This window comes from Melospiza melodia, chromosome 16 (assembly GCF_035770615.1).
Source record: "Melospiza melodia melodia isolate bMelMel2 chromosome 16, bMelMel2.pri, whole genome shotgun sequence".
Classification (NCBI taxonomy): Eukaryota; Metazoa; Chordata; class Aves; order Passeriformes; family Passerellidae; genus Melospiza; species Melospiza melodia.
This window is the reverse complement of record NC_086209.1, coordinates 15151705-15220952: the sequence shown is the minus strand read 5'-3', so window position 1 is coordinate 15220952 and position 69248 is coordinate 15151705. Positions and strand designations below refer to the sequence as shown.

At 55.3% G+C, this 69248-nt stretch overlaps 1 protein-coding gene across 1 annotated transcript; it reads left to right on the top strand.

Moving 5' to 3' along the window:
• Window positions 1-12594: 12594 nt before the first annotated feature.
• Window positions 12595-59903, top strand: EFNB1 (ephrin B1). Its single transcript, XM_063170761.1, has 5 exons — window positions 12595-12723; window positions 40919-41196; window positions 53356-53448; window positions 54377-54505; window positions 55458-59903. Exons 1-5 carry the CDS (start codon window positions 12608-12610, stop codon window positions 55844-55846), a joined length of 1005 nt encoding a protein of 334 aa, XP_063026831.1. The 5' UTR covers window positions 12595-12607; the 3' UTR covers window positions 55847-59903.
• Window positions 59904-69248: the final 9345 nt, after the last annotated feature.

Here is a 69248-nt window from a genome sequence, read left to right as displayed (position 1 = left end):
CTGTGCCTGTCACCTGTATTTCTGAGCCCATCTCTCCGAGGATCCCTCCATCCCCCTTATCTGCTGTGGGTGGTTACTGCCAGGAATTATCATCTGCCTCAGAATTGCTTTGATCTGTTGCTCCCGGAAAAGGAAAACACACGTTTTCTCTCTTTATTTTATTTTAAGCATCGTTTATCAGCCTAGCAACACCTTTAGGTGAAGGGGCGTGTGGGCAGGGCCCCCAAACCTCTGAGGAAAAGGCTTGGGAGCCCCTGGAAGGAGGGGATGGCTTGGGATGGGGGTGGAAGGGACCCTCTGTGCCCCCCAGAGCAGGAGGTTTCACACATTTGGGCATTCTTGTTCTCCTGATGCTGTCCTGATGCTCTCAGTGCCTCCAGGCAGGATTTGTGCCCTGGACGTGCCTTGGAGGCAGCGCTGAAATGGATGCTGCTCACTGAGCTCCTTAATTGCTTTTAGTTGTAGACTTATTAAAGAACAAGATTTAAATAACGTCAGGGGGAGGAAGGCAAAAACACCTCAATAAAAACAAGCTGAAGGAGCGAGAGGAGAAGCTTCCCGTGGTGCCGAGCGGGAGCTGCCCGGGAGGAGTCATCAGCAAAGGCTTCCAGGTTTCCTATTTTTCCTCCAAATCTGCTTTGAGTTTAGGCAAATCCCCGAAGATTGCCCATGAATAGTCATGCGGGAGCTGCCCTTGCCTGCGCTCCAGCCGCTATCCCCAAAAAAACCCAGATTCCTGGCAAAAAGGAGATGAGAAAAAGCACCCAGCTTTTCCTTGAATATTCCTCATTATTCGGGCAAGGCTTGCAGACACTTGTGCTGAGATCTGATAGGAAAAGATTTGCCCAATTATGGAATGGAAACGGTGCCGGGGGTCGCAGCCAAGGGGGAGGGAGCGGCTGCCGAGGCCCAGCCCGGGCACGACGCCCCTGCCAGGCAGGGAGAGCTGCCCCTGCCCCTCCTGGCACAGCCCCGCGCGTGTGGGTGTCAAACTGAGAGGGAAAAACCATCCCGAGCACCTGGGGGAAATCCAGCAGCCAAAAGGAGCCAAAACACGGCGGGAAAGCTTCCCTTGATCACCCCTTGGTGTGCTCAGGGGTCGGGGAATGGGAGATGAATCCCAGGTTTGCCCTGAGTGATGGAGGCAGGTCAGAGGATTCATGCCAAGAAAATACAATGGGAAGGGCGTTGGGAGAGGGATTTGTGTGTCCTTGGGATGTTGGGATCATGGCAGGAGGTGGATGAGGGTGCTCAGGAACCCAGCACCAACCGGTGGCTCTTGGCTCGTCCTGGGGCTCTCAGTGGGATGAAGGATTCACCCAGGGCTTGGATTCAACCCAAATTGCCTCACCTTTGCTTGGTAGGAAGGACCTTTCCCCCAGGGAATTTTCCAGAAGTTGCTCTGGACGTGGATGTTGGGATTTCAAATATCAAAGGAACAAAGAGCCCTGAGTCACGCGCTTCTTTCCGCTGCATCCGGTAATTCCGCCATCCATCCCCTTTCCCTGGAATTCAGTTTTTTCAGTGAAAAAGCAGGGGGAAAATGGGTCAGAGAGGAGGAAGATGAGAAAAAAAGGGGTGAAGAATGAGATGGTGAATGAGAAGGAAGTGGGAGAATGGGATGCTGGCAGGGCAGGAGCTCCTGCACCTCTGGGTTTGGGGTCTCATTCCTCTACGCTGAACCCAAAACTGCCTGGTCTGATCCCAGAAATTCTTTTACCAGCTGAAATGGGGGGACAAAAGGAGAGCAGGGATGTCCCAGCAGGGATGTCCCTTGGCTCTCAGAGATGTCCCTTGGCCCGCAGAGGGTCCCTTGTGTGCTCAGGGTGTCCCTGAGGAGCCGGGAACGGCAGCCGGAGCCGGGGATGGAGCGGGAGCAGGCGGGGAAGGGGCTCGGCCGCACGGGGCCCGTCCCTGCCGTAGCTGCAGCTCGTTAAAGTCTGGCTGGAGGCGAGAGAGATCCCTCGATAAAGATGTGAAGCGAAATCGAGGGTAAGTACAGTAATCTCCCAACTTCCCACCGGGGTGTGAGCGCCCAGGTTGTAAATAGGCTGGAATCAAAGACTCATAAACCATGCAAATTGCTCCGTGTGTGTTTGTCTGTCTCCTTCCCGTGTCTTTGCCCCTCACCTCCTTCCTCCGAGTCTCTATCTCTCTATCTCTACTCTTTCCATGAGCTCTGCTCTGCTCCCGACGAGCCTGTTCGGGCGAGGGAGGGACGCTTTAAAAGGCATTTTTGTGGTTCTGGGCAGCAAGTCAAAAAAAAAAATCTGCTTTTTTTTTCCCCCCTGCCACCCTGCCCCCCCACCTCCCCATTCCAGACTCAGGGACACGTCACCCCAAACCTCCACAGCCATCAAAATAAACATTAATTAAGATATTTCCAGCGATCTTCACTGTCACAAATTACCAGCCCCACAAAAGCAGCGCTACAACTGCTCAGGATGTTCAGTTTATCCCTTTTTGTGATTGCTGGGAGATAAAAGTGAATTTCTCCGCTTTCCTCTTCTGCCTTTCAGCCCATCCTGGTCTGCACAGGGAGCCCTCAGCGGCACCACGGGGCTGAAAACATCCCCAAAACCTGCACGGAGTCCGAGGGGGAATCACGGAGCCACGATCTACCTAAATGAGAGGATTACAGAGCTTTGTGCTCTGTGGGAAGCTGGGATCCCCTCCTGGGTGCTGGGGGGTTGGGATGGGGTGTGGGAATGTGAGGATGCAGGGATGTGGTGGTGTTGGGGTGTTGGGATTAGGGGAGAAGGATGGCAGGGAATGCTGGAGGGTAGGGTGAGGGGATGCAGGGGATTGATTACAGGATCCAGGGAGGCAGGGATGGAGGGGCACAGGATCCAGGGAGGCAGGGATGCAGGGGCACAGCATGCAGGGAATTTCAGGATCCAGGGAGGCAGGGATGCAGGGGCACAGGATGCAGGGAATTTCAGGATCCAGGGAGGCAGGGATGCAGGGGCACAGGGATGATGGGAAGCACAAATGCAGGGGTGCAGATGTGCAAGTATGGGGATGCAGGGGATTAGAGGGGAAACAGGATGCTGGGATATAGGGGCACAGAGATGTAGGGATTTAGGACACAGGGATGCAGGGGCACAAAAAGGGATTTAGGGACACACAGATACAGGGATGCAGTGACACAGTGACAGGATTGCAGGGATGCAGGGGCTGCAAGAGTGTAGGGGTGTGTGGGTGCAGGACTGGGCATGCAGGGATGCAGAGCGGATTCAGGGCACGGGGATACAGGAACGCAGGGCTGTAGGATTGCAGGAGTGCAGGGCAGCAGTGAGGGGTCCAGGGGGGCTGGATCTCCCCGTCCCGGCTCCCGCAGCCGCCCGGGAAGCAGCGTGGGCCGCCCGGAGCAGGCGGGCTGCCAGGAGCCGGGGCTGGCAGGGCAGGGTGGGGAAGCAGGAAAGGGAGCCCCGCTCCTCCTCCCCTCGGGGAGAGCTGTGGCTCTCGGCGGGAGGCTTGTGAGTACACACAGACTCTCTGGAGCCTCCCATGTAAATCCTGGCAGGACGCAGCCAGCTCTGAGCTCATTCACGTGAGATCACCGGCTGGTTCGGGGCACGGGGTGGGGACGAGCCGGGAGCTCTGGGACCCTGCCCCGGGGGCTGCCCGCCGCTTGCGAGCTGCGAGGAGAGCTCAGCACATCCCGCTCCTCTCCCCGCGGGTCCCTCTTACAGCAGCACCGTGCCCGTGTGGCCACGGACAGCGTTCCCCAAGCTCTGCAGACAGCGGGCAGGAACCTGCTGTCACAGCCGGGTGCTGGCTCTGAGCCTGGCGTGGGACACTGGGGATGGCAGGTGTGACACTGGGGAGGAGCCCTGGCACTGGGGATGGAAGATTTGGCGCTGGGTATCAGGTGTGACCCTTGGGATGGGAGATGGGACACTGGGGGAGGCAGGTGTGACACTGGGAATGGAAGGTGTGGCACTGGGGAACAGGTCTGACATTTGGGATGGGAGTTGTGACCCTGGGAATGGCAGCTCTGACCTTGGATGTGGAAAGTGATCCTAGGGATGGAAGGTCTGACCCTGGGAATGGCAGGTCTGACCCGAATGGTGGCAGGTCTGGCACTGGGAATGGAAACTCTGGCACTGGAAAACAGGTCTTGACATTTGGGATGGGAGTTGTGACCTTGGGAAGGGCAGGTGTGACCTGAGGATGGTGAGTTTCACCCTCGGGATGGAAGCTGTGACACTGAGGATGGAAATTGCGACACTGGAAGTGGATGGTCTCATGGTAGGGATGGCAGGTGTGGCCCTGGGGATGGAAGATCCGTCCTTGGGAATAGCGGGTCTGACGCTGGGGACAGCAGATCTGATCCTGGGGACAGCAGCACTCGGATTTTGACCCCCGGCTGAGGAGCAGTGTGATGGAGCAGCCCCGGGAGCGGCGATCCCTCGGGCGCATCCCTGGGCGCATCCCTGGGCACATCCCTGGGGCACATCCCTGGGCGCATCCCTGGGCACATCCCTGGGCAGCCGCGTGTCCCGGCACAGCCCCGGGCTCCGGGCACTGCCCCTGGGGCAGGACACAGCCCCGGGTCACCTCCTGCTCCTCCGCCACCTCCAGCGCTTTTCCTTTGGTGTCGGAACCCTGCGGGAGCTTTGTCTGCCGCTGCCACTTCCCCTTGGCCGCTGCCGCTCCAAAGAAAACAGATCCGTGTGTTTGAAAATCTCAGCTTACACAGCATTCCTCCAGCTTCTGCTCCTTTTTGGGGCTTCTCCTTCTTTCCCTGCCTCGCTGACCTGAAAATGCACTTTGTGCTTTCCCTGGGAGAGGTGGATGAGGAGAGCTCCGGCATAGCTGCATATTAAACCCCTCGGATTTTCCCGAGGTGCCGCCGCCGCTCTCCCGCTCCAACAACTTTTTAATCACTCGCCCCAGATAGACCCGATTACATTTATTTTTTTTCCCCCCCTCGAACAAAACCACGGCGTTTCCTGTGCTCCTTTCTGGCTGTTTAGGCCCCTTTCATGTCTCCCCTGGTTGTGGAAGGACGGCCTGCCCCGCACACCGGGATAGCGGCGGGAATTTCAGCGGGAATTCCAGCGACAAGCTGCTTATCTTCGCTGCCAGGTCATTAACGAGCTGTGGTGCCTTTTGCAGGTCATTAAGAGGGATGTTAAGGAGTGACCTCGGCGGTGTCCCCTTGGATATTCCCGCCCCCTCCAGCAAGCTTTGCATAAATAGATATATTGCTACTTCATATATATACATATATATACCTCACATATATATATGTATGTATGTATATATATATATATATATACACCTTATATATATATATATATACACACACACATTATATATATATATTCATATATATATATATGAATATATATGTATATACCTCATATATATGCATAAATTTATATAAACATGTATAAATATACATAGATATTCTATTAAAATGCAAAAATTCCTTTATCATGTATAAATAGATAAAATCTAGATATACCCACATATAAATATATACTATATATATATACACACACACATATAATACATATATACCCACATAATTGCATATATATACACATCTACAGATATATATTAATGTATATATATACATTTATAAAATATATACACACATTAATATATATCTATAGATGTTTCTTTTCCCACCATATTCCTCCTGTAATCTCCCACTGTGCCGTTCAGGGCTGCTCCTTCTCCAGCCGATTTGAGGCATTTTTCTGATATTTTCAACAATAATGGTCAAAGAGCTAAAGGCAGCTCCCTGGCGCGTCTCACCCCTCACCTTTGTTCTTACAAGAGTGAGAGAATTCACTTCTGGTGGGGTTTTTGGGATGCACTGCTTGATTTTCTGGGAATATCAGGATGCTCAGGACCGCTCTGTTTCCCTCTGTCCATGCTTAGGGTGGCACCAGCTTTCTGCCAGGGATTTTTCTTGTGGTTTTTGTCATTCCTTCCCTCTCCCTTTGTCTTTGCCAGGGCACAGCCCAAGCCATGGATCTGCTGGAGATGGGGAATGATGTGTCCTGTCCCAGAGAGCAGCAGGAAGGCAGAGCCAGGAGGGAATTCAGCCTCTCTCACCCATTTCTGTGGCCTCATTCATTGAAGCCAATATTCCTCCCTTCCCAGAGCTCCGGAGGAGAGGGAGCTGCTCCAGTGAGGATGTTTAGGATTAAACCTCTACTCCAGTTCCATTAAAGCTCATGATTAAAGTGCTGGACTCCAGACAATGCTTCCCTGACTTCCCAGCTGCTCCCCCAGCTCCCACTTTCCATCTCCAGCCCAGCCCCTTTTCAGCCACCTTTGAATTCTCCCCTTTCTTGCAGGGTTTTATTCTTTCCCTTTAATTTTTTTTTTCAAACCCCAAATCCATGAGTGGCCACTTCTGCAAGCGATAAAAATCTTATTCCCTGCCTTTGGATTTTTTTTTTCCAGGCAATTGTAGCTTGCAACACCTTAATTATCGCGGCTCTGAAAACCGGTTAAAGATTTTAATACTTCCTTCCCCAGCCTATTATGCAGCGACTTCTCAGCCCCATAAAATGTTCCTCTGGAGCCCCATGGCCTCGTGCTGCTGCATTTCCCTGCTCCATCCTTTCCCCATGGATTAAACACTCCCAGCTCTCCCCTTGGGGCAGGTGGGAAGCGCCCGGATTTCCAGGTGGAAAATGGGGCTTTTTTTTTTTTTTATTTTTTAATTGAAATCCTATGACACAGCCAGCAAAAATCTTGCATCATTTTAATCAGGCAGCACATCTGCAGAAGGTGCAAGATTCCCGGAGCCTGAGCGCGGGAATGATGGGATAAATCACGGGAAAGGCGAATCCTTGACATCACCTTCATTGCTGGTTTTGATGCTGTGATTTCTCGGCTTCCCTGGCACCCATCCTGCCTGGCTGGCTGGCATTCCATGGGTGCGAGGCTCTTTGGATGTCTCCACGCATCCTAGAAAAAAAAAAAAAAATTGTTTTGTGTTTTTGTGTGTGTTTTTGGGTTGGGTTTTTTGGGTTTTTTGTTCTTTTTGGGGAGGTAATTTTTGGTTTTTTGTTCTTTTTGTTTTGTTCTGTTTTTGCTTTTCATTTTATAGAAATTTGGGTTAATCACGAATTTTGGTCCCATCTCTGCAGGGCTCCTTGTGAAAGCACTTTCCAGGGAGAGGGGCTGTGCCTCTGCCAGGGTGTTTGGGATCCACGTGCCAGCCCGGTGGGATCTCATCCCTTTCATCCTAAAAATCACTTAGGGGGAATATCTCCCTGGTCCCACGGCGCCTGTGGGATGAGAGAAGTTTATTCCCCACCGATGTTTTATTTAGGTGAGTTTTAAATAACTCCAGCGCTTTCCTGGGGGAACCATCCATCCCCCGGATTTCTGCACTAAGCACTTTTTCCTGGTGTTCAGCCGAATTTCTCTATTTCATTTTTTTCCCCCTCTGTTTTATCCCATTTCTCTTTTTTATTTTTTTTTCTTTCGGCTCAGAAATTTCTCAGGTAATTTAAATGTGAAGTGGCTGTGGAATACATTGGGCTGCAGCTCATCACTTGATGAGGGGCTGATTGGGCTCGGGGAGACTCTACCAGCAGGGAGGGAGGTGGGAGAGCCGGGAATTTTGGGAATGATGCTGGGTGTCACCGGTCCAGTCCTTTTAGAATGGAGCAGGTAGGGGAAAATCGCCCAGATTATACCCAAAAATGTTTTAATGAGGTTTTTAGGTGAAGAGAGAGGAGAGGGAAGCCAAGGGTCTGGAATCCACAGGGTCTGGAAGGGCACAGCAGGAATTGTGGGAGGGGGATGAGGCAGCTGCTGGGTCCCAAAAAGGTGAAGAATTTGGGAATTCAACAATGTCCTTTCTTGTCCCTCACCATTTGCAGGTGAGGACTCTGGGGAGCACCAGGTCTGTGGGTGGCTCTTGGATCCCCCGTGGAATGGGAGCCTGGAGCAGCAGCCCAGGATGGAGCTGTGTGGGAGCTGAGTGCCCCAGAACCGGTGACATCCACACGGGAATGTCCATGGCAGCCCCAGGAAAAGGGAAGGGACGTGGAAATCCCATTAACTCCTTGTGGAATCACAAGGATCATCCACCATGGCTGGGATTTTGGGCATGGGTGGGGTTTGTGGTGCCCTGGACCTGCTCAGAGCCCCCAGGATATGGATCCCTTTCTTCTCCCACCTGGAGCCCAGCCCAGATCCCAGTGTCATGGGTGCACCTGAGGCAGGGAACCACTTCCCATTTAATTTATTGGGGTTTTTATCCATGAACCATCCAAGGAATTGCCCTGGTTGGTCACCACCAATTCCTTTTCGTGTCTGGGTGGGAAAACCAGGTGCTCTGCTTCCCTGGGCAGGTGTTTCCTGCTTTCCCACTCTCCCACCCCTCCAAGGTGTCCCACTGCCCTGGCTGAGCCCTGCTCCCGTTCCACGGGGCCTCTCCCACCTTGAAGTGTTTGGTTTGGTGTCCCTGGCACATTCCAGGCAGGGCAGAAGCCACAATCCGGGTTTTTCCTGGTGTGCCAGGTGTGGAGCTCTCCATGAGGAGGTGACCTTTGGAATTTCCTGCCTGCCTCTCCTGCTCCCTCCCCCACCCCGAGGATCCACATCCCCCACGGGGTCTGATCCCGAAGTGTTCCCAAAGGGATCCTGGGCCCTCCTGGCCGGGAGGGGCGGGGTTGGGCATCCTCCTCCTCCTCCTCCTCCTCCTCCTCCTTTCCAAAGGATTCCCGCGCTCCCGAGCCCCACCTGAGCCGGAGAGCGGCATCGCCATGGCAACGGGGCTGATGTCAGCCGGGGATGGAGGGGCAGGAGAGCGGGAACGGGAACGGGAACGGGAACGGGCAGGGAATGGGGCAGGGAACGGGAAAGAGCAGGTAACGGGCAGGAGAGCGGGCGGGGAATGGGCAGGGAGAGAGGGAACGGGCAGGGAGAGCGGGAATGAGCAGGGAATGAGGAGGGAACAGGGAACGGGCATGGAACAGGCAGGGAATGGGCATGGAATGGGCAGGGAATGAGCAGGGAACAGAGAACAGGCAGGGAACGGGCAAGGAGAGCCAGGAACAGGCAGGGAGAGAGGGAACGGGCAGGGAAAGAAGGAATGGGCAGGGAATGTGGAGGCAGAGCCAGAAATGGGCAGGGAATGGGCAGGAGGAGAAGGAATGGGCAAGGAGAGAGGGAACGGGGAGGGAATGGCCACCGAACGGGCAGAGAGGGTGGGAACGGGCATGGAACAGGCAGGGAGAGCAGGGATGGGCCGGGAACGGGCAGGGAGAGTGGGAATGGGCAGGGAGAGAAAGAATGGGCAGGGAACTGACAGGGAAAGAAGGAATGGGCAAGGAAAGGGCAGAGAATGGGCAGGAAGAGCGTGGATGGGCAGGGAACGGACGGGGAACGGGCAGGGAATGGGCGGGAGGAGAAGGAACAGGCAGGGAGAGCAGGAATGGGCAGGGAATGTGCAGGGAGAGCAGGAACGGGCAGGGAATGGGCGGGGAGAGCAGAAACGGGCAGGGAATGGGCGGGAGGAGAAGGAACGGGCAGGGAATGGGCGGGGAGAGCCAGAAATGGGCAGGGAATGTGCAGGGAGAGCAGGAACGGGCAGGGAATGGGCGGGGAGAGCAGGAACGGGCAGGGAATGGGCGGGGAGAGCAGGAACGGGCAGGGAATGGGCGGGGAGAGCCAGAAATGGGCAGGGAATGTGCAGGGAGAGCAGGAACGGGCAGGGAATGGGCAGGGAAAGCAGGAACGGGCAGGGAATGGGCGGGAGGAGAAGGAATCGGCCGGGAATGGGCAAGGAGAGCAGGAATGGGCAGGGAATGGGCGGGGAAAGCCAGAAATGGGCAGGGAATGGGCAGGGAGAGCAGAAACGGGCAGGGAATGGGCGGGGAGAGCAGAAATGGACAGGGAATGGGCGGGGAGAGCAGAAACGGGCAGGGAATGGGCGGGGAAAGCCAGAAATGGGCAGGGAATGGGCAGGGAGAGCAGAAACGGGCAGGGAATGGGCGGGGAGAGCAGAAATGGACAGGGAATGGGCGGGGAGAGCCAGAAATGGGCAGGGAATGGGCGGGGAGAGCAGGAACGGGCAGGGAATGGGCGGGGAGAGCAGGAACGGGCAGGGAATGGGCAGGGAAAGCAGGAACGGGCAGGGAATGGGCGGGGAGAGCAGGAACGGGCAGGGAATGGGCGGGGAGAGCCAGAAATGGGCAGGGAATGGGCGGGGAGAGCAGGAACGGGCAGGGAATGGGCAGAGAACGGGGAACGAGCAGGGAACAGGCAGGGACAGAAGGAACGGGCAGGGAGTGGGCAGGGAGCAGACAGGGATCCAAGGCCCCTCTCCCAGGACACAACCAGGAGCTCAAATATATATATATATATATAAAAAAATCACATTTTTGGATGTTTTTCCTCCTCGTCCCTCAGGTGTTTTCCTCTCCTTTGGGTCAGGATGGCTCCAAGAGCCCAAATCCCTGTGTCCAAAGAGGCCCACACCTCACGTGCCACCCCCAGCTTGGGGTTTTCATGGAAAAGATGTAAAAATTACACTTAAGCCCTCCAATTTTAATAGATTTTAATAATATGGAGCCAATTTGACCCTGATTGTATAATTCTTTTATTATTTTCTCAATAGAAACGGAATGACTCTACCATTTTTTTGAATTTTTGAGCTTTAATTTGAATTATTTTAATAAAAACCGAAGGGTCTCAGGGGGGGTTTCAGTTTATTTTTGTACTCCAGAGTGACTTTTTTGTTTGTTTTTCAATTTTCTCAACACAAATGAAAGCGACGCCAAAATTTGTCGGTTTATTTTTGTAACAGAAAGGAACTGACTTGAGGGTTTTTTTAAAAATTTCCTTAATAAAAAGTGAACAGACTCAGGAGGGGGTTTTATTTTATTTTGTTTTTATTTTATTAATAGAAATTAAACCAACTCCAAAGGGGTTTATTATTGTTCTTGTAATAGAAAGTGAAATGACTCCAAAGATTTTCTTAACAGGAAGCAAATTAATTCTGGATTTTGGCTCCTCCTTCTTCATGGCCCAAATAAAAAACCATCAGAAATTACAAAAACTCCAAAAAGTCCACAACACATTAAAAAATTGCCACAGAAATAAAACCCCACTTTAAATAAAATTTTATTTAAACTTCAAAACCTCTCAAAAATAAAATAAATTTTTAAAAAGCTAAAAAATTAAGAAAGAAAACTCCAAACAATTCTGGAAAGGAAAAAAAAAAGTTAAAAAAAAGTTTAGAAGACTTAAAAAATCAAGAAAACTTGGAAAAAATTTAAAATCTAAAAAAAACCCCTCTGAAAACCATCTCAAATCTCCCAAATTAAAAAAACAAATAAAAAAAAAAAAAAACAAAAACAACTAAAAACACCAAAGGAAAAAAATCAAGAAGGTTTGAGAGGCTTTAAAACTGAAGGAGCCTTCAAAAAATAAAAAACCTTCAAAAATTAAAAAGAAAATTAAAAATGGCAAAAACTTCAAAATACTTCAAAAAATCAGGAAACTGAAAAAGACATAAAAAAGTTTAAAGAATAAAAAATTGAGAAAAAAATTTAAAACCCTGTAAAAAAGCAAAAAAATCTCCAAATCTTTAAAAAAGCTGGTAAAACGCAAAATATTTTTAAATGCTTAAAAAAGTCCAAAAGTTTCAAAAAAACCTTTAAACATAGTCAAAAAAGTCAGAAATTACTTTAAAAACCATCAAAAAAGTAAAAAGAATTTAGAAACTTTTAAAAAAAGAGAAAAAAGTTTAAAAAACTGAAAAATGCTCAAAAAAGTTCCAAAAAAGTAAAATATTAAAAAAAAAACTTTAGGAAAAAGCCCCAAAATATTGAAAGATCTTTTAAAAACCGTTTGACAAAAAGTAAAAATATTTTAAAATTTTTCAGAGACCCTCCAAAACATCGAAGAAGTTGAAAATATTTTTGAAAAAAATGGGGAAAAATGAACAAAACCTTTGAAAAACCTTGGAAAAAAAATAAAATTAGAAGAAGTAATTATTTTTTTTTAATTAAAAATGTAAATACTCTCCAGTCCGCTGGAAAAGAAGCCCCAAAGCGTTGGAACGCCTTTACCCCGTCCCAGCCCGGGATTTTTGGGAATTTTTCGGTGCCGCCGCCGCTCCGGGCGCTGCCGGTGACGCCCGCTGGGGGGCGCTGCAGGATCGCGGCTGAACGGGAGGGCGAGGCCAAGCGCGGCGCGCAGCGGGGGGGCTGCCGGGCTCGGCGGGGATGGGGCCGGGCCGGTGCTGCGCCCATACCGGCCCTCTGCCAGCTTGTTCCCAACGCTGTCGCCTCTTCACCTCCCCCCGGTAACCCGGTAGCAACGGCGGGCAAGCGGGGGGGGGCGTTAAAAAAGCAAAAATCCTCCGCGCTCCCCTTAAGAACCCACAATGGGCGTGCCCTCCCGCAAGGCCCCCCCCGCTCCGCTCAGCCATTGGCCGCCCGTCCGGGCTGTCCGCGGCGCTGCCTGCGCGGAGGGGTAGAGCGGCTGCCGCGGCGGGCGGCGCCTCAGTCGGTGCGGGGCGGGCGGAGGCGGCGGGTGGGGAGCGGAGCGGGAGGAGGCGGCGGCGGAGCGTGATGGGCGCCTGACGCCCGGCCCGTCCCGCCGCCGAGGGACGATGGCGCGGCCCCGCGGCGGGCGGTGGCTGCTGGGTGTCCTGCTGGCCCTGTGCCGCCTCGCCGCGCCGCTCGCCAAGAGCCTGGAGCCGGTGTCGTGGAGCTCCGCGAACCCCAAGTACGTGCGGCGAGAGAAGGGGGGGGGTCGGGAGGGACGCGCCTCGCACCCCCCGCGGGGGAAAAGGCATCGAAACCGCGTTCTAAATGCGGATTTAATGGAAACAGCGAGGTTTTCAAGGTAAAATCGCGCCTGGAGGCTGCGGGCGGCGGACGGAGCGACCCCCGGCTGAGGACGGACCCGCGGCGCCGCGCTGCTTTTCGTACCAAAAAAAAAAATCTCCTTCCCTTTTTTCCCCCCCGTTTTTAACTATGCTTTTACTTCTCGCAGCTTTTCCTCTCTTGAAATCCGTTTTTGTTTTTGAAAACCACGTTTTGTTTCTTGATTTTTAATTTTTTTTTTCGTTTTTCACGCCTCGTTTTTTTTTCTTTTTTCTTCCCCGGATCGCTGCTTCCCTCCAGCGTTTGGATTTATTACCTTTTTAAAATTATTGTTATTGTTTTTTCTGGGTTTTCTCGTCCGAAATCAGCCGCGGAGGAAAGCGAGGGGATTCGTTCCGCCCCCACCTCGGGCTGGGTCCGAACAAAGCGGGCGGTGGGGCTGCTCCGCCTGTAGAGCCACCTAAATTCTATAAATTTATAGATTTTTATATAAATCTCTGGATATGGACGCGGCTGCCGTGTAGGAACAATATGAAGGGCGAGGAAGAGGAGGAGTGGGGGGTGTTTGGTCACCCCTACGTCGGGGCTGGTGGTCAGGATGGGTCGGTGGCCCTTGCTCAGCTTTATCTTGTAGATCATAGAATGTTTATTTATCTTACTCCTTTCTCTCTTAAAAAAAATTCCTGCTTTTAGCTTGCTGCTATTTTTTTTTTCCCCCACCACACTACTCAAGGTAAAAAAATAACCCAAAAATAATCCAAAGAGTTTTTGAGGGTTGGAAAGAACCGAAACAATTTGGACAACCTTCCTGCCTGGACACGTATTCCAACCAAATATTTATTTCCGTGGTTTTTCGGTGGGGAAAAAGGAACTTTGCAGGCACACTTTGCGTGTCCCCAGCTCTGGACGTGCCGGGACGGCGGCTCCGTGGCTTCGTTCTCCTCGGTGTGTTTTTCCTTTCCTTTCTTTGGGAGTTGTGTCACTTGGCTGAGAGCAGAGAGAGCCTTTTCCCTCAGGAATTGCCCCGCTGGATTCGTGAGCTTGGTGAGGGGCAGGCAAATTGCTTCCAGAAAATAGAGTTTTTATTTGGGAAAAGGCAGCTGGAGGTGGAGGCGGCTCTGGCTTGTTGCTGGAGGATGCCATGTCACCCCTCTTCCTTTCCTTTTCCCTGGATTTCCTTAAGTTCCTGAGCACTGGGAGGAGGCCATGGCCATTGACTGGCACATGGGTGACACTCCAGGACTTCCCACTGAGCCCTGGAGTGGTGGCCTTGGAGATGGGGTGCCCGGGCAGAGCTTGAGGGGTTCCTTGGTTTTCCCGAACTGGGAGCTTGGTGGTTTTCTGTTCCCGGTTTTTGGGGCTCAGTGGTTTCTGCCTTTGGTTCACACCTAGTTCTGAGCTCAGAGGTTGTCTGGGTTTGGTTTTCCCCAGTTTGGCTCTCAGTGGTTGCCCTCTCTCAGTTCCCCCTGAATTCAGGAATTGTGGTTGTCCACCCTTGGTTTCCCCAGTTGAGAGATCCGAGTTTGTCTGCTTCCAGTTTTCTCCCAGTTTGGAGCTCGTTGTTGCCCGCTCTCTCTTCTCCCCAGATTCAGATCTTGGAGTTTGTCTGCCCTTGGTTCTACTCCAGTTTGGAGCTGGGTGCTTTGCCACCCCCAGTTCTCCCCCAGTTTGGAGCTTGGTGCTTTTCCTCCCCCCAGTTTGGAGCTTGGTGCTTTGCCACCCTCAGTTCCACCCCGCTCTGGAGCTCGGTGCTTGCCCGCTCTCCATTCTCCGGGAATTCGGAGTTCGGGGGTTGTCTGCTCTCGGTTGTCTGTGGATTTGGAGCTCAGAGGTTGTCTGCCCTGGACCCAGCTTTCTGGGAATGTGCCATCCCGTGTGGGGCTGCTCCTGTGGCTGCTTCCCCATCCCTGTATCCCCACAGGGACTGGAGAGAGTGAGAAGCGCCCGAACGTCGGCGTTTCCACCCAGAAATGGCTCTGCCAGGACATGCACAGGCAAAACCCATGGAAATGTTTTGCCTCAGTTGGGGCTTTCAGGGCCTGACTGTGATCCCACTCAGATCCCTCCAGTCTGTGCCCCTGTGGAGCAGCCCCGGCTCCTCGTGTCCGGGATCCATCTTTGGGATCCGTCGCTTTCTTTCCCGGCTCCGAGCTTTGCCGGCTGCGTGGCATCGGGCAGAGCCTCCTCACGGCCGCTCCCAGCAAACCCAGCTGAGGAAACCAGTCAGGGCATTGGTGTGCTGGGCAAAGTCCGGCTCCAGCTGGAGGAAATCTCTAGCTCTTGGTTGGATTGGGATTATCTTCCAGGTAGATCCATAAAACCCCCTCGCCACTGTACTTGGGCTTCCAAGCCACTTCCTGGGGCAGCACCGGGGCTGTGCCAGCCCCCATCCCATTCTGCTGAGCTTTAACTCTTGTTTTTAGAGTAAAGAGAGCTAAAGCCTTTAAAAATAACACAGCTAAGTGGAATTTTCCAACGAATCCGAGGAGCAAGCGTGGGGCTCTGGGCCCGGCCAGCCTCAGCGCAATTGCTGTAAATAAGGAAAATATTTTCCTGCCCTTTCTAGGCAGCTGAGAGCTGTGGGCTCCCTCTCCACCAGCGAATCTGGGGCTCCTGGTGTTATCAGAGGGATGCTGATAACACATCCGATAGATGGAATGATTTCCTAATCGAGTTAAGTCAGGCTTAAGCTGTTTGCTGGCTTGGGAAGCCCAGGTCGGCTCCTGGGTGTGTGTCCCAAAGCCAGCGGTGAAATCATCACCCACTTCCCACTGTGAGGATGCTGGGGCTTGAAAGAGAAAAAAATAGGCCCAGGAACGGTTTTGTTGGAAAAAGTGATAATTGTCTCAAACCTGTGCTTGGGATGAGCTCACCCTCTGAGTGAGCTTTCCCTGGGATGCCTGTAGAGTTCTTTGGAAGGGGGTTTGGAGAGGCAATATGGCTTTAATTTATTCCATCGTGTCCAAGGGGGGCTTTGGGGAAAGTGCTTCTGGGATTTACTCGTCCCCTTTGCTGCGCAGCCGGGGGGCGGTGGGAGCGTGCTCTCCTTGGACAGCCGGGAATTGCCAGAGGAATTCTGGCTAAATCCTTTCTCAACTCCCTCGGCTGTAATTTGGGAGAAATATTGACCCTGGTGGGCTCCTGTACCGACCGTTAAAGGGAAACATTCCTAATAAAATATGGTTTGGAAAATTCATTTCAGGCTGGAATTCGCCTCCCCAGAAAGTATTTTAATAAGGAGGTGGGGGAAATGGGACACATCATCCACGCCGCTCCGGAGAACGCCTCCTTTCGCCTCTGCTTTTCCCTCTTCCCCTTCCAGAAAGTTTTGCTCAGTTCCAAACTTGTTAAAAACCAAATAAATGCATTTATTTAAGAAAAAAAAAAAAAGGTGAGGGAAAGAGGAAAAAAAAACCCAGACAAAAGTCTAATCCTTCGTGGTATTTTTATTCTGCTTTTAATGACATGATGGTGTCCCATGGAATTCTGTCAGCGCTGGGGTTGAAGCCTGGCAGATCTTTGCCTCTTTTAATGCCTTTTTACGAGGGACAAAGTGCTTGTGGGAAGGCTGTTTCCGAGGGGAAAGGCTGGCCTGGAGCTCTGGAGCAGGGGGCTCGCACTTGTCGGAGCAGATGGGATGGAATTACGGGAGCCGTGGGCGTGGGAGGCGCTTCGCGATGTCAGGATTTAGGCAATAGGGAAAACTCGCTGCTTATTTTTAATTAAAAGTAATTTCTGACTTGTAGACACTCCCCCTTCCTGGGGCTGAGAGGTGGAGAATGGGTTTAAACTAAAGAGATGGGAAGTTTAGGTTGGATATTGGGAAGAAATGCTTGGATGTGAGGGCGGGGAGGCCCTGGCACAGGCTGCCCAGAGAAGCTGTGGCTGCCCCATCCCTGGAAGTGTCTGAGGCCAGGTTGGACGGGGCTTGGAGCAACCTGGGCTAGTGGAAGGTGTCACTGCCTGTGGCAGGGGGTGGGGTGGATGGCCTTTAAGGTCCCCTCCCAACCTAAACCATTCCAGGATTTATGATTCTGTGGTCCCATCCAGAATCCCATATCCTGTATGTGCACCCTGGCCGTTACAGGGCTTTGCTTCATCTCCAAAGGCTGGCATGGGCAGAGCAAGCCTGAACAGCCTGTTTTCCAGTTGGAGCTTCCCTTTGGAAGGGGGGGGACCCTTTGCTGGGTGCCAGGCCTTTGGGAGCCCTCCCAGCTCCTGCTCCCCACAAGGCAGAACCCTCCGTGCCCAGCCCACGTTTCACCGGAGGCGTTCTCCCTCTGCCTGTGCCAGGGGGAAAGGAGCACCCAGGGCTCCTTGCAGGTCGGTTGGGAATGACTTCATTAACTTAAATTAAAAAAAAGGGGAAGGCAGGGCTGCGGCTCTTGCAGTAGCAGGGTAAATACCGCTGGATTCCATAAAATGGATTTAACTGCTTCCTTTAAAAGAAAAAAAGAGCCGTGATGGGGTGGCTGATTGATTGTAAAAGGAGCCGGAGCTTTCTCCGGAGCAAAACAGCTGCTGCAGCTCCTTGGATCTGCCTGGCAGTGGGGCTGGATGGGGCTTCCGTGCCAGTTCTGACTGGGAAGGGCTGGCAGGGGGCTGGCAGTGGCTGCTTTCCTCCGCTGCACCTGAGCTCCTGTGTCGCTTTGGGGTCTAAGTTGTTCCCTTGAATTCTCATCCCAAACAGGCTGGATGTGGCAGGGCGGGATGTGCCTTTGGTGGTGTGGTCAGGCGGGCTGGGGGTCCCTCTGAGCAGCTTCAGGAGGTGTTAAGGGGCTCCCCCAAACAGTTTCACTGGGGGCTCAGGGGTCCCCCCAAGCCCTGTCCATGTTTTTAGAGATCGTGGGGATCACAAAGAGCCAGAGTGCACGAGTAGTCGCTTGCATGACGTCCTTCAGGAGCTTTTTGGATTGTCCCCTGTAAACCAGAGGCTTAGCAGTGGGGATGATCCCTTGTTTCCCTGTAGGATTTGTATGTCCCAGCTTCCCCCCAGCTTTCCCATAGCTTTGTGCTCGCTGCCCCTGTGGCAGAGCACCCTGTCAGCAGTGGCCGTGCTGCTGGGGAGTCTGTCTGCCCAAGGAGCGCTGGACTCCAGTGGGAAAACATCTTGGAGCGATCAGTAGCACATGCTACTTGGAGTCTGGCAGCTGGAATAGGGTGGGGAGAAACAAAGCTGATTCCGTTCTGTCTCTAATTAATGATTGCTGGGATCAGGGAGCAGGAGCAGGACTCGCTCGGCGCTATCGCGGCGTCACATCTGGGCAGGAATGCGCGGCCGGGCTGTGGGGCTTTTGTTGTGCAGGGCTGAGGGAGAGCCCAGCTCCTTGCTGCCGTTTCTCAATGCTTTTCCCCTTCCCATCCCTTGCTCTGGATCGGGTGGTGTGGCAGAGAATCCTGCTCTGGAGAGCAGGAGGGACGGTGGTGCTGGTCCTCCTGCTTGTGGAGAGGGTTGGTGCAGTCCTGGCATCCTTTGGGAGGGGTTTTCTTGCCCCTTCTGCATTGTCTCTTGTTTGATCACCAGCTCAGAGCTTTGGGGTCCCATCTATTGTTGAACCGTGCTGATCTGCTCAGGGCTGTGCTGGAGCCTTGGGATCTCTGGTTGGAGCAGTGGTGCTGGGCTCACGGAGTCTCAGGATCCCATCCCTGGCTGGAGCCCCAGTGCTCTGCTCACGGCTGAGCCTTTGAGTCCTGGCACTCCTGGCTTCCCCAGCCTGTCCAGGCTTGGTCCCAGAGGAGTCGGACAAGCCAGGGCTAAACGTCCCGCTCGGTGAGGCTGGGTTTGTGCACAGTGGGGTTTTCCTGGCCCCTGCCCTTCCGTGGAGCAGGTTCTGCTGGAGCGGAGCCTGCGGGCGGTCCCCGGAGCGCGGCTCGGGGGCCTCCAGTCCCTCCTCCCTGGAGGATGAGGGGACAGGTTTGGGGGGTTCCTCGTGGTGTTGCAGTGAGCAGTGGCTTCTCTGTGAGCTCTCCCTGCCGGAGCCCCCGGGCGGGATCCGAGCCGGCTCAGGTGCCGGCGTGGCAGCGCTGCCCCGGCCGAGCTGAGCTGAGCTGAGCAGCTGCACTTCAAAAATGCCAGCTATTTATAACCCTGGCTCGCCTGCTCGGGAATAACCTTTTCCTACCCGCAGCCGGCCCTTCCCAGGTGGGCTGCTTGCCCTTTCTGAGGCCATGGGACTCAGCTTTTCCAGGGGGGCTTTGTGAGGGCAGAGCCGGGGGTTTGGTTGGTGTCCAGCCATGAGCTCCTCTTGGTGTTTTTCAAAGGCTCCATCCCTCTGTGGTGCTGTGCCTGCACAGAGAGCCACATGTGTCATGTCTGCTGGGGCTGGGCTGTGGTGAGAAGACTGAAGTCACCTGGTTTAACAGGGATTGGCCCTTGCTAGTGCCAGCGTGGATGTGCCAGGCTGGGATACTTGGGAGACACCACACAAACTGTCCCAGCTCCTTCTGTCCCAGCACTTTCAGGTCAGAGTTTGGGAAGTTCAAAGCCCTGGAGTAGGTGCCCTCCCTATTTGGGGGTCCTGGCTGGTTTTGGTGGCAGCCAGGCTTGCGTCACTGCTGTTGATGGGACAAGAACAATCCCACTTCCCAGCAATCCCTTTCCTTACCCCTGGCATCCTACCAGGATGAGCCCAGCCCTGTGTACCAGCTGCACTGCCTGGCTTTTGCCATTCCACCTCTTCTGAATAGATACTTTGGGAAAAGCAAAGTGCCTTTTCATGGCTTATGAGCTATAAACCCCCTTACACCATTCCCATTGATCCCAGAATGTGTCCATGTTTTCCTTCTCATTAAGCTGGGCAGCGTCTGCGGTTGCTCGCGCAGGGCTGAGGCTCGGCGCCGTCTCCTCTTGCCACCGATTTTTCCCTTTTAATGGATTTCTGAAACGTGGGAGCACGGCCTGGCGTGCAGGTTGGCAGGCAGGGCTGGCAGCCTGGGGATGTGGAGGGATGCAGGGATGTGCTGGTGCTGGGCTCCACGCTCTTTGTCTGGGCTTGCTGTAGTATCGCAGCCAAACGCGAGAGGGAGGGATGCAGCCCCCTGCTCCCGCTGGGATTTTGGGGGGCAAATCCTCAGTGGGTTTGGAAGGGGAATGGGCACAGAGGCACCCCCGTTGAGGCAGGGTGGGCGCTGTTCCTGTGCGGGGGCCGGGCGGCTCCCGGTGCTGGCAGGGATGCCGTCGTGCCCTGCCTGCGGCCGGCCGGAGCATATGGAAAGGATCTGGGTGTAATATCCCGGGCTGCTCCGCGGCTTTGCTGAAGAGGCCACTTCAGCAGGGGACGCGGCGTGGTTAGTCCTCCCAGCTGACACATCCCAGGCCTTCCTCCGACTTGAAAGAGCTTGAGTTCGCCTTTGAATCTGAGGATTTATAGCCCTTTTAGGCCTCTCCAATAAAAGCACTGCTCCCTCCTCAGACAGAGCCCACCGTCTCCCTCCTCCGGGCTCATTATCCCGGGGATTTGTGTTGCTTGCTCTCGCTCTGTTGTTCGCTACTGCCGCTTTCTTCAGATGTGTGGCCGAGAACTTCAGAGCAGAAAAGCCGAGCTGGAGTGGCCGCGGGGCCCGGCCTCGCTCCAGGTTGGAGCAAGTGTGGATCCACATCCAGTATTCCCAGAGAGAACCCTTATCTGCTGAGGATCCCCTGCACTTGGGGAGCAGCAGTTCCTCTTTGTTCCCTGTGTTCCTCAAGGATTGTGAGCAAACCAGGATGAGCTCCCTCTGCATGGAGAGCTTCAAGCGTCTGTTCCATATGTCCATCCCATCTTCCTCATTCTGGCACATGTAGACGTTGAAGCACCCTCAGCCCCACAGATTTCTGCTTTCTAGAGGCCCCTCAAGCCTCAAACTGTTTAAAGGGAGGCTTAGGAAAGAGGCCAGAGAAACGACATAATAATTATTGTATTACAAATTGTTTCCTTTAATGGGCCCTGTCGGATCGCTCAGTCTGCTAAACACATTGTGCCCTCCCCCAGCCCCTTCCCACTACTCCAGCCTCCCCTTGAAACCCTGGTTGCAGAAAATTGCTCTTGGTGAGGAGCTGGGGTGGTGGATTGAGGAATGGGGCTGCGTGTGCATCCACCTGCTCCCTCAATTCTCCACTTGTGAAGGGAGATGGGGTGGCTCCACTTCAGAGTGGGAATCCTCTCCCTGCAAGTCCCTGCCTATTCCCCATGCTCCAGAGTTTTGTACTACCCTGAATGTTGCATATTCCAAGGGCTTTTGTCTGGTGGCACCCTCAGCTGGTTTTCAGGGCTCGTGGACATGGACTCAAAAACCTCTTGCTGTGCAAGGGCTCCCTCCCTCCTGTTCTTTCCTGGCGTTCCGGTGTGTGCTGGCAGAGGCTCCCGGCAGCTTTTTGGCAGCTCCCAGCCCTGAGGGCTGTGGGGTGTAAGCAGAGGAGCCACCAGCGGCTCTGTGAATTTTTTCCTTGCCCCCCAAAGAATGAACGTGTTGGAATTGGGCAGCAGGTTACGTTTCTTCAAGGCCAGGCAGCAAATATGTTTTAAATTTGGCAGCCGACAGCGGAGAACGGGTGGGAGAAATTTTCCAGGTATTGCATTACACTTTCCCCTGAAAGGGCTCTGCTTTGGGGCTGGGGATTAAAGGGAGGAGAGGAGGGGGACCCCCTCCCTTTCACGTACTCACAGCCCCGCTCTGAGGGTGCTGGGGCTGGGGTGCCCTCCCTGGCTGCTGCCTGTCCTGGGTGATGCCCGCCCCGGGTGATGCCCATCCCGGCTGAGTCAGGCCCTGCTCAGGGCAGAGCTGTGCTGCGGGGGATGATCAGGATTAATTTTTGGGCTTCCTCCCTCTGGGTGCGATGGGAAATTTCCAGCGTGCTCTGGGCACCGCCCCAGCCTGCCATGCTCTGCCTGGCCCCCCTCCTCTCTTCTCCTCTCCTGTCCTCCTGTGATGTCTATAATAAAGGCTTTATGCAAGAGCAGACCTGGGATCCACTCCCAGCACGGACCTGGGGCTCAGCCAATTAGTCAATTATTTCAAAAGAAGAAATTAAAAAAAAAAAAAAAAAAGATGAAATGTTATTTTTGTAAGGGAAGGTCTGGCCCATGGCTCAGCCAGCAGCCCCTCTCCTATGGGAAGAGCTGGGGTGGGGGAAGATGAGGAAGCTCTGCACAGCCCCTCCCTCAGTGACCACAGCCTGCAGTTGCTGAATTCCCTGTGTGCCTCTCATGTCCCCCCCATGTCACCAGGACAGGGAGCTGCCCCTCACACCAAGCAAGGGGAGGGTGTCTTGGCAGCTGCCTGTGCCCCCTGCTCCAGGCTGTCCCTCCCAGCCTGTCCCTTGTCCCTGGGCAGTCAGGTGGGTGGTCCTTGAGTGTCCATCCCTGCCGGAGCTGGCACTGGTGCATCCCATTGTTCCCAGCTTCCTTCTCAGCATGTGAGGAGGAGGAGGAAGAGAAAGAGATGCTTCCCCAGGAGGTGGGAAAGGCAATCCCAGTGCCATTGGGGATGCACAGCCCCCTTCCCTCTCACAGGGCCAAGGAGGCCTGGCTGGATTGGGGTTTCAGGAAGGTGCTTGGAGGTGTGAAGGGCTGGAGGCAGTGGAATTTCCCCTTCAGCTGTGTTTGGGTTTAAGATTTGTATTATTCTTCTTTCATGGAAATTTTGTGAGGCTGAAATCTGGCTGTGCATCCCAGCTGGTTTGTGCCCCCTTTTTCCTGCAACCCCCTTTCCCTGTGCCCCCCTTCTCCTGCCCCCCATTAGCAGTGCCTGCGCTCCACTAATTACTGAAATAATTGAGGCAGCAACATTCTGGCAAAGCAGTGGAGGGAGGGGAATGGGAGAGGAGAGTCCCTTGTGCTTCCTGGACCCCCAGCCCTCTCCCGCTGCTCCATCCATTGAGCTTCATGCTTGCTGCTCATTTAATGGCAGTAGAAGAGCTTTTCCCTATTTTCCTTATTTTTATTTCATTTCCCTGAGCTACAGGAAGACTTGCTGGATGTAGGGGATGGAGGAAAGCCTACTTGTGTTGCCTTGGCTTGGCATTCCCTACCTGCAGTGAGTGGTTCTGGGATGCAGGGATTGGTGGGGGGTGTCCTACAGGAGTCCACTCCCAGGAGCAGCTCCCGATCCTGCTCAGGTTTAATGCTCAATTCTGCTTTTGATCTCTGCTCTGGCTTGGTGAGCGCTGGGTGCTGTTCCCTAATTACCCCCTTCATGTGGGGCTGTGCTGGGTATTTGTGCTCACCCAGTCTCTGCAGAAGAAAAACCCACCCTGCGAGGGTGTGTGCGGGGCGGGGGAGCCACGTGCTTTCCCAGAGCGCGGAGGAATCCTCCGGGCTCTCCACATAGCCCTGGGTGCTCCCACCCACGGCAGGCAGTTTCATGCTCCCTGCCTGCTTTCATAACATCCAAGAGAGGCACGAAAGTCTTCGTGAGCCACCTCCCTCTGCTGTGTGTGGAGTTTGTGGGCTCAGGGAGGTGGGTGGGGGTGCCCCTGTTTGGGGTGCTGGGGATTTTCTGGATGTGTCAGCCAGCTGAAAAAGCCCCGGTGCCCATCGGGCAGCCTTTCTTGGCTGGGTTTTCCTTTTGGGGTGCAAGCTACATGTTGTCCCTGAGCATGGTGTGGGATGAGGACGATGCCAGGGAGAGTGCAGTGACTACCTGGCCTGGGGAGGGGGTGTTCAGGGTGGTGGGGAAGGGTTGTAGGATCCTCCTGCCTCCTGCTCTCCTAGACAAGGCCTGTTCCTCCTTGTTTTTCCTCTTTGAGGATGGAGGCACGTGGGTTGAGGATGGAAACACATGGTTTGAGGCTGGAGGCGTGTTGGTTTAGGATGGAGCACATGGTTTGGGGATGGAATTGCACGGGGTGCGTTGGAGGCATGGGGACCATCCCACAGAGCTCCCAGAAGTTCATCCATGCCTGTAAAACAGTTGGGAGGTTTTTGGGGCATCAAACTCAGAAATATATTGTTGAAAGTGCTGCAGCATCATACCAGGGCACAGGCAAAGGAGGCAAATTGTTGTATTCCTTATCTGAGTGGACTTCTTCTTGAACATGCCTACAGGTGCCTGTCCCTGCTGTTCCCAGTTCTCCTGTGACCTGGCAGGAGGAGCCTTGCTCTCCCTGCTCTCCATCAGGAAATTCTCCACTGCCTCTTTGGGATGAGGGATGAAATCCCTTTTCTGGTTTATGACAGAGAGATTGCTGATACTGGGCATGGTTCCTTACAAAAGGAGTGGGTGACAGATACAAGAGTGCTGGGATAATTGCTTCCAGATGCTGCCTCCCCTTGTCTCCGGGGCTGTGTGTGTTCCAGCGTCCTGCCAGCTCCAGTGAGCGAAACCAGGGAGTCATCCCAAAAAACAGGGCTGGCTGGAGCAGTGTCAGACAGCTCGGAATGCAACAGCTCCTGATGTCACCCGAGCTTCTGGTGGCCAGAGTGATCCTGTGTGGCTGTGCAAGCAGGCTGGCTCGCAGGGACTCTCCCAGTTCTGCCAGCCCCTGAGCTGGGGCTTCAGGAAGAGTGCCGAGTGCTGGGGGACTGGGACGTGCCCTGGAATTGGCAGCGCCGGCTGCATTGTGCACAGCAGGCGGCTCTCCCGGATCCTGCCTCTCCTTGTGCCATAAACACGGCGTTTTTGGCATCTGGGCTTTCTTGCAGAGAGCCTGCTTGCTGCAGCAGCATTAATGATTATTTATTGGCTCTTAATGCCAAATAATGTCAACATCTGGCTGACGCAGCACACGCATCCCTCATTCCGTGAGGCATCTCCGAGTGCTCGGCGTTGGGTTGGCGTTGCATTGGCGTTGGGCTTGTGCGCTTTAGGAATTAGAAGGTAGCAAATGGTGGGGTTGTTTGGATATTCCCCTGAAGGGACAGATTCTTGAAGGGCTTCGCTGCTGACCTTCTTCTTAATTGCTGCTCTGCGGCGCCGGCAAGACCAGCTCAAAGGGAGCAATGAAGCGTCGGCACCGGCGCTCGGCCCAGGGCCCCGCGAGGGCTGTGCTGCTCCCTCGCTTCTGCCAGGATGGAGCCTCCTTCTGTGAGATTCCCTGTGCCTGGCAGCTCAGAGCTCCACTCATAACACCTGTGCTAAGGTTAGCATTCTAACCTTTGTATACACCAGCAGTTGATGTGGATTTTTCCCAAGGTAAATCCAGCTGATTACAAAGCTACCAGGGAGGAAAAGGGAGGGAAACGGCGTTGCTGCATGTTCTCACTGATGGACACAGGCTTTACCTCCCTGCAGCTTTCCCTGCTTTCAGCCCCAGACAAAGCGTGGAGGGAAGGAGAAAGGAAAATGTGAATGGAGGAAAATTTACTTCTCCTCTGATTCCTGTGTGGCTTCTGAAGGTGAGAGTTGAGTCACTTTGCCTGGAACCAGCTCAGCAATTCCACCTCGTCCCCAGAGAGTGTCTGAAGTCACGCAGGGAGAAATAATGCTGGGGGTTAAAAATAGATGCTGACAATAGGACGGGAGGACTGGAAAAGCTCTGTGTCAGGCAAGGTGGACAGAGCCTGGTGAATGGCATTGGGACTGTGCACTGTTAGTGCTGGGCTTTACTGGGTTAAACTGCACTTAAACCTCATTTGCACTTGGAACCTGGAGCAGATTTCAGTCTTGGGCGTGCGTGTCCATCCGGCAGGCTGGGGAAAGTACTTCTGCTTTTAAGGGTCTTGGAGAAGTGAGGGAAGGATGTGGCACTGCTGGGGCCAGGGCTGGGGAAGGAAACAGCTCAGTAAATCCAAATTGCTGGAGGAGGGCAGGTGGGACAGGGCTGGGGCAGAGCAGAGTCTGGCACTGGCACCTGTGGAAGTGTTCCAGCTCCCATGGCATTTCAAAGACTCATCTGCAGAGTGAAGCATTTATGCTCGATCCACTTCATTGCCGGTTGGGATGCGCAGTCATGACCAAGCCCAGAGCGCTGTGTCGCGGTTTCCCAGTGCCACCGGTGTCCTTGGTGCTGGGAGCAGGGTGTGCAGTGCTGCTCAGCTGGGGATGGTGGCTCCTGCAGCCCTTGCTCCGGGCTTTTGTTGAAACTCACTGAAACCGTCTGTGGCCACCGGAGCCTGAGCAGAGCCCCGGGTGACAGCGGAGGCTGGGGCAGCGAGTCCCCGTCCCCGCGGAGGGGACACGGCCAGCGCCGTCCCCCGGGGCGGCCGCCAAGCAGCAGGCGGGAGGAGATGGGGTCACAGCTCCCGCTGGAGCGGGACCAGCAGCGATTCCGGCTTCTCCCTTAGTTTCCAGCTCTTTTCTTTCTCTCCTGTTCCCTTCCCGCTGGCAGCGCGCTCGGCCCGCTCCTGGTGCTGCGAGGACAATGGGGCTGCGAGGTGGGGCGGGAGGGGGACGGAGATGAAAGGGGAAAAGTAAAATCGAAGCATGTCTGGAAGGGCATTTTGATGTAAATGGGACTTTTTGATAGACTTTGAGAGACACCGGCAGAAAGGGCACCGGCCCCCTTCGGCGCGCTGAGCTCCGGGCTCAGCTCTTTCATTTCCTCAGGAAAAGGGCATTTTTTCACCTCCTGTTGAGTGCAGCCACGGTCCCTCCTGGTGCTCTCTGTCCCCATCACTGCCCGTGTCCTGGTGCGGAGCGATGTGTGCGTGCCTTAACTGAACTCCAGCGACCGGAGCTCTTGTTCAGATGGTGAAAGCTGTGGCTGAAGCTCAGGAAAGGGAGATGGCTGCTTGCAGCCCATGGGCCGCCGGGAGGGCCCGGCTCCATCCCACCTTCCTCCCCCCGGGCAGCTCCCCGAAACCTTCCCCCTCCCCGGGGAGGGCGCGTGTTTGATCCTCTCCCGTGCTTTTGATCCCAGCCTTTGTCCTTGGCACCGTCTCGCAGCTCTCGCGTGTCGGTGGAGATGTGGCCTCACTGTGAGTCATCCTCCTTCCTTTCTGCTGCTGTTTTATTTTTCCCTTTTCCTTCTCCTAAGAGAGCACTTAGTAAAAGGAAGCAGCGCATTCATCCAGGAAACGGGAGCACAACAAACGCCTGCCGTTTATCCTTTCAAAGGCGTCTCCCTTGAGCTGTTGCTGCTGCTGAGACAGGCTGGGGAGAGAGGCAGCTGCTGGTGGGAGGCCCGGGGATGCTCCCAGTGCATCATCCCCGGGGCCCCTGGTCCTGCCTGGCTATGGGGAACCCTCGGGGGGTCACCTTCCCCTGTGCTGGCAGTGGGGAGCTCTCGGGGTGTCACCTTCCCATGTGCTGGCAGCTCCTGACCCCGCCAAGGTGGGAGGAGGAGAAATGAGGACAGAGCTGCTCCCTGGAGAGAAGTCTGACAGGTTGGGGGGCTGGGAGGGGGGGCCAGGAAGGTCGGTCGGAGCTGGCATCCGTGTTCCATGCTGGCACTGGGGAGCCCAGGAGGAGCTCTGTCACTTCTCATCTCGGCCTCGTCGCCTGAGCCCGGGGCTGGGCTCGTGTCCTCCCCGCACCTCCCTGCTGCTGCCTTCACTTGTCTCGCACACCGAGCTGTCAGCAGCCCAAAATTTACTGCTGGCATAAACCCATCAAAAAGCCAAACTGTTGGTCGGTAAAAATGGCAAAGCAATTGCAGGGGAACTTGTTTCTTCCTCTGACAACTTCTGAGTCAGTCCTTTAATCTCTAATCTAGGTTTATGGTCATTTTATTGAAATGCTGGGCTCTGTGGAAAACTGACATGTATGACCATCATAAACCAGGAGTTATGGGAGCCCAGAATTGCCTTGATGGTCTAAGTGTCTGCAGGAAGCATTTTTAAAATCCGTAATTGGGATTTATTGGCCATTGTGGCTCAAACTGTCAGGAGAAAATAAAATAATCAGCCTGGGATTTTTTTTCCTCTTCGGCTTTTGAGTCTTTCCACATATTCTTAAATCTTTCAGTGCTTTGCTTCCGTGCTTAATTCCCTTGTAATGGGGGGATGTGGGTGAGAGGAGGGAGCCCAGCCCTGTGGGTACCATGGCTCCCATCCTGGCTATGCAGGCTACCCGTGTCCTCCTGCCTCTGTGTCCTGTCCCATGGGATGGCTGGGATCTCTTCAGTGTCCCATGGGATGTGGTGGTCATGGACACATGGGGGATGTGGATGTGGGGATGTGGAGCAACAGGTGAGCCTGGAGGAGGCCTCTTGGCTGGTTCCTCATCTGGGGTGGCCGGTTCAATGGATGAGGAGATTTGTTGGTTGGTGAGGTGTTGCTGGAGATGGAAGTGTGTGGTGGGCTGGCACAGGGAGAAGAGACGCTCCTGTGCCCTGCCAGAGCCTGTGTCAATCAGAGCACCCATTGCCATGGAGTTAAACATGCCAGAGCTTGAGGCCAGGGGCACATTTTGTGCAGCAGCCCATCTAAGGCAGTGCCATGGAGGGGGACTGGGCCATGCTGGAATGAGCCAAGCCCCACTTGGTGTTTGGCAAACCTCGGGAAGGACCTTGGTGTTCCATCTCGTGTTCTTTCCTTTTTGGATATGTGAACTGCCTACATCTTTTGGGGTTTTTCTTCCCAGTCTGTGAGTGACTCCTGTGCTTTGCATTGTGCCTGTCTGTGTCCAATGGGGCATGGACTCATCCAGGCTATGGATGGCTCTCCTCAGTGCTGCCATTCCCTGCCTGCTGGTGCAGGATGCACCCGTCAGAACTCCTGCCCCTTCCCCGTTATCTGCCATTCCCAATTTTCTCTCCATTAACTTGAGACCGCAAGCAACATCTAGCAGTGCCAGGTCCAGAGTTACCCTGGAATAATCTGCTGGGCTTGATAAATATCTCTGCTTCTGTTTTGTTTAACAAATATCTCCTTTAATGGCACAGCTTTTTGTTAAGCTTCCTCGCATTATCATCCCGCTTAATCATGCAGGGTGACTTCTAAAAGTACTTTTTTAAAAAATGCCACTTTTTATCCAGGTTTTAAAATTGAAACTCATTTTTTATCCAGAGGCAGGATATAAATGAGTCTACTAAAATTAGATTAATCCTAATAAGAATGTCAGTTATCATTTCTGAATACATTAATTTTTTTTTTTTAAATTTTACATGCCTCTTTAGCTATAATTGCTGGTGTAATTTCTTACACAGACATGGTGTGTCCTCATGGTTGACAGAAATACTTAATGCAATGTCGACACCGCACTAAGTTCCAAATTAGTGCGTCGCAGACACTGCCAACGGTTTGAACTTTCTCCTTAATAAGTTAAAAAAAGAGAAAGGCAGAGAAAAAAACACCTTACATGCAAAGAAAGACTTAAATGGATTGAGGGAGTTGGAGTGAAGTGGGATAGTTGGAAGCTAGAGCCCCATGAAGGGGTTTTCTGGGAGAGGGAAGCAGGAAGGGGAAGGGGGAGCTGGAGGTCAGGGAGGAGATTTGGGGTCCAGTGAGGGGTTTGTGGGTTGGATCCTGCCAGGGGCAGAATGGAGGAACTGAGGGTCAGGGAGGAGATTGGAGTCTGGTGAGGGATTTGTGTGGGTGAGTCCTGCCAGGGGCTGCAGGGCATGACAGGGAGGACCCACAACAGCACTGGTGCTGCTCATTTGGAGTTTTCCCAAGCCAGGTTAAAGGACTCCCTCTTCTAGGGGGCACCCCAAAACCATCGCTCCAAGGTGGAGGTTGGTCTCTGCTCTCACAGCTCCGTGGGTTTGAGGATTGCTCTGTGTTGGGGACTGGGAACTGGCGTGTCAGACAGACACCAGCCTTGGAATGAACTCTGGTTGCATTGGTGGCATCAGCCCCTCGGGCTCCCAGCGTGGTGGCACGGCTGGGACGTGGCCCCAGCCTGGTGGCACACACTGAGTGGGGCGAGGAGCGCTGCTGGGAACGCTGGAGCTAGCGGGATCTTGGGACAGGGCTCTGGGGGATCACATCTGGCAGCAGAGCAGGGGGGCAGGATGTGGCTGGGGGAGACTTTGGTCTCTCCTGCGGCTCTCGCCAGTTTTCTTCCATGAGTGTGGGTGGCAAGGCGGAGGATTTCGTCTCGGGGGGAGGATTGGGAACACTCCCCGTCCGCAGGCAATTGGAAACTGCTGGCGCTGGAGCGGGACAGGCTGGGTGCTCTGCTCTCCTCCTCCTCCCCAGGCCCAAGGGCTGGGTTATTTTTAGGTTTAAACATGAGCTTTGCTTAGTGCCTTGTGAAAGCTCCCTCTGGGAGTGGGAGCTGTGTGTCCCGGCGGAGTCTGGTGACATCCTTGGAGATGGAAAGGAGCACCAGTCCCGAGATCTCTGGCTGGGTTCTGGTTCCTCTCCTCTCCCATTCCCAGCTGAAAGTTGTACATTGGATTGAAGTTCAGCTGTACATGTAAATCTGGCCTAAAAATAAAAGCAAGTACAAGCCAGATCTCTTTGTACTGGAGGAGGGATTAAAACCTGACACTCCTGTGCTGTGCTGGCCTCTGTGCTGGCCCCTCCCTCAGCTGCTGCTCTTCCCTTCAGACTTCAGCTGGGTAAACTGGGGGCAGTGGAAGGGCTGCTGAGGGTCAGCACAAGAGTGTCCCAAATCCTTCCAGTGGTGAAATCTTGAGGAAGGTCTTTTTGGTGTAAATATGGAGAAAATTTGGGCTGTTGTTCCAGAACAGGACCTCGCAGTAAAGAGGGGTGTGGGCAGCACTGGGAACAGGTTCTGGGGAGAAAGGGGCAGTTTCTGCCCTGCTGGGTGACATCCAGAGCAGGACTGGAGGAGGAGACTGGATCCAGCTTCCCTGCAGAGATAGCTCTCCAGGCTTTGGTGATGGCTCAGTTATGTGCAGGAGGACAAGAGAGGAGAGAACAAATGAACTTTTGAGGTCCTGTGACTCATCTTCAGCTTTTTCTCCCGGACCTAACCCAGCCCCATCCACCCCCGTGGAGCAGGGCCAAAGGTCTGGAGCAGCTGAGTGCAGCCAGCCAGTGGTGGGATTGGTGTGGGAGTGAGGAGCATGGGGTCACCTGGTTCAGCCTGAAGAAGGGAAGGATCCAGGGAAACCTTGGAACCCCTTCCAGTGCTTAAAGGGCCTGTAGGACAGCTGGAGAGGGACTTTGGATGAGACATAGGACAAGGGAGAATGGCTTCCCACTTGCCACAGGGCAGGATTAGATGGAATTTTGGGAAGAAATTCTTCCCTGTGAGGGTGGAGAGGCGCTGGCACAGGTTGCCCAGAGAAGCTGTTGCTGCCCCTGGGTCCCTGAAAGTGTCCCAGGCCAGGCTGGACAGGGCTTGGAGCAGCCTGGGCTAGTGGAAGGTGTCACTGCCCATGGCAGGGTTGGAACTGGGTGGTCATCAGGGTCCTTCTAGCTGGGCAGCTGTGGGCAGATGTGCACATGGCCTGTGTTGGGATGGGGGTTGGGAAGCTCTTAATAACCCGCGGTGCCAGTGGCAGCCAAACAAGTTCCCAGTAATGACGCCGGGGCTGAGGGCTGGTGATTTGCAGCTGCCTGGGAAGATGGCGCTTCCAGACGGGAGCCAGGGCTGGAATGCCAGAACTCGTTTGGCCACTCCGGGAGCCGGGGGATCAAAGGGGCCCGGAGTGAGTCAGGGCGGCGCGGTGGGGGTGACGCTGCTCCCCTGGGACCAGGGGCTGGCAGGGCTGGCGAAACCCGGGAGACCTGTCAGGGCAGGGCAGGGCATCCCACAGCTGGGATGGGGAACCCTCCGCAGGGTTTGCTCCTCCCTGCCCGGTTCCTAACATTGGGATTAATCCTTGAAACCGCAGCATTGCATCCCTGGGCTGAGCCAGAGCCCCAGGGACCTGGGTGGGTGCTCTGGAGCTGCCTCCCAGCCCTCAGTGGGATCACCAGGGATGGAAACCCCAGCCCTGGGACACAGTGAGGGGCTTCTGGGAGCAGGGGAAATCCAGGAGACCTTGTGGTTTCTACTGCTCCCCAGGACATGTTTGGGCTTTATTTTTCTGGTATTTCTCAGAAAAATGGGGAGGCTGGTGGCTCCTCTCCCTTGCTTTGGAGGTAGCCAGTGAAGTGGGAAGCTGAGGGATTTGGGGAGCCCTCTTATACCCCTTGGAATGCAGCAGCAGGAGCACTCAGTTACTGTCCCGTGGGGAGTTTTGAGACTCCTGGCTGCAAACTGTGTTTGTGGGGTGCCAGGGTTATGTGGGGTGTCAGGTCCTGGGGTTCAGGAAGGAAGGGGCTCCTTCTCTCCTAAGGCCCAACTACCAGCTGTAACTTCACCTCTTGGCTCTTAGCTTTCTGTTCTTTTTTTTCCAACTGAGCTTGAAAAGTGAGAGGTGGGAAGAGGGGGGATCTTGGAGAACACTGGGGTTTCTGTCAGGTCTGATGTGCTGAACCCCCCACCCGCCCTTCCCTGTGCCCCCAGCCCTGCTCTGGGGAGGGGGGGGCTGCGATTTGCCTCCGTTCTGTCCCGACTGGGGTTGATCTGCATGAGAATGAGCGGGGCTTGGCGGGGAGGGCTTGTCTTGGGTTCCTTGGGCATATTCCTGCTGCTTTCCCTTCCAAGTGGGCGCCCGGCCGCCGCCGCAGCCCCTGCCAAAGTAATTCTTTGCTTTGGACCGGGAGACGAAATCTCCTCCGTTTTATTTCGGAGGGGTCAGGGAAGGAGTGGGAACCCCGCTGATCCAACCGTGTTCCCTTTTAACCTGCCTCTCCCTCTCTCCCCCTCCCGGCCCCCCGTCCTCCGGATGAGCGGGGCTGTAGCCAGGGCACGAGTGGCCAAACCGAAGCCGGAAAACACACGGAGCCGAGCGGGAACATGAGCTGTTTCCGATGGATCATTTAATATCTGCAGCATCCCGGGGCTGGGACTGTGCTGCTCTTGGTGCCGTCAGGGTTTTGTGATGCCTGACGTGTGCTGGGCTCTGTCCTTCTGCCTCCGTGTTCTCCCCGTGGGTTTTAGGTGGTGTTTTTTGGCATTGGGGTCACGGTGCAGCCTCCAGCTGCCAACCTCTGTTGGGGTAGGGATTGGGGTGCGGGTAGGAGAAGGTGAGTGCCCACTGCCGCCGCCGCCCAGCCTCATTGTCTCACTTCTCTCTCCGTTCCTACGCCAATTAAAGCGCCGTGTTGCCATTCATGGCCCTTATGGTTTTGTTCAGTTGTCTGTCAGCTCTTGTCAAGCCCTGTCCCCTTCCCCTCCCCCGTTTCCAAAAACAAAACCCCTGACAAACCCCCCTTTGAATCCCCTCTTACCTCACTCCCAGCGTGGGGCCCCATTGCCGGGGGATGCCGGCGGCGGCGGCGGGGAGACCGCTCCCCACGCCGCCTTTGTGGGCCGCCGCCGCCCCCCAGCCCTCGGCCTCCCGCTTCTGCCAGCATTAATTAGATAACTCGGCCGCTCTTGATTCCTCCGAGGGGAGAACGGGACGATCCGACTCCAGGGAGAAAATATGGCTTTTCTTCCTTTTTATTTTTTGGCCGAGCCCTTGGTTCCATCGCTGCTGGAGGTGCTTATTGTGCTGGGAAATAACGGGTTTGGGGGGTGGGTGTGTGACGGGGGTGAGCCTGCGGGACTCCCGGTGTTCCTCATTCCCTGTCTGGACCCCAGGCGGGCGTGGGCGGGAGCCCGGGGTCCCCCGAGCCCATGCCAGCGGCTGCGGAGAGTGCTGCAGGTGGCAGCAGCAGCCTGCGCCAGTGCTCTGGCCCTAATTAAATCGACTCCAAAATCCCTCAATTAGCAGCAGGTTTTGTTTCCCTCCCCTTGCTAGGTTTGCACTGAGATATTTCGGGTGCAGCGTCTGAATGCATGGAGTGTGCGCGGACTTGGGAGGATGGAGCGGCACATGGCTGCTCCTGGCAGGCCTGGCTGCTGTGAGGACTGGGAGCCTTCCCTCTCCTCCTCCTTCTCTTCTTCTTCCTCCTTGGGGCATGAGGGTGGTCAGCAGCTGTTCCTAGAAGCGATGGACTGGCATTGGGATATATCCTGGCCAAGCCCGCAATGGGACAAAGGAGAACATTCTCCTTTTGTGGGTGCTGCCTTTGGTGGTGGTGATCTGTCATCCTCCTTGGGGCTGGTGGGGAGTCTGGTACTTGGATACTCTCCCTGGCCATGCTGTAATTATGGGGATAACTCAGGGAGAAAGCTCTTCCTGCAGCCCTGCTGTGGCACAGGAGGGCTGAGTCACTGGGGCCAGGGATGTCACCAGCTGTGGTGGCAGCCACTGGCTCTGGGTGCTGAGGTGTGGCTGGCATCCCACAGCATCCATGCCAGCTTTCCTGAAGCCTGCTGACCTGTTCTCCCAGTATCCTGATGGCTGGAATCCTCCTCTGCTCTTGGCTGGTGGTAGGAGAAGGGGTCTGGACTGCAGGAGGGGAAAGCAGACCTGTCCACAAGCTGCAGGTTTGCAGTTGAAACCAGGATCCTGCTCCTGACTTTCTGCTTGAGAAACCCAGCAGTGGTGGGTATTTTCCTGAAAAAGTGGGCTCTCTGGTGTGTTCCCCAGATGTTGGACAATGGCTTGGTCTTCAGAGCTATGGCAGTGACTGCAACATGTGAGCAAAGCTCAGGGAGCTGCAGTGAGACATTCCCTGCATCCCACATTCCCTGAATCTCACCTTCCATGCTTCCATGGCTGCTCAGGGTAAGCAAGGTGCTCTCTCAGCCTTCAGTGTTTGAGGCTGCTTGGGGAGAGTTATGGTCCAGTGTTGAACATGAGGCTCCTGTTTGCCAAACCTCTGTGTGAAGCACTGGAGTGGCCTCTTGGCCATTGCCAAAGCCATGGAAATCACCAGAGTCACCAGTTTCCCTGTGGAGAGGTGCTGGGAGCCACGCTGTGACTGGGGCTGGTGTTTGAGCATGGACAGACCACACTGCCTTGGGCATCACCCCCCTTTCTGGGCAGAGAGGGGCAGTTTGGGTTTGTTTTCCCCTGCACTTGGTGTTTCCATCCCTTCCTCTCCATCCCAGCCCTGGTTTGACCATGACCCTGAGTCGGTCACAGTGCGGAGCTCTCCGGGGTGTCTGTGCCAGGGGGACACTGGCTTGGGCATCTTGTAACTTCACCTCAAAAAATGTCACCCCTGGCACCCAGATGTGTGGGGTAGCTTGCGAGGAGCCTCCCAGCTGACAGAGAAACAACAAAAGGGTTTTGGGGAGCAGCAGAGTTGTAAAATGGCGTCCCAGAGCTGGGGGGGTCGGTGAGCGTTGCCATGGAGACCCGTTTATGCCTCACTGATGCGTCGTGTAAATCCGTTTGGAAACGAGAAGGGCCTTTTGTCTTTGGGAGGGTTGAATGGGCCTCATTAAACCCGAGATGAGGAAAAAAAGGGCCTTAGAGTGTATCTGGGAGGGGGACTGGACGGGATGGCCCCGGGGGGCTCAGCAGAGGCTGTTCCCTCTCCCAGGGATGGTGAGGAGCTGCGGGGGCTGGAAGGTGAAAAATATCTCCTTGAACAGCAGAGACCAAAGGAGTGGAGGAGATATGAGCTGCTTTCAGATACCTGGGATTGCTGGCTCTGTGTGGCCACCTCGGCTCCAAAAGGATAGAGCAGAAATAGAAGAGGGCTGCTGAAGGGCAAGGAAAATAATTATCCATAGATTAGCAGGGGGAAAAAAGATGGCAGGCTCTTCTAAAGGAGACTAATAATAGAGGAGCACATGAAAGGAGTGGGATCTGAGAGCGTGGGGGTTCGTGTGCTCCTATTTACCCTCTTGTGGTGATGAGCCGTGCGATGGACGAGCGAGAAGGCGACAGATACAGAGGGAGGAACCTTTTCATTCCACTTGTAATTAACTTCCTTCCACGGAGTATCTTTGTTCCCAAGAGCTGAATGGGAGTCAAACAGGAGAAAGGGGCTGTGCCTTTGTGAACTGGCACCACTTTGGGGAAGGGCTGTGGATGTTGGTGGTGTGCTGGGATCAGGTGGGCCTTTGGGATTAGGTGGAATTCCTCTGGTTTGATTGTCCTCTGCTCTGGAGAGGTGAAGTGAAGTGGGTGGGAACTGCTCTGTTTCACTGATGTCAGGAGGAACGCCTCTCCCTATGACAGGGGGTGGCTGATGTTCCCAGCTCAAGCTCTCTGAGCACCATGTGGTTGTCCCTGTCTGGTAATGCTGTTTGACCTGTGACATTCCACGTCACCCAAGTTAGATTCCAGTTTTTACTACTGACCTCTCAATTCTCTTTTTTTGTGAAAATACAGATTTAGACAAAGGCAGAGGTGGCTGAGTGTCACCAAGGGACCTTTGGACGAGCTGTGCAGGGACCCTCCAATGGCAGGAGTGTGATGTGGCTCTGTGGCATTGGGGTCTGGAAAATGGCTCTGGGGACAGGACTGATTCTTCTGGCAGGTGGCAGAGAGTCCCCCGTGCCTGGGCATGGCTGCTGTGTCCCAGGGAGGTTTGGACAAGTGAGGCAGAAGGGGCAGGATTGGATCTGTGTGTGTCTGGGCACCAGCAAATCACAGGGTTCGGGAGTGTTTTTCAGGATCCCACTCCCAGTTTGAACATGGAGCTTTGGCTTCTTTACTGGATCTGGCCCTTTCCCATCCCTTCCTTGAGGAGATTCCCGGTGGGTGGGAGCTGTGATCCGTCTGGAAGGACTCACATGCTCTGTTGGTGTAGAGAGCTGGGCCCATGGGGCTTCAGCTGCCCAGACACCAGGAAACCTCCCAGCTCCTGCAGGTCTCGCTCTGCCGGGCACTGTCAGCCTTCCCTGCCAGACGTACACGTCCTCCATGTAAGATCCAGTTATTTTTGGATTTCTTTGAAGCAAACAGCATTTAGCATATGTCATCTTATATGTATGTCAGCATCAGCGTTAGAACATCTTCTGCAAGGAGAAGGTTCTTGGGAAATGTTGTTCTGTTTCTGCCAAGCCTGAAATCAGGTGAGGGGCATTGTATGCTGTGGATGTGGGGAAAGGTGATGCTGCCCCAGAGATTTTGTGGTTGAAGGAATGCCTGGATCCATAGGGAGAGCAGTTGGAAAATATGTCAACCTATTATTTTAAAAAATGGTATTTTTAAGCCATTTTTTAGTCTTCCCTAACAAAGAGGTGAGGGACTGTTGGATTCTAAGGTTCCAGATGCAGGACACTTGTGTCTGTGGGATTGCTGGGAATGTGTTGGCTCATCCATGTCTATCCATGTGTGCCCACATGGAGGAGAGGTGCATGCGTGGGAGGGGGATGTGGAGGAGTGGGGTCTCATTCCCAGTATAACTCCTGATCTTGCTCTGGCTGACTTGCTTGGTTTTCCTCCTTAGCTTGTTCTTCCTCCTGTCCCAGCAAACCCTCTCTGGGATGCCTGCAGCACTGGGCCCTGGCTGAGTCCATGGCTCTTCCAGCAGGTCCCACCTGTAGCCCCCGGTCACTCCATCAGATCCTGTAGTTTGGACCCCCAAGGGAAAGTTAGGGGGGCTCTGCAAGGGATTGGGGGCCCCACCAGCAGCCCCCCAACTCAGGGCACGGGAGAGGCTGCACTTTAATCCCATCTCCCTGCTCGGCATCCCGGCATCCTGCTGCCAACAGAGCTCCCGTTGTTTACCCAACTCAGAGGAATCGGTTTACAAGGCTCACAAATCCCCTTTTCACCTTTCCCATCAGAAAACACCTCCCGAAACAATGAGGAAATTGGACGCTGCCACCTGATCGCTCCCAAGGAACCTGCGGGGCCGGGAGCTGGGGGCCGGCAGGCGCTGGGCATGGGGACGCCTGGCTGCGATGGTCCCCTGGCTCTGCAGGTGGCCAGCCACGGATGCCACCCAAAAATCACCTCAGGGACTCTTAAGGGATGAAGCTGCCAGCCCTCTCCACCTGCTCAGCTGGCAAAAAAATACTTGTTTTAAGCTTTAGTGGCTGTAGTTAATCATTCCCACCCCCTGGACACCAGGAGAAATGACGCTGGGATGTTACCTGTGAACTGGGGATGGTGGCAATCACAGGATCCCAGAATGATTTGGGTTGGAAGGGACCTTAAATCTCATCCAGTTCCACCCACTGCCATGAACAGGGATACCTTCCACTGTGCCAGGTTGCTCCAAGCCCTATCCATCTTGGCCTTGGACACTTCAGGAATGGGGCAGGAATAAAGCTGGAGCCATTATCCTCCTCCTCCTGCATGGTGAGCAAGGTAGAGGAGGGTGATTCTTAATGCTGAGAGTTGTTCCAGCCTTAAGGTTGAGCTAACTTTTAGTTTTTTTGTTTTTTTAACCCGTCCCACCTTAAAACAGGGAAATCAAGCTGTGTTTTCCAGAGGAGCAGCAGATTCCCCCTTCTCTCCCTGAAATTACAGTGGGTTCTCTGAGGGCACGATGAATTTCCCTGTTAATTTAAGAGTTGCTCTGTTCACTCCTCCGGGTTAAGATAAATCTGAAGACATGTCCTTGTGAAGACAAGTCAAGAGTGTAATTCCTTTTTGTCTTCAACCATCCCTTGGAACTAAAATACCTCGTCTCCAGTACGGGCTGAAATCCTATGTTCAGGCAGCATGTGACAATTTTTGGACCTTTTTTTCCTCTCCTTTTCTTGTGATAAATGTTGCTTTTCACTGTGTATTTTAAAGGAGAATTTCCCAGAGAACCAGCCTCTGGCATAGTGGGAGCTATTGTTGGTCTTCCCTAGGACGATCATCACAAGCTGTTCTTGTGACAAAGCAGAATTTTTGGGGGAAATAAAGGTCTCTGTGTGTGGTGAAAAGCTGGAAGAGCTGCGTGAGGGCTTCGAGATACATGCCTCAGGTTTTTCTCCTCTCCTGTGCTGCCCAGGCTGTCATCTGGAAACGGCCCTGCTGTTAGAGAAGAGGGGAAATGGAGGAGAAAAAAATCAGGAAAATTGGAGGACACAGGGAAAACGATCTGTGTGCAGGTGGGGAGCAGCAGTTGGAGGGAGCAGCGCAAAAGCTCCATGCACAGAGAAGTGACTCTGTCTTGCTCCATGTTTGTGTGGATCTGGAAGATGTTGAGCTAATTCCCAGAAAGCAGCTGTGTGCTTCTGGAGCTGAGATTGAGTGTTTGTGGAAAGGATTTGCCTCCTTGTTTTATCCTTACATAAACCTAAGGTAGGCCTTGGTCCTGAAGTTCCTGAGATGAAGAGGTGCCAGCAGGATGTGGTACTGGGAGGTTCTCAGCTCCCTCAGCTGCTTCGTGGCCCCTCCCCTGCTTACAAATCCATTTGGCCTGATCCCAACAGGCTGGTGGCCCAGGGACCGGTTGGTTTGCAGGTGTTGGCCAAGGTTTTGGCCACAGAGGTGTGATAGGTCCTCCTGGTATGGAGATGAGGGTGGATAGGAGCCTTCTCCTCCTGCTCCGGCGGTGCAAGACATCTGCTTGACTTGTTTGTGGCTTCCTGTTTGGCATCTTCTGGGCAGGAGGGAGCTGGCAGGAGCTGGAGGAGGGAGCTTGAGTCACTCCAGAATTCTGTGCCAGGAAGCCTCTGACTCAGCCCAACCGTGGAGAAAGGAGTGTGGGATCCAGCTGCCTCTCGGGGTGGGAACCCGTGCAAGTGTTCACTTGCGCTGCGTGTCTGCGGCCGGGCGGGGAGGGAGGGACAGGGGCTGCTCCCGCCTCCTGCTCCCGCTCTGGCCTTGCATCAGGCTCTGGCCGTGGGTGGGGAAGCCTTTATCGCTCCCAAGCCTTTGGAAGTGCCTGCTGGCCACTGGCCAGGTGACCTACTTGGTGGTGTGGAGCAAAGCATGGCTCACCTGACGGCAGTGCATGGATGGAGACGGGCTCTGCATCCCACCTACATCCCTAAAGACCCTCCATGGGCCAAGTTTCCCACTGTCTCCTGGTCACCATCTGCCTGAATCATGGCTTGTAAAAAATTCCCTGCAACCTCACATGGCCAAGGTGCTGCTGTGCCACTGGTACTGGGGTTGGGATGATCCTAGCTGCCCCGTTGCGCTGCTTTGGGTACTACTGGAGCTGATGTGGAGCTGCAGCCAGGCAGGGAGGATGGACCCGTAACCCCTCTAAATCCAGCTCTGTGATGGGGCTGTGCCTGCCATCCCTGTGCCGTGCTCTGGCTGCCTGGGATGCTCCTCTGACCTGGCAAGCTGCAGGCGAGGTGCAGATGATGTCTGCATGTCTGCCCTGCTACTACAGCTGGCACTGAGCTCCAGAGCCTGTGCCAAGGGCACTTGGCGGTGCGTGGGCTTCGGCTCCGCCTGCCTGCTCCAGCCCAGCCTGTGGATCTGCTAGGCTCCTGCAGCCAAAGGCCTGCTGCTGGTTCCAGCTCTGTGGCTTCTTGCTAAGACTTGCATGGAGCCACAGAGCAGGTTGGTCTTGTGTGTTTGATCTTCCTTCCATGGAGCCTGCAGCTCCAGTCGGAGCAGCTGGCTGGGGGAGGAGGTGTCCCAGCCCCATCCAGTCTCCAGGGTGGGCTGGCACAGGGATGGGCTGTGTCCGACAGCAGAAGGGGAAGCGTGGCCGTGCAGCCTTGGCAAAGTGCTCTCTTTGCGTTTGCCGTGCCCAGATTACGTGAGGGAGTTGCAGCAGAGATAACTCTGCAGGAAAATCCATTCTCACCTTATCTCCCATCAGGAACGTATTTACTTGCCTACATCAAAGTAGATGATATGCTGCTTCCCTCCTTGCTGCCCTAATCCTCTCCTTCACGCTGAAAAAAACCTAATCAGTGCCTTGCCCCACCATAACGAGATCCGAATGTTAATTATCAGCATCTTGCCTTCCTACCCTTCCCAATGCCCTGCCTTCCAGCCCCGAATAGCTTTCCTCCCTCCTTGCTCCTCTCCATCCGGTCCTCCCACGCTCCTGGGCACGCTGTTGAGCCTGGCTCAGTAGAAGTTGTCCTGCAGGATGCTTCCTTCCCTTCCATTTAAGGACAGGAATTCCTCAGGGAGCTGAGGCGTGGACGGGATCCCTCCCTTCACCCCATTGTCAGGACTTCTCCCTATGCCTAATTATTGCCTGTCCCTGCAGGAAGCTCCTTGCCTGGCCGTCGGGCAGAGCCGCGGCGTCTCCCAGCCCTTTGTGGGAAGACTCATTCCCAGTTGGATGCCAGGCGTGGGGCCGGGAAAGGTGCCCACCCTTATCATGGCTGGTGAGCGGGACTGACCCAAGCCAGCCCTGATTTTGTCAGCAGGAGCCTGTGCTGGCTCCATGAACAGGCTGAGTTGGTGAGGGAAGAGGAGAACTTGTTTTCAGTGTCAAAACCTGTCTTACAGAGGGGGAGCAGCAGAGCTGAAGCACAAAAATGGTGTCAGAGTGGAGTGGGCTGGGCTGGTGTGGCCTCTGCTCCAGCACGTGGTAACCTCTTACCCTCCTCTCTTCCAGGTTCATGACTGGGAAGGGGCTGGTCATCTACCCAGAGATTGGGGATAAACTGGACATTATCTGCCCCAAGGCGGAGCCGTCCAAGCCTTACGAGTACTACAAGCTGTACCTGGTGAGGAAGGAGCAGGCGGATGCCTGCAGCACCGTCATGGACCCCAACGTGCTGGTGACGTGCAACCGGCCCGAGCAGGAGATCCGCTTCACCATCAAGTTCCAGGAGTTCAGCCCCAACTACATGGGCCTGGAATTCAAGCGGCAGCAGGATTACTTCATCACATGTGAGTCGCCCTCCTCTTCCTCGCTGCCAGCCCTGGCTCGGGAGGGCCCGGGCGCCTGGAGAGTGTCACCAGGCGCTTGTGTGTGACTTGGCTGGTGCAGAGAGCTGACACGGATGGAAAATATGTCCCGCTGGATGGGAGCAGGGGGAGGAATGTGTCACTGGCCGAGCGGGTCACCAGTCCCTATCTGGCTGCTGTGCTGTGTCCCCTGCCCTGCTCACGGCTGGGAGCAGGAGCACATCCCCATCTGGGGTCGGCCCTGAAGTGCTGTCATTCCTGGAGCCTATTTTTTGCTGCCATCTTTGCTGGAAGTGTTGCAGGGTTTTGCTTTGGGACTGGGGAGAAAGAGGAACGGTGATGCTTGTCCTAATTCCTGGGTATTGCCTCCAAGAGCAGCCCCAGCATGAGGAAGTGCTGGTGGTGTCCAGTGTGTGATATGATCGAAATGGCTGAAAATTTCTGTACACTGGCTTGTTCTGTTTGTGTCTTGGTGCACCATGGCATTTTATGGAGGGGAGAGAGAAGAGGCTGGAATTTTCTTGGAGCCTGTGGTGTGTGCGTGCAGGGGATTGCTGCACAGAAATCTATTCCCCTGTGCCTGCTCTGCTGTGGATGGAAGGGGAGCTCAGCCGTGTCTGGGCAGTGCTGCCAGCTCTCTCTTTGTCCCCTCCCCTCCCCGCCTGGCTGGGTGCACTGCAAAGGGCACGGTGGCCACGGCTCAGCTCCCCTCGCTGTGTGCTGTGGGCTCTGTGGCGAGCGGCTGGCACAGGGGTCACTGCCCGTGTGGGAGCGAGCTCCCAGCCCTGGGAGCCGTGTGTTCCCTGCTGGAAACACGGTATTTTTAGCCTGGAATCTTTGGGAGGGGGCAGCAAAGCCATGGTGGGCAGTGGAGACAGGGGGGCTGTGCTGTAACGTGGTGCTGTGGTGAGGCTGCTGGTCTGGATGTCCCCAGTGAGCCTGGCTGGGGCTGTTGGAATCCTGCTGCAGAATAATTTGGAATAAACCTGATGCAGAGGAAGCAGCCGGGCCTGGCTCTGGCAGGTCAGCCTTGAGCCCTCATCACTTCTGTCAGGACAAATTTGGCTGGGTGGTGACAGGGACTCGCAGGGGACTCTGTTACCTGTGTGGCCGTGGAGATGCCAAGGTGGCTTCTGCATGGTCAGCCAGGGAAGTTTCCCTAACAGGAGGGGTGACAGCAGGGACGACCTGGCAGCACAACCTGCAGAGCCAGCTTGGCTCGGTGCTGGCAGCGACCGTGGGCTCTGCAGGGCTGAGTCACTGTGGCAGGGCCAGGCTCTTCCAGAACAATGGTCACTGTCACTGTCTAGACATGGGGATATTTGACAGGCACCAGCTTTGAAGCCATTATGGGCAGGACACTGGTTCCAGTCCAGATGCCCCAGATGGGCTGGGGATGCCAAAACCCCTGGCACAACTCCCATGTAGGCTCCCATCTCCCTTAGCACAGCTGCATCAGCCTGGTGGCTCTGGGATGGCAAAGTTCAGCCCTTCTGCCATCCTTCAGCTGATGGAAAGCTTGATTGAATATAAGCTTTGCCTGCAGTGGGCAAAAATTTGGAAGAGAAGCCAAAGTGCCAGACTTGGGTCAGCCAAGTATCTTGAAGCACTTGGTCGGTGGCTCCTCTGTGTTCGAGGGTCAAGTTCAAGCACTGACATGGTCATCAAAATAATGAGGGCTGAAATTGGGGTCCTCTGAGCTACAGCCCGTGGGACTCTCAGGCTGCAAAGAGCCCTCAAAGACAAATAGGCTCCCCAAAACAAGCCCAGGAGGTGAACAAAGCACTGAGAAGAAGAAATATGGGATCCCTCTTATGGTAACCAAGTCCATCAGGAAGGTGGAGGCAGAAGGATTTACAGCCTCCGAATTACCCAAATTTTAAGGAGCTGTTTTGCATTTCACACAAAAACTGAAGTGAAAATCAACCTCCCGGAGCTTTGGGAGGTGCTTTCAGCGGCGGCCGCCGGTGCATTGCCGACTCCAAACGCGGCTCCCGCGGGGCCCCCGCAGCTTTGAGCCGGTGCCAGCTCCCCTGCACGGCTGCCAGCACACCTGGGTCACTGCAGGTGACCGGCTCCGGCTCGCTGCGGATCCGACGGGACACGCAGCCGGGATTTTGCAAAGACGGCATAGCCCAGCTTGGGAAATCCCGGCTGTGCGTCCCGTTGGATGTTGGGCTGAGCCTTTTAAACTCATTTTTTAATGTAAAATCCTATTTATCCTCTTGTTCCCCGTTTCAGGCTGTATAGGGATGCAGTGAGTGGGGTGTTTGGAGAATCCCTGTGGGATGCCCCCCCTCTCCTCAGGGGGCCGGCAGTGCCCTCTGCCCCTGCCGTGGACCGTTTCTGACTTTAATTTCTCTTGACTCCTCCAAGCTTTGATGCGAAACCCCTCGGAGCTGGGAGCTGCCAGCTGAACTTTGGCCCCTGGGTGGGCTGAGGATGCTCCTGTGATCTGGCCATACCCTCTGCTGAGCAGCCCCAGGAGTTCTTTCTGCCAAGAAATAAAATAGCCAAAAAAACAAAGTCAAAAGTCTCCTGAGCAGACCACCCACATGTTGTCTTTTCCCCCCCCGCCCCAATTTTTCTCCCCTCCCTTTCCCCAAGCTTTGCCTGGACACACAAAAGGGTTTTTTTCTCCCTTTTCATTTCTAAGCCGGGGAAGCAGCGCTGGAGCCGAGGGGAGCAGGGCGTGTGCCACTCATCCCCCACCTTCCCCAGCGGCTGGAAAACCTCCTCACCGGAGCTGGGGGGCTTCCCAGGGTCCCTCTATTCAGGACTGCTCCTTGCCATCGCTTTGGATATGCCAAGCCTTGTTTAGGGACACTTTTATCACGGAGGGACACGGCCCCAGCCCTCGGCTTAGCAATGAAAAGGCTTTTGAAAGCTGCTGTTCCCTGTCCCCATCCTCTCTGGAGCCTCACACTGACCCCCTCCACACCAGCTCCAGGCTTTCCTTAAAAGCATCTTTGGGGATGGATAAGGAAAGGTGATGCTTATTTCTAAAGCTTTCCATAATGAACGAGATGCAGCAGCATCTGCCTGCAGGTCTACACTGGAGACAGAGGCTGGGGGGGGGGCGAGGGACTCCAGCAGGACGTGGGCACCATCCCCAGGATGAAGTGCTAAGAGGGTGAAGGAGATGGGAATTGGGGAATTTTGTGTTTTATATCATGATGTGCTGTGGTTACTTCCATCCTTGGCTCTCCTGGGTGTTTCCCTGCTTGCCTTTGGTGTCTTGGTGTGATTCCCTGTCCCCAGTGTCCTGTGCCCTCCCTTCAAAATACTTCCCACTGGAACAGCCTCCCCCCTGCCTGGTGCCTGCACTCCTGGGATGTCGTGGGCAGCTCCAGCCCCACCATGGCTTATCCAGCCCTGCAGGTTCAGCTCCCTTCACCTCCCCTCCTAATTCACTCCAGCTCCTAATTGCGTTTGCTGCTCCTCTTTGAACTTGCTCCAGTTTTACTATCTCTGGTAATGAGGTGCCTGGATAGAGATCCATTAATCCCCGTGTCCTGGCAGCAGGGTGACATGAGGAGGAGCTCCTGGAGTGGCTCCCTGCTATCCCAGAGCTCTGGATCAGACAATTAAAGAATAGTTTGGGTTAGAAGGAACTGTTAAATGTCACCTAGTCTACTTGGAAGTGTTCAAGGCCAGGTTGGATGGGGCTTGGAACAACCTGGTGTAGTGGAAGGTGTCCCTGCTTATGGCGGGTGATGAATTGGATAGACTCTAATAGTTCCCAGTTCCTTCTCTGGTTTTTGGGGCTGGTGGTGGTCCTGGCAGCTCCTTCTGTGTTCAGTGGGTTGTGGAGACCCCAGGCAAACCTCGCTCAGCCTCGGGGTGTGCTCCAGGCAGCTGTTTGCAGATGTGGTGGTGGTGATGCTGATGTGTACTTCCAGGTGTTATTCCTCAGTGTCCAACCTGTCCCATGAGCCTCTTTAAAGCACAGAGCGCTTGTTTGATGACAATGCTGAAGGAAAAGCAAGGTCCTAGTAGATGTTTCCTCATAAATCCGACACATTTGCTGTTTATTGTGAGTCCTTAAGCCCTTCAATCCATTTTTGATGTAATAACGTCCGTAATCCAATCCAGCGCTTTTTGGCAGCGGGATGCAGTGAGAGCGGATCTATTACCCTGAGTGTTGTGTTAAAGCCCTTGTCTTGCATTTCTGTTTTTAGATGCAATTAGTCTTAACCTGGCAAGAGTTATTTGTTGTAAACCATCGCTGCTGCTGCGATGTGGCTTCGTCCCCGGGCCACGCTTCGTCAGCGTTTTCCTGCAGTTCAGCAAGAGGAAGGGGGTCACCTATACCCTGCCAGCTGCCAGGATCATCCTTCCTCCTCAGAAGCTTTTTTGGGACACGTTGCCATACTCGCTTTTCTGGCTGTGCTCCTCCAGCTTCCGTTGGTTTGGGAAGCCTTCAGCCCGTGCCAGTGCATGTGTGCAGAGCCGCTCGTGCTCCTTCCTGCATTCCTTGGGATTTGATAATTCCCTCTCTGGTTCCTTGGGCTGGGGGCTGTGCCAGGGGGGGCTTTGTCAGCCTGCCAGCTCTTTACTGATGCCATTTGAATGTGGCCACTTTCATGTGCTCCTCATGCTCCTTCCCACAACTTGTTTGGTGGAAGGGAGTTGAAAGCCCAAGGGCCGTTTGATGCCGTGATGGGAGCTGTGAACTTCAGCTGATAAAACTCCAATTAAGCGGCTTCCTCATTCTTCACCCAAAGGGGCCCGGCTTGCGACACACCCAGGCCAAGCAGAGCCGGCCTGGTGGCATCCATCTGGTTCTGGGGCTTTGCTCCTCCATCCCCATTCCCATCCCTCTGGGAGCTGCTGGCAGGGGATGGTGATGCCGCGTGGGAGCCGCTGGCTGGACACAAATGGCTCTAACGGTGTCCTGCTCTCGACTTCAAAGCCCGGGCCCTGGCCATGTCAAACCCAAATAATGGCCCTTAGACAACACGCGGTTCCTTGTCTTGCAGGCTTGTCTGAAGAGCGTGACCACAGTAAATGTGATTTTGTTGAGCCCTGTCCCTTAAGCCTCTGCCTCTTTTCTCTTCTCCTCCTCCCTCCTGACCTTTTCGGCTCAGCGCTGTCCCCGGACAGCCCCTGGCAGCTGATCTCATGGCTCAGCCTTTCATGGCCCTAATAGGGATGAAAAGCCCCCTCAGAAAGGGCCGGTGTCCTGGGCCCGGCCGGGAGGTAAATACCCCGTGCTTTGATCTGCTCTGGGGCCAGGGGGGCCCTGCCTGCCACAAACCCCTGCCCAGGAGTCCCTGCCTGCCATAACCACCCACCCAGGGGTCCCTGCCTGCCATAACCACCCACCCAGGGGTCCCCATGCCCGCTCATCTCCCTGGCTGCTGGGCAGCCCAGCTCTGCCTACAGCCCTGGCACACCAAGGGCTCTGGAGCTGGGCACTGGGTGCTGTTTGCCTGGGGAATTGGTCTGGCTGCATCCCAGGATGCTCTTCCCCAGGAGAAATGATTGGCAAGAACATCTCTATCATTGTCACGACCCCTTTAACATTGTCACGACCCATTAGGAGAAAACAAAACATGTTTAACTCCTCAGTGCTCCTGAGCACTGAGGTGACAGTAGAGGTGATGGCAGTGAAGAGGTGACATCTCCCCCTGTATCACCTGCCTGATCCTGCTGTGCTGTGGTGGGAGGCTCACGCCAAAGCAGATTTTTGGTGCATCCCATCTTCCCTTTCCTCACCCTGGCTCTTCCAGCCCCTGCTCCTCCTGCCATGTCTGCAGCAAATCCCAGGGCATCTCCTGCAGCTGCATGGATTGTGGTGGACCTGGCTCTTCAGTGGTGGTCACCTCCGAGGACTTCCTCTGGGACACTAGAAGTGATTAAACCTGGCTTCTTTTGGATTAAATATTGAGTAGGATACTCTTAAGACAGAAAGAGTTTTCAGCTTGATGAGGAATTGAAACAAATCCTGGCATACTGGTGTGGCTGGGAAGCTGTGTGTGGATAAGTGCAGGCAGCACTTTTTTTTATGGTTATTTTTTTAAATAACCATAACATCAAGACCCTCTCCCTGGACTTTTCTCCTGGGATCCCTATTGCAATCCACTGCTCCCGTAGTGCTGGAAAGAGTCTCGTTGGCATCACTGCAGCTCCAGACTGGTGTGGAAGGATCTGTAATGGTGGGTGCTGGGATGTGGTGGTGGATGCTGGTGGTGGTGGGTGCTGTCTGTCAGACCAAGAGCTCACTGGGAGCTCCAGGAAGCACCATCACACTGTTGCTCTGTCAGATCCTCTATCCCTGATCACCTGAAGTTTCCTTTGAGCCCCTGGGAGTGTGGATGGAGCCTGAGCTCAGGTGGGCAGCTGACATCAGCCTTGCTGCAGGAGGATGGCACTGTCTGTCTCCATCCCCTTCCCAAAGGATTTCTCAGTCATCTCCCAGAGGTTTTGCTACCTAACAGGAGAGATTTACACCCTGTTAAAAGGCAGTAAGTGCTTTCCTCCCCTCCGGCTCCCAGCACGGCCCAGGAATGACTCTGGCAGAGCATCAGGTGGGGAATTATGTGGCACTTCCATCCTGATCTGTCTCCAGTTGCTTGGGGTGACCACAGAGACTGCGCAAGTCACCTTCCTCTCCCAGTGATGTGCTCTTTCTTTGGAAGGGATGGACAGACCTGAAGACAAAGGGTTTATTTAGGGCTGTGGTCCTCCTGAGCTGAACAGGAAGCAGGATGGACACCGGGAGTTTCCACAGCTCATCCATACAGACAGTGTTGATGATAAAGGGCTTGAGTGAGTCACCAAGCTGTGGTCCTGCAGCCAAGATGTGCTTTCCAGCCTGGATGAGGTTCCCTGCAATCCAGCAGTGACTCTTAATTATGATACTAATTAGAGCTGGTTATAATTTTCCACCAGAAAACTGTTTTAATGGGAAATTAGCTTTTCACTTAAGCATTACTTGGGTTAAAGTGTCTTTTTCCAGTGGACACTTCAGTGTTTGCCTATTCTCCCTTTGCCCCAGGAAAGAGTGGGAGAGAGTGGAACTATGGGTGGTGAGGATGAGTGTGGTGGGTGGTGGCCTCCCTTCTTCCAGCTCTGTGTGTGTCCCTCTGCTCTCTATAAGGAATGGGGATAATTTAATTTGATTTTGGGGGTGCTGACCCTGGCCAGGGAAAGCCAGACCCCATCCCAGCCAAACCCCACCTGATGGTTTTCATTCCTATTTCCAGCAGTGCATTTGAACTGGAGATTTTCCCACTGTGTTTGCTGGAGCAGGGAGTGTGGGATGGGATGTCCAGATTCCCATTGCTGCAGTGCCAGGCTCCTCACCTGCCCTGCACAGCTGTGGGGAGGGACGCAGCAATCCCCACGGCTTCACGGCATGGCAGTGCCCTGATGGCAGGGAGGAGAGCAGAGGGGCTCCTCTCTCCGTGCCGGGGCAGCTCTGGAGCAGCTCTGGAGCTGTCAGGAGTGGCTGTGAAACCCAAGCCTTGCAGGGCCGGGACAGGGCCGGGCTGGCTCACACAGGCATTTCAGGGGCTGCAGGGCCCCTTCCCGGTGCAGCTGCCTCGGGAAGGCTGGGAGAGGGCTGGAAGGAGGCTGGAAGGCGGCTGGAAGGAGGCTGGAAGGCGGCTGCCGGCCCCTCTGGCAGTGTGACAGCGTGGGGTGGGCTCCCTCTGCACAGCCCCTGCCCCGGCGCTGGCAGCAGCCCCAGCCAGTGTGCTGGAGTTCAGGAGAGGGGCCGGGGGATGTGTGCGGGGTGGGGGGCTCGTGTCCCCACAGTGGGGCTGGCTAGGAAGTGACACCGATATTCATATTAATAGTACTAATAATGGGATGCCCTGAGCCGGAGCTGCGTGGCCCTGATGGCTGGGAGGAGCAGCAGGAGGAGGAGGAGCAGGGGCTGTAACCAAGCCGTGCTCCCCGGAGGCCCCAGGGAGTTGGTGTGCAGTGGAGCAGGCGGGTGCCTCTGCTCCGTGACCTGGCAGTGGCTCCGTGTCCCCTGGGGTGCCAGCCTGCTTGGGATGGGGGGAAGGAGCTCAGTGCCCGTGGTAGGTTGGGCAGTGCAGCACCTCTGTGTCGGTACTGAGGGAGTGTAAAACAGCTTGAAAGATCTGGAGAGGGGAGGTGGCAGGAGCTGGGATTTTGTCTGAGGTGCCGTCTGCTTGTGGATTTCTGCAGGGATCTCTGGCAGTGTCGGAGCACGTCAGAAATGTGGGAGCCACATCTCCAGGGTGACCTGTAGGGGCTTCACCTGTGCCAGGAGGGGCTTTCAGCCCAGGGGTGTCCAGGCTGGGCTCAGGCTGCTCTACAAGCTGCCCCGTGGTCCTGGCAGGATCAGGGTCAGGCTGTGAGGCACTGGTGGGATGCTGCCACCTCTCCTGAAGTGATGGAAACACAAACCTTGTGCAGGTCTGGGGGTGAGGGGGGTGCTGGGGACGGCGGTCGGGCTGTGGCCACGCCGTGCCTGGCTGGGGCTGGGGCTGGAGCAGGGCTGAGCTGCACAGATGGAAGAGTGATTAAGAGCAATAAAAGGAAAGAGACTTGGATTCGCTACAGTCTCAGCACATTAATTGTGCTTTGGGGCCCAAATCATAACGCAGCCCTGCTAGAGGGAATCCAGCAGAGAAACCAAACATCTTGCTCTGGCCAAGGCTGACCATTTAAGAGACCCTTGCCTTCATCTCTTGCCAGGTATTACTTCCAGCGTCTCCCATCTGCCAAAACCCGAGTTCTCCTTTGAAATATTTTTAGGGGAGGGAGAAAAGCTCTGGTGACACCGAGTGCTGGCGCTGGGGAGGCAGCAGGGACAACACATGGCATTGCTGGCTTGGAGACGGGACCATGGGGTTGTTGGGGATCTCAGCCATCTGTCCCAGCTCCGTGCTGTGTGTCACTGGGCTGGATGGGCATGTGGGATTCCAGGAGTGGAGGTCCTGCCTGGCTTCCATGGTGGCTGAGCATCTCCTCTAAATTGACAAGCAATTACATGGTTAATGGTATCACTGTTAAATCCTCATCACTCAGCAGCCTGGGGCTTAATGCTCCATTAGGGCAGAGGCATCTGATGGCTCTCTGGGCTGGAGCAGCCTTTGGAAGTCAGCCTTTGGAAGTCACTGGCCAGAGGTTATTTTTGCTCTCCCAGTCCTACAGCCAACCTGCAAATCCATCCAAAATGGAATAAGGCAGGAAAATGCTCCTGCGTGCTCAGTGTTGCTGTGTCTGGCTGGACTGACCCTTGCTGGTGTGGCATGGGGAGGTGACAGTGTTGTTTGAGACCTGCCATTTCCTATTCCATAGCTATGCCCAGCTCCCTGCCTGCCTTCCTTCATTGTGTCACAGCTCTGCCTCCTGCTGCTGCCCTGCAGCTGCCTCCCTGCAGCTCGGGGCTCTCCCAGCTCTCCTGCAGCCGTGCCTGTGGATTTAACATTTTCCTCTGTGGGTTGCTGACTCTGGATTCCATCGGCAGCTGAGGATTGGTGGTGTCACCACAACTCACCCTAACAGTGGCAGTGAGTGGCACAGGTACCTGAGGAATCCATCAAGTGCCACCCAGATCCCAGTGTGGATCCCCTGGAGCTGGGCTGAGCTCAGCCTGGAGCCTTCTGGAGCTTCTTCCCCTGGGAAAGCAGGAAACAGAGCGGGAGGAGCAGCTCTTCATCACTGAGCTTCACAGGGAATTGCACTGGAGGAGCCTTTCCTGATGGATCAGGGACCTGCTGCTCTCACATCGCCCTGCCCTGCATGTTCACATCCAGCTCTCTGGACTCTGCACCATTTGGATGGATTTGGGAATTTTGGATTTTGACTTTTGGAAGCCCAGCCAGCTGCGTGGAGCATCCAGCTTCTCTCTGGCCCATTGTGGATTTACACAGAAAGTGGAAGCTCATGTCTTTGTTTCCAGAGGCCATTCCAAGACCATCACTGTGGGTTTTACAAATGTTTTCCCCTTTTTTGTTCCCTCAAGCAACTGATTCATTTTTCCACATGGTTCCCTCTCAAAGCTGCTTTCTTCCTCATCATTTCCATGGCTAGAACAAGAAGAAACTTTGTGTCCAAGTGTGGGGTGGGAAGAAGGATGCTCAACTGTGTCCCTTCATCCATCCCTGTGGCTCCAGGTGCTCCCTCTGTCCCCTTTGGACCTTTAATATTTTTTGTTGTCTGTGGATGGAATGTCTTTGGAGAAACTGCTGCCTTTGTGGAGTCTTCTGGTTTCCCCCACTTGAACCACACTTGCTTGTTACACATTTTGTTATAATTAGTTAATTATTTATAAATCAGACCTCGTGAGGCCTCACAGGGACTGGTTTTTACAGACTGCTGCCTTCTCCCTCGATGGATGAGTCTCTTTGAGGTGCAACAACCCATGGCATGGAGCTAGGAAGCTGGGAAACAATTCAAGGAGCTGCTTCAGGGCTGTGAGCTGGGATGTACCTGCTGATTTCACCCCCAAACCGGCGCCTCCAGCCTGGGAGAACTGGGCTGCCGAGCTTCTGCTGGAGTTCACTCCTGATGTGTTTTTACGGGGAGTCTGAGCTCAGGTCCATCCTGTTTGGATTCCAGAGAACTCGTGCAGGCTGTCAAGGGCGTTTCTCCACATTCCCAGGCATTTGCGTGGGGCTTGGTGCTGACAGTGCTGCTGTTGGAAGGGCTGCCAGCAGATCCCAGCTGGAAGCACCATCCCAGCTGGAAGCACCATCCCAGCTGAGTGCACCATCCCAGCTGGAGGCACGGCTCCATCCCATCCCGGGAGCTGCTGGCAGGGGGGACCCTGCTGTGGGAGAGGTGTTAACTCAGCAAATGGCCCAGGGACTTTCTGATTAGGAAAACATTTGCTGGGATTTCAGGCAGGAGCCTTGATTGCACAGAGGTGTTTGGAAGGAGCTGATGGACTCAGAGCCTGCTTCCTGGAGGGATCTGGGTGTGCTTTCCAGTTTATCCCAGCGTGGAGGCTCATGGAGGCACCAGCCTCCTGCTGGGTGCCTCATTGCTCTGTCCTTCAGACTCTTCCTGTCCCCTCAGCAACACCCAGCAGGGTCCAATGGATTAATCCCAAATTTCTGTCAGTCACCTGCCCTCCCAGACCTGCTTTTTTGCAGGATGGAGGCAGGAATTGGGCTGCACAGGGAACCTGAAACCCTGGGGCTGAGCTTTGACCTGAGGCTTTGGGAAGTGTTGGCTGCACTGTGCTGGCCAAGTCCTGCCATGTGTCTGGAAAATTATCCCTGGACTCCATGATTCTCCATCACATTGCCTTCCCCGAGCTGTTGCTGAGCTCCTCCCAGGTTTCCCTGCTTCCCTGGGTGAATTGATCCCTGTGGTTAGATTTGGTGGAGCACTGGGATGCTTTGTGTTTGCATGGGGGTGGGATGGGGTGGGAGCCATCCTGGTCCCTGGGCCAGGCACAGTGCCCACATCCAGGGCCCTGGTGGAGTCAGAAACCAGTTTTTTGAGTCTGTTTAGCAGAATCTGCCATTTAGGTGCTTAATCCTGAAATCTTTGTGTTTGGGTTTATTCTCTCTTGTGTTCCCCCTGCCCTGAGCCCTGCAGAGGGCTGGAGGATGGGGGAGGATGGGGGAATCTTCCCTGTGCTCCCATGGGATCCAAGGGCTGAAAACTCCGTGCCTGCTCCAGCGAAAAGTTAATGTGAATTTAAGTGACTTCTGCCCTGCAATTAGAGCCCCCGGAGTCCACTGGGGCTCTGAGTTTACATTCTTCACCGAGGCACAGGGTGTAATTAGAGATGTATAATTTAAACTGTGCATATGCAAGTGTTCCCATTCTGCACCAGGAGCAAAGGAAATTATCCAGGAATTAAAGGGGAAGGAGGGTGCAGGCGTGGAGAATGGCTCACTTGTGTGGATGTGGCAGTGAGAGGAAGCTGCAGGGATCATGTCCTCGCTGCTGCAGGCAGATTTTGAAGGGGCAGGATCTGGAAATTTGGAGGGTTCTGGATTGGGGTGTGAAGATGTGGCTGTAATTGGGGGTCAGGAGTGAATTCCTGGAGTAGGAAGTGCCAGGGGATAGCTGGGACCTGCGTGGCAGTGCCAGGGGACAGTGAGGACCTGTACAGTAATGCCAGGGAACAGCAGAGAGCTGCCCAGCTGTGCCCTTCCAGCTCCTAGGAACCTGTTTAACATTCCCTCTCTTTTCTTGCAGCCACTTCCAATGGCACTCTGGATGGCCTGGAGAACCGGGAAGGAGGAGTGTGCCAGACACGCTCCATGAAGATTGTCATGAAAGTGGGGCAGGGTGAGTCCTCCCATTCCCTGGGGTCTCCTGCTGCCCCCTGATCCAGGGTCCCTGCTCCTCTGGGGAATGTAGGAGTTCAGGATTGCAGGGAAACTGAGGTCAGGCCAGCTGCTCCGGGGAGCACTCTTGGAATTTCATTTTTAGGATCTTTCTTCCTGCCTTTTTTGTCCTGCCGACATGGCGCATGTGCGGAGCACTGGGGTTGAAAGGGAGCGATTGTTCCCGGTTACCTCGTGGGCCATATCCCAGCGGGAAGTGAGCTCAGCACAGGACCCATGAGCCCTGCAAGTGGCTCAGGGGGCTGGCACAGGCAGTGCCCTGTAACTTCCTGGGCATCCAAGGGGGGATTGTAGCTGGCCAGGCATCAGGGATTGGGCTTGGTGGCTCTCAGCTCTGGAGGCCACCAGGCTGTGGGGACTCCAGTGGCAGTAGGACACCAGGGTGTCACCAACGGGCTCTTCTCCTGGAGTTCCTGCTCCCCACCACCTCCATCCTAAGCTGCTTCCCAGCCCCATTGATGCCTCGGCCTCATTTCAGCCCTGACTCGGATGCGCAGCTCCCGATTCTGCTTCTCATTATTGTGTTTGCACGTTGGGGCCAATATTTATAATAAACAGGCAAAGCTGTGCTGCAGCCTTGGCCTCCTGCCTGCCCTTCCCTTCCTTTCCTCCTGCTGCCCGAGCAAGAAACCTGTCCCAGCCCACACACGGGAGCTCTGCAGACAGCAAACCAGGGAATTAGGGTGGGGACCTGCTTCCCACAAGCCCTGGAGCAGCTCAGCCTTGCTCTGTTGCTCTCGGCATCTCCCAGTGCTCCTGTGCCCCATGGGAGTGGCTGACAAGTGGGGGCACTTCTTTAGGGGGGACAAGCTGCTGCCTTCCAGGTTGGACCAAGGCTTCTCATGCACCCCTCCTCTCTCCTTTCCCAGATCCCAACGCGGTGATCCCAGAGCAGCTGACGACGAGTCGGCCGAGCAAGGAGTCGGATGACACCGTGAAGGTCGTCACGCAGGGCCCGCGCAGCAAGGTCCCAGCAGTGGAGGAGCCTGGCAAGCCAGGTGGGTATTCCAGGGATCCTCAGGAGAGGGATGGGCATCCTCTGCCTGCCACGGGGCCAATGAAACGCCTCCAAGTTCAGCTTGTTGCATGGATCCCAGGGATACCAGACTCTCTGGATCTGGGATCTGGATGGGTTTGCTTTAAGCGTTATGCTCATCTCTGCTGTCCCAAGCCCAGGCTGCAGAGCAGCTTGGTTTTGTTTCCTCAGCTCCTGGCAGAGCTTGGCAGAGAAGTGCTGTTTCAGCACTCTTCCTCCTCCTCCTCCTCCCATGTGTTCCTCACAGCACATCTGAGAGGGCTTGGAGGAGGTGAGGTCCTTGGGTGTGAGAGCCCTTTGAAGGTGGTTTCCTGAGTTCCTGACCCCTCTGAGAGCAAAGTGGAATCAGATGAAGCTGGGAAATTTTTCTTTTCTTTCTGCCTGGATCAGCCTCTGAGCACTGCCCCTGTAGGGGCTGCAGCTGCTCTGGCCCAGGGTCAGTAATTGGAGACTGGGGGGCCCTGGGTGTCAGAGTCCACATTCACCAGGGCACCCTGATCTGGAATGGTGTCACCTGGACACAATCAACACTCTGCTCTGTAGGCTGGGAGATGGGAAGGGGAGCAGTGGTGCAGGATGGAGAACAGCGCATGTGGTCCCCCCTCTGTGGATGCCTGGGGCTCCTGCCTGCCCTGCCCAGTCCTTCCCAGGGATGTGTGGGTCTGACTGGGGTGGGAAGGTGGGGACCAAGTGCCGTCGCCTTGGAGGTGAGGGACTCCCCTCCTTGGGAGCCCGGCAGGAGAATGTTGTGCTGAGTTTAGGGGGCAGAGAGGGGCTCCAATGAGCAACTCATCCCCCTGCTCCACAGGTGTGATCCATGAGCAACTCATCCCCCTGCTCCACAGGTGTGATCCATGCATGGACAGAGCACAGATCTGCTGCCTCTCTGACCCCCATCTCCCCTTGCCTTGCAGGCTCCGTCAACCAGGACGGCCAGGAGACCCAAGGTCCCAGCGACGGCTTCCTGAGCTCCAAGGTGGCCGTGTTCGCGGCCATCGGCGCCGGCTGCGTCATCTTCATCCTCATCATCATCTTCCTCGTCGTGCTCCTGATCAAGATCCGCAAGCGGCACCGGAAGCACACGCAGCAGCGAGCCGCAGCCTTGTCCCTCAGCACCTTGGCCAGCCCCAAATGCAGCGGGAACGCGGGCTCAGAGCCCAGCGACATCATCATCCCCTTACGGACTACAGAGAACAACTACTGCCCGCACTACGAGAAGGTGAGCGGGGACTACGGGCACCCCGTCTACATCGTGCAGGAGATGCCCCCGCAGAGCCCAGCCAACATTTACTACAAGGTGTGAGGAGCAGCCTGGGAACGGCCGATGCAGCAGCGCGGGAGCGCCGGGCGCGGGGCTGGCGCCGCAGGGAGGAAGCGAAACGTTCCCCCCGCCCCGGCACGGCGCGGGCAGCGCCGGGAGCGGCGCCGGGGAGCAGGGGGCTCAACGCTCACGTGCTGATTCTCCCCTTTGTATTTAGTTTTGTAGTTCTCAGCTTTTGTAATCCCGAGACTCTGAGGGTGAGCCTTCAGCCTCCTCCTCTTCTTCTTCAGACTGTGGCCGGCCGTGGGGGGCGGGCGCCGTGCCTTTCTGTGCTCGGGACACCGCTGGCAAACCCGGAGACTCCACCTCCCCTTTGTGGTTTGGGATTTCCCCGCGTCACCCCTCCGGGCTGTGGGAAGTGCCCGCCAGCGCCGCAGGGTCCCGGAGCCTGGAGCGACGCCGGGGCCTCGGTCCCAGGAGCAGCGAGCGCACAGGGGGATGAGGAGGAGGAGGAGGATGCTTTGCCATGGTGCCAAGATGCAGACAACTGTGCAGGGAGGAAGCTGGCAAACCCGATTTACTACTACTACTATTATTATTATTATAATAATTATTTTAATTTTTTTGTAACATTTTTATTTTTGTGAATTCCGGGCGGGACTCCGGCCCGCCACCTCTGGGCACACGCCATCACCTCCTTCCAGCACGTCATCCTGCCGGCCATGGGGCAGATCCCGCTCCCCCCACTGCCCCTGGAAACTTTTGTGTTCGTAGCTGTTGACTCTTGTTTTAGTCTCTTTATAAAAAGAAAGAAAGAAAAAAAATTTTCTATCTCCACCCTGTCTCAAGCGTTCAGTCTCAAGCTGGACACTGCTCCTGCCCCACGCGGAGCAGCCATGGCCTGGCAGCTCTTCCCAACCCCTCTGGAGCATCCCACTGTGGAAAAAAGCCTTTGGCTTTCCATCAGGCTGGGGCTGAGCCTGCTGGAAGCAAAGTAGGGGGTGGCAGAGGGAAGCTGCAGCCCCCTCCCAAGCTGGGCATACTGCAGGTGGTTGTCCTTGGAAAGGAAAACTGGAAAACAAAGGTTCCCAACTTGCAGCTTGTGCCAGGAGTGTCAGAAGGAGGCTGGTGCTCGACATTAGAAGACCCCAAGAGGTTGGAGCACCAGGCTTGGCTTGGTTGGGAGCTGAGCCAAAGGCTCTTCCACCCTCCTGGTTTACCTGAAGAATCCAGTGCCCCTCGGTGGGACCTGCTTAGGGGACCAGCCCCACTGTGCCTGTTCCCTGCCCTGCTCCTGGTGCAGGAGCATTCCCTGTCCTGCCACCTCCCAGGGGTCCCCAGCCCGGGCTCCCCTGCCCTTGCCTTGCCCATCTCCCACCAAAACTGGAAGGGGTTGAGCCTGTCTGGTGGGATCATTCCCAGCTTCCTCCTCCCGGGAGGAGCCGCCAGCACCGTGGCTGATGCCAGTGAGCCCAGCAGGGCTGGCAGTGCCCTGTCACTGCCTGTCCTCGGGCTGTCCCCCTTCCTCAGTTTCTTTTCCTTCCAGCAGTAGCTGCTTTTGCTCAGGGAGCAGGAGTGGGGCCGGCAGGGCTGTTCCTGCCTGGGCTGTTCCCGCCTGTCCCCAGGGCCCCAATCCCGCGTTAGGAAGTGCCCAAAGAGCGAGGGAGCTGCTCTGCTAAAGTGCCTTGACAAGGAGCGGGCGGGGCGGGGGCAGAGCAGGGACAGGGGCCGTGGCCTGGGAGGATCTGGTGACCTGGGGGGACCCGGTGGCCCGGGGGGATCTGGTGGCCCGGCTGCTGTGCTGGGGTTTGGCCCTGAGCGGGATGGGAGCATCCTGTGGTGTCACATTGTTTGGTTTAGGGCAGGAATTTGGGCTGGAGCGGAGCGGGGTGTCCCAGCTCCCCTCCTGCCATTGGCATCCTGAGGTGGTTCTGCTTCCAGGGCCCCAAACTGGCTGCTTCCCTCGGGAGAGATGCACCCCAGTGGGTGCTCCCCCTATTCCCCATCCCAGCCCTGCTTCCTCCGTGTAGCACCTTCCATCCCTCTCTCCTCTGTGGGATCCACTGCCCATCCTGGCCTGGGAGCCGCCCCCACCAGGACCCCCATTCCCCAACGGGGAAATCCCAGAGAATTGTGTCTTAAAAAAAATCCCCCTTCCCTCTTCCCTTTGCCAAACCTTAGCCTGTGTTTCCCCAAGTGGGAGGAGCCCTGGCTGGATGGTGGTGGCAGTGGTGATGGTGAAAGTGGCAGTGGAATCCATTAGGAATAGTGACCGGAGTGGAGGGGGAAGTGAGGGGACAATGTCGTTTTGGTTTGGTTTTGGTGGAGAAGGGACAGAGTCTGGCCACAGGTTGTACCAAAAGTGATCTGACAGTGCTGATGGCTTCTCATGGTGGTTGTCCCCAGCTGAGGTCTCCATCAGTCCCACTCCTGCTGCTGGGAACAGCTGCAAAATCTTGTAAATATGTGAAAAAAGGGTGAAATCAGAACTCTTGGTTTTTGCTGAGCACCTCGGGCTGCTGGGTCCTGGATCAGAGTGTGTCCCTTGGGTTCTTTTCTTGGAAAGCATTGAAATTTGGTTGATTTTCCTTTTTTAAATTTTTTTTTTTATTTTTTTGTTTCCTCCCCCCCTCCTTTTGTTTGTGTAAATACTAGTCTTTTTTGGAAGAAATAATGTAAAGATGTTTTGTATAAACTCCGAATTATTTTCTGGTTGCTTTTTCTTAGAAAAACAAATGAGAACTTAAAAAAAAAAGATGAAAAAAAAAGAAATTTTAACCACAAGAACGGGTGTAAAACATTGTCATAGAGCTCAGCCTGGAGCCTGTGGGCTGTGCTGGAGTGTGGGAACTGCCGGGATTGGGACTGGGGACCTGCCCTCAATATAATGCAGGATCAGATGGGCTCCAAGCAGAGAGTGAGGCAGGAATATGGGATTCTGTTCCATCCCAGAATCTGTGGCTCATTCCCAGAGCTCTGAGCCCTGTCCTGGCCACAGGCAGAGACTTGGGGACCACATGGTGATCTAAAGGGACATCAAATTTATCTGCTTTCTTACTTTAACCAAAAATTCCCTGACCTGGGGATGCAGAACTCCATGCAACATCCTGAGATCCTGCTCTGATTTTCTGGGCCTGTGGAGCTGCTCCTGGTGCAGATCCCTTTCCCAACTATCCCATTTTGTGTTTGCCTGTTTTGGTTGCCATCTGCCAGCTCACCATGGCTCCATCTCTTCTTGGTGCCAGGGCTGGGATGGCTTCTCCTTAGCCATGCCCAGTGCAGGGTCCCTGCCCAGGGGTGGTGGCCGTGCCTGGAGCCATCTCTGGTGTCATGTGGCCCTTGTCGTGGGCAGCTGGAAGGCATCAGGGAGCCCCCAGTTCCCCCAGTTGCTCCCAGGAGTTGGGCTCTGAACCTGCATTATATTGACAGAGGGTTTCTGGGAGGTTCCAGAGGTGCTGGAGCAGGGATGGACAATCCCTCTCTCCATCCCGGCAGTGCCGCGCCCCCGCACGTCCCTCCCGCGCTCCCACATTTCAGAGCTGTGCCACCTCCACATCCCACAGCGTCACATCCGCACCGTCCCTGTCCCGAGGGGCCCGGCCCTGCCATCAACCAGCTGGGACCGCCACTGCCCCACCCCTGTGCCACCACCGGAGCAGCCGGGCCGACAGATGTTCCCTGTCCACCCTGCTCTGCCCTTAGCCCCGGGCGGATACGGAGCCTGGCAGTGCTCCTGGTGCGGGGCACGCGGGATGGGGCCGGCGCTGAGCGGGAATGCTTGGGAACGGGCACGGGGGCAGCCAGGCCCCTCTGTGCTGGCACCTCCTTGGCTCCAGCCTTGGCATCCCCATGCTGGTTGATCCTCCTCGGCTCCCGGTGGGGCTCCGGCGGTGCCGGGATCCCCTCGGCCGCGCTCCCGGCGCTGCAGATTTTCTTTCTTCGTGTCATGATCCTGGTTTTGATTCCTTTCGCCTTCTCCCAGCTCTCCCGCCCAGTAGCATATCATCGGCATCGGTAACAGCTCTGTGGCAGCTGAACTCCATGGAGCCGTGATGGAACCTGATATATTGTTAAATAAAAGGGTTTTTTTCCTATGGAATCCTGGCTGTCTCCCGTGTGCTTTATTCCTGCCCTAGGTTTGAAAGTGTAGAGTGAGTGGAAGAGATCTGGAAAGAGTTGGCTGGGACAGGTCCTCACCAGCTGGTCCTGGAAGGACCTGGTGGATTTGGTTTAGTCAGGAAAAATTGGGAGATTTTTGTTCAGTATTTACAGCATGGACTCAGGATTTCATGAACTCAGGGTTGGATATGGTTGGGCACTCCATAGATATGGTTGGACCTGATGATCTTAAAGGTCTTTTCCAGTCCAAACGATTTTGTGTTTCCATGGCTCTGTCCCTGCAGCTGGAGGCTCCTGGGGGCCACTGGATTCCCCTCAGGTGTGAGGGGCTGTTCCTGTGCTCTGGAGCAGGCAGAGCCTGTTGGGAGCTGCTGGTGGCACAGGACAGGGATGTCCCCACTCCTGGCAGGAATGAGCCTGCCCCACACAGGCACAGGGAAATGCAGGAAGGGAGTGAGGCTGGCTCCTCCTCACCCTGGAGTTGCTTTAGGAGAGGATGGAGTAATGGAAGTTCCTGCCTGGTGCAAACCACACCTGCTCCAGTCCAGGCTGTCCTGTCAGGAATTGTGGGTGCTGGATTCTGGGGTGACCACAGGGGTATGGCAGGGAATGGGTCTGGTTTATGGGATCTTAAAGTGAGGCTGAGGCACCAACCTCACCAAGAGAGGCTGGAGAAAACTCATCCATCCTGGGGTGAGGTGAGCCTTGGAGATGGACCACAGTGGGATGGTTCAGAGCTGCTTGGGCTCAAGCAGAACCTCTGGGACCATGCCAAGGGCCTGCTGGAGTGAGCAGGGAATGGCGGGATGGGGGTCGGGATTGGGGGCCCTGGGGTGCACCAGCTGGGCTCAAATGTGGTTTGCTGGTTTGAAAACCCTCCCTCTCTGCATGCTTTGATCCCAGTGGGAATGAAATAAGGCTTTTAATTCTAAACAGCTTCACTGGGCCCTGATGCCTGCAGGGAGAACTGGAAGTGCCAAACGTGCTGGGACCTGCCAGCAGAGGGAAAAGTGCTTTAACAGGTTCCTGGAACCCACCCCCGGCTCTGGGGCTGCTCTGGCTGGGACCAGCACGGACTGGGGGGTGCAGAGCCTGTGAGCCCCACGGGGTCACTCCTGGTGCTCCATGTGTGCCCCGAGGCAGCTGCTGAGGGGTTCCACAGGACAGGGATGTGCTGGAGCTGCTTCTCCTCCTGATCCCACCCCAGTGGGAGATCCTGCAGAAGTCCCCGTGCTAGGAAAGGTTTGGTTGGGAGCACCCTTGTCCCTGTCTGTGGTGGGAGGGGACATCAAACCCTGCTGCCAGTCAGTGCCCATGGGGACATGGGTGCCAAGGCCATGTGGTGGCTCTGCTCAGGGGCCAGCTGGCAGTGAGGGATCAGCAGGATCCTACCCGGGAGCCTCTGGATCTGGAAAGTTCATTAAAGCTGCAGAGCTGCTGATGGTTTTGGATGTCCATCAGGACTGGAGGAGTTATTTTAACTATTTCACATAAAGGAGCTTTTTGTCGAGTTTATTAACTCGCCCTTGGCCGGATCCCATTCAGGAGTGGGGCGGCTGCCAGGGCAGCAGAGCTGGAGCGTTCGGAGGGATTGGGATGCTGGGGTAACCATGTCCCTGGTGCAGGAGTGTTTGGGGGGATTGGGATGCTGGGGTAACCATGTCCCTGGTGCAGGAGTGTTTGGGGGCATTGGGATGCTGGGGTAACCATGTCCCTGGTGCAGGAGTGTTTGGGGGCATTGGGATGCTGGGGTAACCATGTCCATGATGCAGGAGTGTTTGGGGGGATTGGGATGCTGGGGTAACCATGTCCCTGGTGCAGGAGTGTTTGGGGGCACTGGGATGCTGGGGTAACCATGTCCCTGGTGCAGGAGTGTTTGGGGGCATTGGGATGCTGGGGTAACCATGTCCCTGGTGCAGAAGCATTTTGGGGTTAAGGATGCCAGGGTCACCCCAGGTGCAGGAGTGGTGCCACCGTGCCATGGCCAGAGTGGAGACCCCATGGAAGGGGAGCCCATATGGGAAGTGCCTGTATGACCTGGTGAAGGGATGGGAAGCTCAAAGCCCCTTGGAAGGTGAGCAGGGAATGATGGACCTGCAGCAATTCCAGCTCCAGTTTGAGACCAGGCTCAGCTGGAGATGGGACACTGGGGCTGCTGTAGGGGTCAGAATGAGCTCTGGAGCGGGGGAGCACAGGGCAGGGACACCCCAGGATTCCCAGAACACTGGCTCAGTGTCTGGGGCTGTGCTGGTGGCCCTGGTGCTGACAGGGTGCTCTCCCTGTTCCACCCATCCTCTCCCTCCTAATCCCAGCACTGCCAAGGCATTGCCATCCCTGGAGCTTCCCTCTCCCCTCAAGGCTCTGAGCAGCAGTGGCTGCTGCCCATCCATGGACAAGCTGGCCCTGGGAGGCAGCAGGGATGGATCTGGAGCACCAGAACCTCCAGCCTCTGCTCTTCCCATCCTTGGCTGTATTCCCTGGATCTCAGCAGAGCTGAGGGTGAACAGGACAACATATCCCAGGTTTCCTTTCCAATATCACACCCCACTGCTGCAGCCCATTCCTGGCCTCATCCACCCTTCCCAGCACACTCAGCCTCCTCCTCTGGCATTTCCACTCCAAGGGGAGCATCTGACCCCCCCAGCCTGGAAGGGGCTGGATAACAGCAATTCCTGCTCATAAACCTTGGCTGGACCAGCTGCGGCCGCCAGGATTGGGAAGTTTATCCTTGTTTTCCCTACAGTGTATCCAAAATAACTAACAGGTTTTCCTGGTTGAGGCAGTGGGCTTTTCCCACAGCCAGGCCTTCTGCTGCATCCACTGGCTCGCCTGCACCTGGTTTCCAGGGAGAGGAGCCTGGAAGATCCATTAGGCTGTCGTGGAATGCAACGAGTCCCACGGGCTCCGTAATAAGAGCAATAACGGGAATGCACTGGGGGGCTGTTTGTCACTGGGATGGGATGGGGTGGGATCAGATGGGACAGGGATGGGGACACGCAGGGGATGGGAAGGAGGTGGGAGTGTGGACGGTGATCTCTGTGTCAGACGCTGAATGGGATGGGAGGAGGAGAAGGGTGAGGCAGAGGAGGAAAAGAGCACAGCTGGTGCTGGCAAGGCAGCGGGTCGGGCTCCAGCTCTCTCCCCGTGTTCCTGTGCCACTGCCAGCCCCATCCCTGTGCCAGGGCAGCCATCTGTGCCCGAGGTGGAGCAGATCCGGGCGGAGCGGGCCCGGCGCCGCTCGCACAAAGGCGCTGCAGTTGGACCCAGCGGAGCTCAAGTGCTCGGAGAAAAGCGTCACACGCTGCCAAGGTTTTCCCTCTGCAGGCAGGCCCGGAGCCAGCAGGGATGGTTGCAGCCTTTTTCCCCTGGCAGCGCTTCCAGCATCCTGAAAAGGCTCTTCCCTGGTCATATCCCAGCCAGTCGGGATGTGCAGGGGCTCCTGTGAGTGACCTCCCTGGCTTTGCCAGCAACTCGCTGGGATAACCATGAGGAAGGGCTGGGCTGGAGGGGTCACAGGGCTGGAAAAGGCAAAGGAGAGGGCTAGGAAACCACGGGGGGATGAGGAGTGTTTGTCGCAGTGAAACAGGGAGCTTCAGGATAAATCCAGTAGGTTTTGGTTCGTTAAGAAGGAATGAACACGGCTCTACAGCAAACATCAGTTAATTATGTGCAAGGTTTTAATGTTCCTGAAACACAACCCTTGGAGAGGGTCCCCCAGCTGCTGGAAGGGGGTCTGAAGGAAACACAGAGCTTTTCCTTTTGTTTTGGATGGAGGACGAGAGAAAAATGGGAAATATCAGTGCTGTGGCCACCCTGAGAGCTGCTGCTGAGCCAACCCAGGATCCCACTAGTATTGGGGTGTTCTGCCTCTCTGCAGTCCTGGGAGTCTGACAGGGGCTTGTCCTGCTTTTCAGCAATCCTGGGATCCTGATGGGGCTTGCTCTGCCTCTCACTAATCCCAGGACCCTGTGAGGGGTTCTCTCTCCTCTGAGCCAGCCCAGGATCTGGCCGGGAGGCTGCCCCATTTCAATGGTCACTCTGTGCTTCTCCCCTGTTCCCCAGGGCTCAGGGAATAAGGACACTGTAACTGGATGTGTCCAGGGGGAGGTGTGATCCCATGGCTTCACCCTGCCCCACGGAGGGATGTGGCTGAGCCTTTCTCCGCTCCCACATCCCAGGGCTCAGGGAGGGGATTTGGGCAGAGGCAGGACAAGCTGGGCTGCTGTTCCCATCCTGCAGCTCCTGTTCCCATCCCAGGATCGCCTCCAGCCTTGGACCTGCCCTGGCTGGGAAGGGCCGAGCGAGGCTTCGGTTTCAGCCCAGCTCCCCCCTAATTCCTGCAGCCTGGTGTAATCCTCCCCAGCGAGCCCAGCGCCAGGTTCCTGCTGGAAATTGGCTCTGCCTGTGGCTCTGGGGTCTTTGTAGGGAAGCTGAGCCAGAAGGAAAAGCGAGCTGGAGACCCCAAAGGGCTGGGGGGGCCTCTGCTCTCCTCCACCTGGGGGCTGGGGGAGCTCAGGTGGGGATGTGGCCCGGCTGGAGTCTGGAGTGGGGTGGAAAAAGCCCTGAATGCTGCTGAGAGCTGGGGTGGGACTGTCCCTGCGGCAGGGGATGGGGTGCTGTGGGGTGCCAGCCCTGCCCAGCAGCAGGCAAAGGGCTTCCCAGGGTGCCCCAGCTGGAGATGGGCCTCTCCTGGTGCGGATGGAGGTGGGGAGGGATACAGGGAATATCTGGGGAGATGAACCAGTGGGTGAACCCGCAGCTGCCTGTGGGTTATTTCCCTTGGCATCAACAAAGGAGCTTTCCCGCTGCCCCAGCCCCAGCAGGGAAAGCTGCCCTTGGAGAAATGGGGTGGAGAGCTCCCACGGCTGCTGCCCCATGGGACCCCCTGGTGCCCCCCAAACTGTGGCTGTGCCAATGCCCAGCTCGCTCCAGTGCCAGGGCTGCAGGAACCTGGAAGGATGGCAGCTCCCATCCTGCATCCATCACTTTGTCCTGGCTGGAAACGAGAGAGCAGCTCGTGAGGATGAACTGTGGCTTCCCACTGCTTGATGCAAAATGGGATTGGCCATTAATTACGGACTTTACAGGGCCTGGCTGGGGGCACCTGCAGGGGCTGGATCACAGCGAGGGTTGAGGGGACCTTGTGACCAGAGAAAAGGTTTCCCAGGGATGGATGGGAAGGGCTGAACTTCATCCCAGCGGGAGAAGGCAGCTCTGAGCAGGCAGAGGTGGGTCCTGCTGGGGCGTGCATCCCTGTACCAGAGCCTGACACCTCTCCTCGCCCTCCCTGGGCTTCCAACAATAATCCCGGTGCCGGCCGGGCTCTGCTGCTCTTGGACGCGGGAGTGGGGCCGGGGCGCTGGGCTCGTAAGGCGATATCCCGGTATCCCGATATCCCGGCGGCAGCGGGAGCAGCCAAACAAAGGCGCAGTGTCTGTGCCCCCCGGGGCACCCAGAAACCCGCCCCAGCCCGGGGGGAAAGGGTTAAGGAAGGCTGAGCCTCCAAACACCCCGCGATCCTTCTCAAAGGCAACAGAGGGGCAATTAGCTCCTGATAAAGGGGAAGATGAGCTTGGGTGTCCTTGGGGGTGCGGAGGGCTGGGGGACCAAGGGGACTCATCCCGAATCCCAGGAAATCCCAGCTAGGAAGAGCCCTCTCACAGCTCAGGCAGAGGCAGCGAAGCCTGGGGGTGGGGATTTTATTCCATGTCTTATCATAGGATCACAGAATCATTAATGTGGGAAAATCCCGCTGAGATCGTGGAGTCCAGCTGTTCTCCCAGCACTGCTGCATCCCCAGGTGACGCTTCCACATGTTTTTTGAACACTTCCAGGGATGGTGATTCCATCACTTCCCTGGGCAACCTGTTCAGGGCCTGATCACACTTTCAGTGAAGAAAATCCTGCAGTGTTTCTCAGAATCAGTTTTGCACCTTCCCGGTGATCCCAGCTGCTGGAGGAGGACTTCCAGGCACAGAACCCTGTGCATGTGAGGGGAGTGCAGGAATTCCCACCAGGAATGCCATTTGGATGTTGGAACCCCCTCATTCAGCTGGGGATGGGCAGGGGCTTGGAAGGAGCCAAAAAAGGAGCAGCAGTGGGTCTTGGGCATGGCCTGCCTGGAGATGCTCCATGGGATGATCCATGGGATGCTCTGTGGGATGATCAGTGGGATGATCCATGGGATGATCCATGAGATACGCCATGATATGATCCATGGGATGCTCCATGGGATGCTCCAGGGGATGCTCCATGATATGATCCATGGGATGCTCCATGGGATCATCCATGGATGCTCCATGATATGATCCATGGATGCTCCATGGGATGCTCCATGGGATCATCCATGGATGCTCCATGATATGATCCATGGATGCTCCATGGGATGCTCCATAGGATGATCCATGATATGATCCATGGGATGATCCATGATATGATCCATGATAGGATCCATGGGATGCTCCATGGGATGCTCCATGGGATGCTCCATGGGATGCTCCATGATATGATCCATGGGATGCTCCATGGGATGCTCCATGGGATGATCCATGATATAATCCATGATATGATCCATGGGATGCTCCATGGGATGCTCCATGGGATGATCCATGATATGATCCATGGGATGCTCCATGGGATGCTCCATGGGATGATCCATGATATGATCCATGATATGATCCATGGGATGCTCCATGGGATGCTCCATGGGATGATCCATGGGATGCTCCATGGGATGATCCATGATATGATCCATGATATGTTCCATGGGATGTTCCATGGGATGCTCCGGCCCCGCCGCATCCTGCTCTCCCTCCTCTCTTGCCTGTGGCACCGCTGGCTGCGGGAGAGCGGCGGGGAGGGCCGGGCGGGCGAATCCTGCCCTGAATGTGAGAGAAAGGCTCTTTCAGGGAGTGCAGCCAAGCACGGAGCGCGGAGCAGCCGGGGAGGCCCCGCGGCCCTGGCGGGATGGGCAGGGATGACGGAGCTGGATGGAGCACGGCGGGATCTGCCGAGCCCCTCTGGATCCTCCTGACCCAGCACCGGGGCTGCTCCTGCTGCGGGGGGTTTCCAGCTGGGATGGGCACCTTGGCATGTGGAGCCCCTCCCATCTCCAGCATCAGGGGAGGCTGGCACAGCAAAGGCTCCTCAGCCGTATGGGATTTACCCCACCAGGAGCAGGAGCAGGGAAGCTGGGAATGCTCCCAGCCCACCCCAGAGCTGGGGGTGCTGGGGGAGCAGTGGAGGGGCCTGGGGGAGTTTGGCTCTCCCCCTCCATCTGCAAAATGGGGAAACTATTCCTTCCCCTCCAGCAGGTTTTTAAAGGAATGGTTTTGCCCTATAAGTCCCATAATAAACATTTCCCACTTCACAGTGTCCTTTGAACTTGCCACTCCTGCCCAGTGTCCCATGCTCTGCTCCCCAAAACCTTCCAGCACCAAACCTGGAACTGGCTCAGCCCTGGTGCCTTTGTTTCTACCAGAGTGGGGTGAAACGTGTTCGAATAAAGCTGTGCTCAACAAAAATATGCAGTTTTGGACTGGCCTGGACTATTCATTTGTTCTGGGTTCATGGCCAAAAGAATGGATTTTTCAAAATATAAAAATGTCTCACTTCAACATTTTTTAAATCAAATATTTTGGCTTTGCCTTTGGAGTCTGAACGGGGAGATCAGGTGAAGCCATAGGGAGCACTTCTAAAAACATTTTTTCCAGCCTAACTCTGCCTTCCCAAACAAACTTGGCCTTTTCTCTGGCTGTATTTAACGTGGGATTGTTTGTTTATCCTCGTGCAGACCACTGCGTTTGCTTTTGTGGTGTTCCTTGTTTGTTCTGGGATCCTTGAAATGATTTGGGTTTTGTTATTATTTGCTCGCTGAAGGAAACCCCAGATCCGTTATTTTCACACCTCTTGTTGCAGTGGGGTTTTCTCCAGTACTTTCCCATTACCCACCAGCAGGAAGAGGGATTTGGGGCATCCCTTCCCATGGGTGGACCCTTGTGGGGTGGTTGTTTGTTTTTGGGGTGCGTACTTTAGGGTTTTTTAGGCTGTGTGTGCTCAGGCTGGGAGGATTTTGTAGCAGCAAAACCAAGGGGATGCCATGGGAGGGGGATCCCTAGGGATGTGTCCTGCTCCACCACCAGCTCACCCTTTCCTCAGGGAGCTCTGGAAGATCTCTGAGGTCTTTTCCAAACTCTAATTCCAGGATCCTCTGTGGATACTGGGCTGGGCGGTGGGTGATGCTCCAGGGGAGCAAACAGGGGGTGTTTCTGTGCAAGCTGAGGCTCATGCCTGGCTCCCCTTCCCCCAGCTTGGGCACCTGCAGGGCCCCCTGATGGGTCCTCAGCAGTGCGGCCACGATGGTGATGAGATGTGTCCTGATGACCCGGCCATGTTACACAACGGGCTAAACCAAACCATAACCCTAAAGCTAGGCGTAACCCTAACCCTAACCCTAAATCTAGGCAGGTAAATCAGCCTAAGGTTAGGGATGGTCCCAAGGAAAAGGCTGTGGAGGCAGCCATGTTGTGGCAATTTGTGCTCCCCTTGGGATGCCTTTCTCAGCTGCAGTGTGCCTGGAGCTCAGGGCTTTCTGCTTTAAAAACCCTAACCCTAGGTGTAACCCTAACCCTAACCCTAACCCTGGGCATTTAAATCACCCTCCCATGGACACCCCCATGCCTCCTCCTGCCCACTCCTCTCTCTGGGGTTTTCCATGGGGATGCTGTGCCGGTCACTGCGGGTGCTCTGCTGGTCACTGCCCTTATTGGCTGGGGGCAGCGAGCCGTGGCTGAGGGAGAGGATGGTGGGGGAGGAAGCTTTGCTCATCCAAGGCCTCCTTTCCCTGCTTCTCACCATTTCCCAGATCCAGGCCCTGCTGGAGCAGCAGCTCCCTGGCATCCCTGCGCCAGCTGCATCCCCCGGGACCGGCTGGGCTGGTGCGACAGGCGTGAACGGAGCGGTGGTGACACAGCTACGTGTCCTCATTCTTCACTGTGGCCTCTGTGTGCAACTTTTAATTGCTTTTGTGCCGTGGGTGGCGAGTCCGGCGGCCCAGGATCGGCGGCGCCAGCAGAGCCGGCTCTCCCTCCTATTGTCAGTGCTCCTGGAATGCTGGAGCCCTGGCACAGCTCCGGGCTGAGAGACCCCCAAGCCAGGCAGGGAGCACCCCCCAGACTGGGATAGAGACACCCCCAGGCCATTCCAGGCCCAGGGAAGCGTTTGCAGCCATTTCCATCCTCCCTGTGCCCACATTCTCCCGCCCCAGGCTGGTGGGCAGGGAGCTGGAATGGTGAGGGGGGTGCTCATGGCCAGCTGAAGATCCTCA

What these genes read in the sequence shown, in the direction of transcription:
- EFNB1 (XM_063170761.1), top strand. Translation starts at nt 12,608, where the DNA reads ATGGCGCGGCCCCGCGGCGGGCGGTGGCTGCTGGGTGTCCTGCTGGCC. An exon ending in TGGAGCTCCGCGAACCCCAA is followed by an intron (nt 12,724 to 40,918) that starts GTACGTGCGGCG and finishes CCTCTCTTCCAG; the next exon opens with GTTCATGACTGGGAAGGGGC. An exon ending in GGAGGAGCCTGGCAAGCCAG is followed by an intron (nt 54,506 to 55,457) that starts GTGGGTATTCCA and finishes CTTGCCTTGCAG; the next exon opens with GCTCCGTCAACCAGGACGGC.